The sequence below is a fragment of the Myxocyprinus asiaticus genome, chromosome 23, assembly GCF_019703515.2.
Source record: "Myxocyprinus asiaticus isolate MX2 ecotype Aquarium Trade chromosome 23, UBuf_Myxa_2, whole genome shotgun sequence".
Taxonomy (NCBI): Eukaryota; Metazoa; Chordata; class Actinopteri; order Cypriniformes; family Catostomidae; genus Myxocyprinus; species Myxocyprinus asiaticus.
In genome coordinates, this window is record NC_059366.1 from 43929003 (window position 1) to 44001091 (window position 72089).

At 37.1% G+C, this 72089-nt stretch overlaps 2 protein-coding genes across 2 annotated transcripts; one reads left to right on the top strand and one right to left on the bottom strand.

Annotated features, from left to right (window-relative positions):
- Positions 1-5003: 5003 nt before the first annotated feature.
- On the top strand, positions 5004-14734 carry LOC127414357 (DNA mismatch repair protein Msh6-like). The gene is made up of 10 exons (XM_051652330.1): positions 5004-5262; positions 7090-7292; positions 7422-7597; positions 8202-10779; positions 11076-11368; positions 12534-12651; positions 12735-12824; positions 13023-13177; positions 13987-14186; positions 14596-14734. Exons 1-10 carry the CDS (start codon positions 5021-5023, stop codon positions 14675-14677), a joined length of 4137 nt encoding a protein of 1378 aa, XP_051508290.1. The 5' UTR covers positions 5004-5020; the 3' UTR covers positions 14678-14734.
- A 32-nt stretch (positions 14735-14766) lies between these two features.
- Positions 14767-56372, bottom strand: LOC127414365 (F-box only protein 11-like). Its single transcript, XM_051652346.1, has 22 exons — positions 56082-56372; positions 40119-40246; positions 39776-39857; positions 39549-39693; positions 39179-39308; positions 38704-38787; positions 37668-37800; positions 35613-35719; positions 35345-35456; positions 34090-34196; positions 33861-33998; positions 31317-31534; positions 29343-29523; positions 26420-26542; positions 23784-23869; positions 23066-23142; positions 22794-22937; positions 22576-22686; positions 21577-21684; positions 18630-18738; positions 18428-18526; positions 14767-16184 (listed from the first exon to the last, which is right to left on the bottom strand). Exons 1-22 carry the CDS (start codon positions 56167-56169, stop codon positions 16055-16057), a joined length of 2640 nt encoding a protein of 879 aa, XP_051508306.1. The 5' UTR covers positions 56170-56372; the 3' UTR covers positions 14767-16054.
- Between the last annotated feature and the right edge of the window lie 15717 nt (positions 56373-72089).

Here is a 72089-nt window from a genome sequence, read left to right on the forward strand (position 1 = left end):
CGAAACTAGCGCTTACTTCCGCATTAGACATCCGGGAATTTGCACGTAATGAATTCGTACGAGTTTATGCGAACAACATCGTACTATGTTGTTCGCTATGTTGTTCGCACTATCACACGAAATAGCCACCTCGTAAATTATGTACGACTTTTCGTGAGATTGGTTTGGAAACTCTGAAAGTAGGGATGGGCGATACCACTTATTTTCTTTTCGATACGATACCAAGTAGTATCAAGGCCAATATGGTCGATACCAATGCCAATAGCTCTATTACGTGTTTTTTTTTTGTTTTTTTTTTTGCTAATTCCTGGGAAAATGGGTCATTTTAAGTATTATTTTACAAATCCATATTACATTTATAGGCCTGAAATGGAAATTAATTAGACTTCTGTTTTGTTTAACCTTACGAAAATGAACCATGGTTTTACTACAGTAACCTCTGATCTTTATACAGTATCTATATTATAGACCAGTGACAGTAATCATAGTTTAACCATGATATTTATAGTAACGACAAAATTAACCATGGTTAAAACAGTCATGGTTACTACAATATTACCATAGTAAAACCATAGTTAAATTTGTGTGAGGCTATCATTTATTAACAACAATTACAGAATATTATAAATGTTTTAACAAATTTAAATACTTTAAATGAACTTTAAATAAACTTACAAACAAATCCATTATAATAAATGTCACATTTAGATTTGTCCTTATTTAGTATGAATTAACTCCAGATGTAGTTTGTTCTTCTGTCATTACCTCAGCCAAGCATTGCTCCCTCTGTTGAGGAATATTCCGGGTTTAATACAAGTGAAGCTCAATCGACAGCATCTGTGGCATAATGTTGATTACCACAAAAATGAATTTCTACTCGTCCTTTCTTTTCTTAAAAAAAGAGAGCAAAATCTGTGTTACAGTGAGGCGCTTACGATGGAAGTCAATGGTACCAATCGGTAAACGTTAAAATACTCACCGTTTCAAAAGTATAGACACAAGACATAAACAATATGCGTGTTAACATTATTTAATTGTGATAAAATTGCTTGCTAACCTTTTCTGTGTATTCAATTTTACAATTTCGTTGCCATGATAACGTAACTCTGTGAACACTAAAACCCTAAAATGACCAACAAAAATGACTATTTTAACAACTTTACAGCTCAATTAATACATGCGTTTAACAGAAGAATTAATGTAAGTGTTTTTATAAAAATTATAAGCTTCACATTTGTGCTTTAAAAAACACACAAAAATCTGGCCCCATTCACTTCCATTGTAAGTGCCTCACTGTAACCTCGAAAAAAATTTTTTGTGGTAATCAACATTATGCCATATTTTTCATAAAAGCACTTATATTAATTATTCAGTTCAAACGTGTGTATTATTTGAGCTGTAAATGGTTTAAATTGTAATTTTTACTATCGTTTTAGTGTTCACAACATTACGTCATCATGGCAATGAAGTTGTAAATTTGGATACAGCTACACAGAAAATGTTAGTAAGTGATTTTATCACACTAAAATCATGTTAACATGCATATTGTTGATGTCTTGTGGCTATACTTTCAAAACAGTATTTTAACGTTTACGGACTGGCCCCATTCACTTCTATTGTAAGTGCCTCTTTTTAAATTATTTTTGTGGTATTCAACATTATCCTATGAATGCTGTTAATTGAGTTTAACTTGTATAAACCCTGAATATTCGTTTAAACGAGCGTGTTTTTCAGTAATTCTCCTTTAAGAGGAGCAGATGAACAAATAGTGCCTATCCTATGCAACCATTTTCTAATATGCTCGAACAAATCGAAAATGATCTTCACCTCCCCAGAAGCTCGAATTCTAGCCCACTTTCGCGTTATTTCGAAAATGCCGCACTGTCATGTTTAGTTACTACCAAAGTCTCTTCTAAAGCAAGTCAGTTCACTCGGCAGCCATCTTTGGGACGCTCCCGGGCAGTTATTTTCTATGTAAACAAGCGGCATTAAAGTACAGCTCCTATCTACTTGAATGTGGAAAGACCGAAATCTCCAAAACGGTTGGTCAAGATTACGACCAAAGAACATATTTCAGATAAGCAGTAAAGTCTTACAATAACAGTATCATAAAATGTGCTTCTTTAGCTCAGATCACCCTAAAAAAAACAATATTTTTCAGGCTGGTCCAGCTCATGCACATGCGCGTTCTTGAGTTGACTGACAAATGACATCTTTTACCTGTAAGGCGGGACTTTATATTCTACATTCGCCATACTGGGCATTCCAATTTCTCCCATTCATTTTATTAAGTGGTCCTTCTTGTGCTAAACAGTCTTTGGTTACAGCACAACCATGCGTCGATGTGCCATTTTCTTTTTTTTTTTTTTTTTTTTTTTAAATGATGAGTTGGATCAGATAGTAAAGAGTCAACAAAACTGTCAACTAGTGTCCAGCATACACTTTAAAGAGCACCTATTATGGTTTTTCAAATATGACCTTTCATGTAGTGTGTTATATAGCTGTTTGTGAATGTAAAAAAGTCTGCAAAGTTTCAAAAAATCAAAGTGCACGACAAATGGAGTTAATGACTCCCAAAAGAAAGAACCGATTCTGAACACCTGAAACGAGTCTTTAGTAATTCCAGACTTACTTCCTTGTACTAACCTACGTAATATGGTAACAAAAAACCCGCCTCTGGTCTTCATTGGCTGCTCGCGAACAGCTTTGACCCGCCCTCAAACACCACACTAAGCGGTAGACCAATCACAACAGACTGGGACATCTGACCAATCAGAGCAGAGTAGGCTCTCTGAAAGGAGGAGTTTAGAATGAATCCTTTAGAACCGATCATTGAACGAGTCGTTTTTGACACTGGGGAATAAAGGTAATGCTGCAATTTAAATTATGAGCAAATTAAAGTGTTTTTTGACCTCGGATGCATGTAAATCTATTGTATGAGACCTTTAAAACAAAATTAGGCACGTTTAAAAACCATAACAGGTGCTCTTTATAAGCATCCCAGTTAGTGTGTCATCCGTGAACGAATCAACGTTTTTGACATAAATCTTTTAAGTGAACAAATCATTCTCGATCACTTCCATTGTTTCGGTCGTGAACAACTCACTGTTTTTTTTTTATTTATTTTTCTTTTTTATCGTTGATAATTTCATGATTTCAAACTCTCTGATAACACATAAAAACAACGTCATTTGTTGCCACCTAGTAAAGATGTATTTTGCAGAAATGGTGACTGAATTAGGTGAACGAATTAAAAAGACTTGAGTAATCTGAATGAAAACCACTATATCACAGGGCCGCAGCTATAATCGGGACAAAGGATGGCTACTTTGAAGCTCAAATATAAGATAGATCTGATTTGCTTAACATAGTTTGATCACCACATAATTTCCATACTTCTTTTTGTGTTATGTCACAGTTTGGATTACTTTTATATTGTAAAATGCATAAAAAGTAGTAATAAAAGAATGAGCAGGTCTAATGCGTCTAAAGCCTACTATGATTTTGTAAATTTTTTTATTGGGCCAATACTGCTGGTGCAAAAGGAAACCCACATAACATAATAATTATCATTTTTTACCTCTTTCTGTGCCTGGCCCATCCCATAACTTTCATAAGAATATGCTGCATCGTGAAATTTACAAAACTATATAAATAAATACATAAATAAATAATAATAATAATAATAATAATATTAATACATGCTTACAGTCTCATATCCTAAAGTATGTTCATCTATATCAAAATTCAATCATTAAATGTGTATTTTCAGTTCAGTGTCAATGAAACGGTGCTGTCGTGTGGTACTAGTTGCATTTCTCCGCGCTGATCAGGATCTGCCAATCACAATCATTTACTGGATTAGGCTATTTTTGTTATCGTTTTATTAATTATTGAGCGTTTTGTGTATTTCAGGTAAGAATCATTGGAATAATTAGATCTAAAATATTATACATTCTAGTGTACGAATGTCTAAAATAAGAAAAAAGAAAACAAATGTGAAATATGAATGCGGCTTTCTTTATTTTACTTATTTTTTTTAGATTATGCATTACCAGTGTTGGGAAAGTTACTCTAAAAAAGTAATTAATTACTAACTACTAATTGCATCTTCTACAGTGTAATTAGATTACTGTACTAATTACTCTGTCTGAAAAGTAATTGCATTACTTGTTACATAATTACTTTCTAAAACTCTTATCAACCTCGACCAGATGGAAAATACAAGGATAGACATGAAACTGTTCCTTTAATTATTTCAAATAAATCATATAACATCAAATAAATTATTCATGAACTGGCCAAAGAATTTAAGGGGGCAGCGTTAAATTAAAAAAACGTACATTTTAACATTAGACATTAAATTTTGATTTTAAATTCAACTATTTTTATATAGAATTGTTATAGAGTCAATACCATATTTAACGCAATTACATCAGAAGTAACTGTAATTAAATTACTGAAAAATTAAGAGTAATCCCTTACTTTACTTTTTTTTTTCAATGAAAAAGTAATTTAATTACAGTAATGAATTACTTAGTAATGCGTTACACCCAACACTGAACATTATGAATATAAATGTTCAAAATCTGTAAACATAAAAGCAAGTTCATCGCCTAGCTCATCATCATGTCTATTTCTTAATTGCATTTGTGCTCATTTCTATTATGATTTGCTGAATATGAATTTTCGAACATTTATATTTGTGGTTATATTTGTTTGGTTGTATTTGTGATTGTGTTCACAATGAAGTTCATTGTAAACAAAACAAAACAAAAAAACACTGACATTTCAGCCACGTGGATAGTGTAAAAGGATACACAGAAAATCCTATTGGCCCATACACTCATGACGTCACACGGCCCGCCTCTTCCCGTTCCTTGCTGTGGCACTGGGAGCGTTTTCCCGTGAAACTGTCTGTTCCACAATAAACCAGTCAGGACTGTCATTGCTGGAATGGAATATATGAATTACCTTTTGGATTAATTAAACAGTATATTGCACAGCAGCCTTTGGAGACATGGCGAAGCAAAGCTCCCTCTTTAATTTCTTCACAAAGTCGCCTCCTCCTGCGGTTCAGGCCAAATCCAACCCATCCCCAGTTAACGCAGATCTGTCCTCAGCTGGGAGAAAGTCCAACACCTCACCTAAAGAAGAGGAGAAAGTCAACTGTAAGAAACCTCCATCAAAACCTGTTAAATCTCAGGCAAAAACTGGACATGCAAAACTGTTCGGGGGAAAAGCAGTCGCTGCAAAGGAGAGGTATAAATTAACCTGTATGATTTATATTTCATAAGCACGTTGCATGCTGTTTGACCAGACAGAAACTGGAAATTATGTTCATTACAAGTTCTGTCTCTCTCTCTCTCTCTCTCTCTCTCTCTCATTTTATTCCGGGAGATTGGATTATGTCATAAATAACCCTTACAAAAGAAGTACCATTGTGTTGGCATGTTTTATTTGGCATATTACCATAGTAATACCATGTTTTTTTTTTGTTGTTGTTTTTTTTTGGCATATTACCATAGTAATACCATGTTATATATATATATATATATATATATATATATATATATATATATATATATATATATATAAAAACATGGTATTACTATGGTTTTATATATATATATATATATATATATATATATATATATATATATATATATATATATAACATGGTATTACTATGGTTTTATATATATATATATATATATATATATATATATATATATATATATATATATATATATACCATAGTAATACCATGTTTTTTTTTTTTTTGCATATTACCAAAGTAATACCATGTTTTTTTTGTTTTTTTTGGCATATTACCATAGTAATACCACATTTTTGGGGGCATATTACCATAGTAATACCATGTTGTATAGATATATATATATATATATATATATATATATATATAACCATAGTAATACCATGTTTTTTTTGCATATTACCATAGTAATACCATGTTTTATATATGATATATATATATATATATATATATATATATATATATATATATATATATATATTACCATAGTAATACCATGTTTGTTTTTTTGGCATATTACCATAGTAATACCACATTTTTGGGGGCATATTACCATAGTAATACCATGTTTTTTTTGTTTTTTTTTGGAATATTACATTGGTAATACTATGGCTTTCAGATACAACCGTGAGGATAATTCTGGTATTATGTAAAATAGTATTATACATCAGAGAATACCATGGTATTGAAATATTACCAAGATACCTTGAAGTACCATGTAAATACCATGGTACATGAATATGGTAATCATTCAGTTAATATCTGAAATTAAAGGAATATTCCGGGTTCAATCCAAGTTAAACTCAATCGACAGCATTTGTGGCATAATGTTGATTACCACAAAAATGTATTGCGAGTCATCCCTCATTCTGCAAAAATCGAGGTTACAGTGATGCACTTACAATGGAAGTCAATGGGGCCAATCTGTAAACATTAAAATACTCACTAGTATTTCAAAAGTATAGCCACAAGACATAAATGATATGTGTAACCATAATTTTAGTGTCATATAATCACTTACTAACCTTTTCTGTGTGAAGTTATATTCAGTTTTGTAACTTTGTCGAGGATATAAACAACTTAACAGTTCAAATAATACACGAGTTTTAACAGAAGAATTAATGTAAGTTTTTCTATAAAATGATAATCTTCACATTTCTGCCTTTTAACCCTCCAAAAATTGGCCCCATTCACTTCCATTGTAAGTGCCTCACTGTATTCTTGAATTAGTTAGATTCATAAAATGTATAGTTACTTCTTACTGAACTATGAATCCTTACAGTGGCCCCAAGACATATTTGGACATTTATGCCACACTAAAAAATTTATGAATGTCAGTGCATTTCATAAAAATTATATTTGGACGAGTTAGTTAAAAGTGATTGGAAAAACAGTTAAGAAAGTTATTTCTGTGAAGTTGTAGCATCATTTGTTTGCAGATGACAGCTAATATAAATGTATTCAAAAAGCATATGAGGAGTATTACGCATATGTGTGTCTCACAAATAAAGTTCAATGTTTTTCCCCTTTAGTTCTTCCTCCATGTTTAGTGCTGGTACTTTGGTATGGGCCAAGATGGAAGGCTATCCCTGGTGGCCCTGTATGGTTGTTCCGCAACCTCTGACCGGACAGCAGATGAGGGGCCGCGACCAAGATCAGAGACTTCATGTTCACTTCTTTAATGAGCCACCAACACGAGGCTGGGTTAACACTAAGTACATAAGAGATTATCAAGGTGAATAACAGTTTATTTACAGGGGAATGTTATTTTTTCAGCTTCATTTTCTCATAAAAGTTGATGTATTGTGTATTGTGCAAATGTGATTCTTTCTGACATTTACATGTATTTTGCTGTCCTTTCAAGGCTCTGATAGCGCAGATGCCAAATCAGGTGGTGTGTTCTTCAGTGGAAAGCCTGTGATCCATAAGGCGATGGAGCTGGCAGATGTTGCGATGAAGGACAGTCCTGAGCAGAGACTGAAGATGCCAGTGTGCATGGATCTCTCGGATGAGGAAGAGGAGGATGAAGTGGATATGGAGGTAAGCCCAGTAGAACAAAAGATGATTAATAGTCACAAAAAGAAATATTTCATTTGATAAGCAATGGTACATTTTCAATTTCAATTCATAGTAAATGTACATTTCAAGTGTTAAAAGAATATTTCACCATTTACTTATCCGTGTGCTGTTCACACCTGCAATGTTTGCTTTCTTCTGTGAAAGTCAGAACGGTTTGCAATGACATGAGGGTGAGTAAAAGATGAAAGACATTTAGATATTTCGGTAAACTAGCACTTTAATAAAGAAATCAGATCTTAAAATTTATATCAACATCATTCTTAATTATTAATGTTAATCGTTATCTGTCAAATAATTTTGTTCCACATGAAGGCTTTTTCTACTGAGTAAAAAAACATCTTTCTTATGCACTTAGAAATTATTCGAGGAGTTGTAATTTGTATAAAACAACTATTAAACTTTTATTGTAGCCTTTTGATTGTTGTGTAATTGGTTGAAATGTCATTAGATGTAACATTTTGCCAGATAATTTATTTCTAATTAATTTATCTTCATCTTCACTTTAATAATATATTAACAAATGAATAATATTAATTGCAGCATGAAATGTAATATTTTGTTATAGGTTGAGAAATTAACCATATCGGATGAGGAAATGTCTGAGGAAGAGGTGGAGGAAAAGGTGAAGCCCAGCCGACGTACATCTCGTGCTGCAGCTGAAAAGGGTCACAAGTCCAAGCGCCGTCGCATTGTAGTGGCATCTGACAGCGATGATTCTGGTGAAGAGCTCAAACCTGATCAGGCAGGAGGTAGCAGCGAGGATGATGATGTTGATGAGGAGGATGGAGTGAGTAGTGGTACTGAGGAAAAAGAGAGCAAGCCAGATACAGAACCAGACAGTCCTGTAAAACCAGTGAAGCGTAAACACACTTCCAAGAAGCCTGCTAAATCAAAGAACAAGTCAACTTCCTCAGATACCCCTAAACGAGCACCTGCTGCACTTCCCTCTTTGGCATCTGATACCAAGTCACGATTATCTGCTTTCTCTGCCCCAGACAACTTTGACAGTCAAAATAGTAACAGTACGGGTGGAGCGGATGGAGGTTCCACCGTGTGGGACCATGAAAAACTCGAGTGGCTTCAGGACGGCCGGAGAAGGGATGCACAGCGCAAACGTCAGACTGACGAAAACTATGACCCCACAACTCTATACGTACCCGAAGACTTTCTTAACAGAGCAACACCGGGCATGCGCCGTTGGTGGCAACTTAAGTCAGAGATGTTTGATACCGTTCTGTTCTACAAAGTTGGTAAGTTCTATGAGCTCTACCACATGGATGCTGTGATTAGCGTCAACGAATTGGGTCTTACCTTCATGAAGGGTACATGGGCCCATTCTGGCTTCCCAGAGATTGGCTTTGGACGTTTCTCAGATGTACTTGTGCAAAAGGGCTATAAAGTGGCTCGCATCGAGCAAACCGAGACTCCCGAGATGATGGAGGCACGATGTAAAGCAATGGCACGTCCCACCAAGTTTGACCGCGTAGTCAAGCGAGAAGTTTGCAGAATCATCACGCGTGGCACTCAGACTTACAGTGTCCTTGATGGTGCTCCATCAGAAACTCAAAGCAAGTATCTGCTGAGTATTAAAGAGAAGAGTGAGGAAGAGAGCGCAGGTCATGGGCATATCTATGGGGTCTGCTTTATCGATACCTCTGTGGGACGCTTCCATGTCGGTCAGTTCCAGGATGACCGACACTGTTCCCGTATGCGTACATTGGTGGCACACTATTCCCCAGCCCAGGTTTTGTTTGAAAAGGGCAACCCATCTGCTGAGACACTCAAAATCTTTAAGGCCATCTTGTCGTCTGCTCTACAGGAAGGACTCAGTGTTGGTTCACAGTTTTGGGATGCCCAAAAGACCCTCAAGGTCCTTGCCGAGGAAGAATACTTCAAAGAAAGTCCAGGGATGGGCAACGATGAAGGTGGATCATTGCTCCCTTCAACTCTCAAAGCGATGACTTCCGAAAGTGACTCTCTATGTCTGACTCCAAAGAAGGGATATGAACTAGCCCTTTCAGCACTTGGGGGCTGTATGTTCTACCTCAAGAAGTGTCTTGTGGACCAGGAGCTTCTTTCCATGGGCAACTTTGAGGAGTATGTACCTGTGGATGTGGAGATGGAGCAGGCCGGAGGGGCGTCATGTTTTTTTGCCCAGACCCGTCAACGCATGGTTCTGGATGGGGTGACCCTTGCCAATCTTGAGATCTATCAGAATAGCTCTGGGGGTCAAGAGGGTACCCTACTTGATCAATTGGACATGTGTTGCACTCCTTTTGGCAAGAGACTGCTGAAGCAATGGCTCTGCGCCCCTCTTTGCAATCCATCTTCTATTGGGGATCGGTTAGATGCTCTTGAGGACCTGATGGGTGCACCATCCCAAGCTACCGAAGTTACAGACCTGCTGAAGAAGCTCCCAGATCTTGAAAGACTTCTGAGTAAAATCCACAGCATGGGTACCCCTTTGAAAGGTCAGGACCACCCGGACTCCCGTGCCGTTCTGTACGAGGAGGTTGTCTACAGCAAGCGAAAGATCACTGATTTTCTTGCGGCACTTGAGGGCTTCAAAGTCATGAAAGAAGTTGTGTTGATCATGGAGCCCATTGCGGAAGCCTTCCGATCGAAACTACTACGACAGGTAGTGCTTCTAAAAACTGAAAATGAAGATGGACTTTTCCCAGACCTTTCGCCAGAGCTCAAACATTGGGACACAGCTTTCGACCATCAGAAAGCTCGCACCACAGGCGTCATCACTCCAAAAGCTGGCTTCGACCCAGAGTATGACCTGGCCCTCAGCGGAATTAAAGACTCTGAGAGTGGCTTGCAGGAATACCTGGACCGACAGAAAAAGAGATTGGGTTGTAAGACTCTGGCTTATTGGGGGACGGGAAAGAACCGATACCAACTAGAAGTTCCCGACAGTGTTTCTGAAAGGAGCGTACCAGAGGAGTACGAGGTGAGATCCACCAAGAAAGGCTGGAAACGGTACTCGACCAAAGAGATCGAGCAGATGTTTTCAGAGCTACAGAGTTGGGAGGACAAACGAGATGCTGCACTGAAGGACTGCATGAGAAGACTCTTCTACAATTTTGACAAGAATTACAAAGACTGGCAAACTGCTGTGGAATGCATGGCTGTACTTGGTAAGAGAAAATTTTCTTCTGATTTTTTCTACTCATGTTTTGTTTAAAGTTACAGTGTTTAAGTCTTGTTTGAAATTATGTGTATTTTAATGTTTATGAACTGGCCCCATTCACTTCCCTTATAAGTGCCTTACTGTTACTGTAACTTGTGGTAATCAACATTATGCTACAAATTTTTTGATTGAGCTTAACTTGTATTGAACCCAGAATATTACTTGAGAGTTGTACATTTTAAACAGCTCAATAGCTATTGTGAGTTTGAAAGTGCATTATGATACTTCTGTTGTTCATTGCAGACGTGCTGTTGAGCATGTCCCGGTATAGTCAGAGCGGTGATGGACCCATGGCAAGACCAGAGATAGTGCTCCCAGGGGATGGGTCTCAGTCTTCCCCCTTCCTGGATCTGAGAGGGTCTCGTCACCCATGTGTCACCAAGACTTTCTTCGGTGATGACTTCATCCCAAATGACATTTTCATTGGTTGTCCTGGCAGTGAGGAAGTAGAGGTTCAAGATAACAATAAAGCACTTGCTCCGTGTGTACTAGTCACTGGGCCAAACATGGGAGGCAAGTCTACCCTAATGAGGCAGGTGAGTGTGGGTAATCATTTCCAATGCACTCTTAATACTATGATAGTTTTTCAAGATGATATCTATCTTATATATGGTACCAAAATATGGTATTGCTATGTTTTTAGAAATGGTACCATTGTAATACCATGCTATTCTTAGAAGAACATGGGAGTACCATGTAAATACTATGGAATTCTAATATGGTAATCATTCAACAAGGTACTACCAAAGTACTTTTGTTAGGGAGTTGACTTGAGAGAATCATTTAGGAAAACTCAACCCTATAATGAACAGTTGCTAAGGCAGGAAGAAGGATGTGGTTTGGACTTATCTTTATGTAATGCAGGTTTCTGTACGGTTTGCAACCAAATTAAAGTTGAAACTTTCTGTGAAGTGTAAAGACAATATAATGCAGGATCTTTTAGTTTAGTTAGACATTTGTTCTTAGTCTCTTTTTACAGCTTCCTAAAAAGTGTGCATGCGCATTCTCTTAATTAAATGCCACTTGGTTTGATATTTTATATGTGATGCAATTAGAGGTTGACCGATAGTGGGTTTTGCCGATACCGATAACTAAGATAGTGGAAAAGGCTGATAACCAATTAATCGGCCAATATTATTATTTTTTTTATCAATTTATAGAATGATAAAACATTTCTTAGTATTTCCTTGCTATTACGGGAACAGACATTGAGGCTACACAATTCTTAAATGAATAAATTCCCAAAAAGCAGTTTATTATGCAACCATAATCCCAATAACCAGAAAAATTAAGATTTGGTGCATAGTGCAGGACTTTTAACTATAAACAAGCCCCAAATACATGGGGACTCTTATTGTGAAATGACAGACACTGGGCACCGTTACAATGATCTACATGTAAGTATCTACCAAATTTTTAGACTTTTTATAGCCTAAATAATCACCAGAGGAAGAGTTTTTGTAGATATATTGCACCAGATGAGGTTTATTGATGAGGAATAAAAAAAATAAAAAAAAGATTTTTGCCGATAACCGATAGTTCCAAAAAGCGACTATTGGCACCAATTAATCGGTAAAACCGATATATCGGTCTACCTCTAGATGCAATGGCATTCAGATTTGTACAAGTGTGACTTAAGTGTCCAAATACTTTTTGGGGCCCACTCTAAAAATGTTGTGTATAACAATGTATCTTGTTAAGTGTGGTCTGGTGGTGATCTTGGCCCAGTTGGGCTGTTTTGTGCCAGCTGAGAGTTTACATCTTACCCCTGTGGACCGAGTCTTCACTCGCCTTGGTGCCTCTGATCGCATCATGAGTGGTAGGTTACCACTTGGTACTTTCTTCCTGTCACGACTTCATGAGTACACTTTACTCGGGATACTCACGTCCACTGTTTTCTAGGTGAGAGCACATTCTTTGTAGAGCTCAGCGAGACAGCGAGCATTCTGCTGCATGCCACCAAGCATTCCCTCGTACTTCTTGATGAACTGGGTAAATTTCGTAATGAATTCATTTACATGCTAAACTTTGATATTTAAAGGGATAGTTCACCCAAAAAAAGTCAATTCTGTCATAATTTATTCACCCTAATTTTGTTCCAAACCTGTATATATATATTTTTTTTCATGTGAATTATCCCTTTGTGCTAACACAAAATAAATTGGCCTAAACTGAAAACCTCAAATGCAGGCAGAGGTACGGCCACATATGACGGTACGGCCATTGCGAGTGCAGTTGTGAAAGAGTTGTCCGAGAAGATCTGTTGCCGCACCTTGTTCTCCACACATTACCATGCACTGGTGGAGGACCACGCCCAAGATCCTGCCGTGAGACTCGGACACATGGTCAGTTTTATCACTGTGATAATGTAATCTGAAACTGGCTAAAAAGTCGAGTCATCCCTCAGTTTCAAAAATCACGTTAACAGTAATGTACTTACAATGGAAGTCTGTTGTACCACCACAAGACTTAACATGAGACTAGTGTGATAAAATCTTATTACCTAGGTCTCTTGGCATACAGTATTCCAATCTTTTAGTTCCTGTCATGACCACGTAAAGGCCAATTACTTTGTATGATACAGACACACAACACACTCAAGGACACCAGAAAGGGACGTGATGGAGCTATCTGCAAATTACTGTTTACATTAAGCAAACTCCACCCATATGAACTATGTTGGTTCATTCACCTGGAAAAGCAGTCCCATTGATAAAAGGACAATTAATAGAACTTTACAGCTCAAGTAACAAAAACATTTTGTATGGAAGAACATGTTGATTCAACAAAAATACAAGCTGCACGTTTTAAAACTCTGGAATGTCTTGCCCATAGACTTCTATTGCAAGTCCATTACTGTAAATGTTTGCTTGTTTTAACAAACTGAGGGACGAGTCAAAATGATTATCTGTGGTCATTGGCAGCATTGTTATTCGAGGAGAATCACGTGTGTATATATACGGGTTTAATACAAGTTAAGCTCAGTCGACAGCATTTGTGGCATAATATTGATTACCACAAAATAATTTACAAGTCCCATCAATTTCCATAACAGTACTGTACGGTTTCCAATCTAAAGCAGACATGTAAATCTTTTTTGTACTGTTTGAATGTTTGTATTTGGTGAATTGATCTGCAATAGTGCTTCTTGCAGGCATGTATGGTGGAGAATGAATGCGAGGACCCAAGTCAGGAGACCATCACCTTCCTGTACAAGTTCATTGGTGGCGCGTGTCCCAAGAGTTACGGCTTCAATGCAGCACGACTGGCTAATATTCCAGAAGAGGTCGTCCAGTCTGGCCATAAGAAAGCCAAAGAGTTTGAAAGAAGCACTGTGTCTCTCAGAACATTCAAGTAAGTGACTAAAGATGCAGTGAATCTCACAAAAAATGTCCAGGTCATATTTTTCCCCAAAACCAAAAGTTAAAAACAATGCATTAAAAATGGACCATTAGGGTTTGTTTGTTTTTTTAAACATTTTTCATGGCAAATAAAAAAATTTTTTTAACTCCCATTATTCTCAGCGGTGTTTTGCATTACAGTAATTGAAAGAAGCACAAATTAAAGGCAGTACAAAAAGTTTTTTTTTTTTAAGCAAAATATGTGTTAAATTTTTGTGTCAAATGACTACATTTCAGTAGATTTTCTCGCCAGGCTTATTAGATTACCCAATAATTATAGACAAACTTTTCCATTTCCCATACTTTTATACAAAATTTGATATACCAATGTGCTTAATCTGCATCCAAATTTGTCTCAACAGGAAATTGTGCTCATTTGCCGAAGACCCCAGAGCTGATCGTGAACAGTTCGCCATATTGGTTCGAATGATCGGCAATCAGTAAATGGAAAACGTTTGATTGTTTTAGTACTTATCCATTTACAATTCCATGAGTTTTTCTGTTCACGTAGAAAACATTCCTCACTACTGAAATGATCTAATAAAGTTTATTTTTAAAAATGTAACACGTTCCTCTTCGACTAGGAAATTAAACCTTTTGATTAATTACTAACAGCTACATAATGGTTATTGAGTACTTCACAATATATTAAGTCTAGATGTCATGGAACATGCATACAATTCAGGCTGTATGAGAACCCACAGTCACCAAATACAGTTGGATGGGGGGGGAAGCACAAAAAAGCTGTACAGATAATCATCAGAGCTTCAAATGAGCAAGAAGCCTTTTTTAACATCTCCAGCAATGTTGTTTCCGCTTGCATGTCACCTCACTCGCGGCATTCTGAGTGAAATGACACGAGAACGCGATGCTTTCGCAAGTCATGCCGTCTTTTACGCAACGGCCACAAGCTCTAGGACAGTTTCGAACTGCTGTCGTCCAATCAGGATAAGCAGGCGGGAATTAAAAATTTTACATAATTTCTGAATGAATACGGATTGGCCAAATTGTTGTGCTACCAGCCACATGAAAACATTTTCTTTTTTTTTTTTAATAAACATCACGTTTGTCAAACTTAAAACATTGCTGGAGAATACTTAGTGTTTCTCAATCTTTTTTTCCTCAAATCTCTTTCACAGAAAGAACATACATCCTGCGACATGAGTACAATAACAGCAAGACTAAGGTAAAAACAACTCCAAAATTAATATACTTAATAAAATAAAGACATTCAAGTACATTTAAGATTTTTGCTTGAAAATACAAAACTACATGAGAAAGCATTAAAATCAAAACTCAATTACATCTCTTTAAAAAACAAAACAAACCAAAACTGAAGTGCTGGGTAATTTTTTTACCATACATATACACTAGCGCGTTGACGGTTGCATGGGAAGCACTGCAAGTCTATACGCTCTGGTTCTGGTTTTAAAGCAGCCGTATCTGTCGTATGGCTTAGACTTTCGGCTTGTGCGAGGTTCGTATAGAACTGCACTCTCGATCATCCACATTCGCCTTCCGTTACTCCAGAAATCCTGAGTCACCACCTTCCGGCACGCTGGTACACGATACAATTGCCCAAGAGTATCGCAACCATCCATTTCTCGAAATAATCGCTTGCAAAGAATGCTATGTTTGTGTTTTCATTTGTTTAAATAGAAATGTTTCCTCTCAACATGTGCAAGTGTACACAATAATGCATTAATTCCTTTTTCAAAGAGTTTTTTTTTTTTTTGTCTTATAAAATTGAATTATTTCTAGCGTGTAATCTCGTCTGCACTGGACTGAGCACATAGAGTCTCTTAGCTGATGCGCTCTGCTTCAGTTGTGTTGCAGGGTGTTGGACTCTATAGGAGGGGCCGAATCGTACAGTGTGTCTGTGTCGTGAGTTGGCTCTCCAGCTAGCGTGCAAGGGTTCGACAATGTCCCAGCGCCACAATCGCAGAAAAACCTGCAGGAAACCAGAGATTCAATTAGGGTCACAGGAGTTACAATTACGACAACAGCAAAAAAAGATGTCAGTTAGCAGAAGAACGGTAAGGGTGGATCATACTTGATGACAAAAAAAACTGTTGAAAATTTTTAGTTCTATAAAGAAATCAAAGACAATTTTTAGGACATTTTTCCCCCCAAATTCTCATTATTGTAATGCGAAAAATCTCATTTTACTATGATAAATGTAATTCTGTCTGGACACAATTTTTTTTAATGATTAAAATCAGCATAACAAATACAATGTTACTCAAAAGTAATTCACTACAAATTACTACTCTAATTACTATAACATTTAAACAGATTACCAATTTCAATGAAGTAATCACATTACTAATTATTTTTAAGTTCATTTCTAAAAACTTTTTCACAAATTCAAAATGTCTACATTTGCTCCTTGTTCATTGACTCATTAGGGGCGCATGCCTTTCAGTTTAAACAAAATGCAAACAGATGTGCATATGAAATGAATTAGATTACTATAATAACTCTGTTATTAGATTACACCCAACACTGAACAAAAACTACCATGATATATACACCGATCAGCCACACCATTAAAACCACCTGCCTAATATTGTGTAGATCCCACTCGTGCCACCAGACAGCTCTGACCCGTCGAGGCATGGACTCCACAAGACCTCTGAAGGTGTCCTGTGGTATCTGGCACCAAGACGTTAGCAGCAAATCCTTTAAGTCCTGTAAATTGTTAGGTAGGGCCTCCATGGATCAGACTTCTTGGTCCATCACATCCCATAGATGCTCAATCAGATTAAGATCTGGGGAATTTGAAGGCCAAGTCAACACCTTGAACTCTTCATCATGTTCCTCAAACCATTCCTGAGCAATTTCTGCAGTGTGGCAGGACACATTATCATGCTGAAAGAGGCCACTACCATCAGGGAATACCATTGCCATGAAGAGGAGTATGTGGTCTGCAACAATCTTTGACATGTACCACCTACCTAAAGTAACATCCACATGAATGCCAGAATCCAAGGATTCCCAGCAGAACATTACCCAGAGCATCACACTGCCTCCGCCGGCCTACCTTCTTCCTATGGTGCATCCTGCTGTCATCTCTCAGGTAAACGATGCACATGCACCTGGCGGTCCACATGATCTAAAAGAAAAACATGATTCATCAGACCAGGCCATCTTCTTCCATTGCTCCATGGTCCAATTCTGACACTCACGTGCCCACTGTAGGCGCTTTCGGCGGTGGACAGGGGTCAGCATGGGCACTCTGACCGATCTTTGGCTATGCAGCCCCATACACAGCAAGCTCCAATGCACTGTGTGTTCTGACACACCTTTCTATCATGGCCAGCATAAGGTTTTTCAGCAATTTGTGCTACAGTAGCTGTTCTGTGGGATCGGACAGACAGGCTAGCCTTCGCTCCCCATGCGAATCAGTGAGCCTTGGGTGCCCATGACCCTGTTGCCGGATCACCTGTTGTCCTTCCTTGGACCACTTTTGGTAGGTACTAACCACTGCATACCGGGAACACCCCACAAGACCTGCCGATTTGGAGATGCTCTGACCCAGTCATCTAGCCATCACAATTTGGCCCTTGTCAAAGTTGTTCAGATCCTTACGCTTGCCCATTTTTCCTGCTTCCAACACATGAAATTCAACAACTGACTGTTCACTTGCTGCCTAATATATCCCACCCCTTGACAGGTGCCATTGTAATGAGATAGTAAGTGTTATTCACTTCACCTGTCAGTGATTTTAATGTTGTGGCTGATCAGTGTATATAAACTTGAACTTTACAATTGCATTTGGGGTTACCACACCTTTTGATTAATACATTTCCATGATTTTTACTGTCGTTCAGATTACTGAATAAGGATTATTTTACCGTGACTTTTCCAGGCCTGGAAACCACAATTTTAAATTGTATTGATATTTATAGATCTTATAGAACTTATCTTAAATATATCTTATTTCAAGACAAAAAAAAAAAATGCATCAATGAGAATTTGGGTAGAAATGTTCTTATGCCAAAAAACAAAAATAAACGAAATAAAGAGGCTAAACTTATGCTTAATTTTCTTTACGCAAAAATATAATTTATTTTGATGTTGCCATGAAATATGACCAGTATGTGTTTTCACAAGATTCCCCTGTAAACAAATCTTGTTTAGTAATAAACACAACGCAAACTCATTGTAAAATTTACAGAATGTGAGACTGACCTATCATGTCTAATAAATTCTACATCATGTCCTTGATGGCATTTCTTGATACAATTCACACAGATGGCATTACGGTCTGTCGTGTTACAGGTGTGACACCTGTATGGAAAAATTACATGAATCATGAAACAGGAGCTGGAATAATTACATGAAAAATGCCACAAACATAAATATTTCTATGGGTGTATAGAAGAGACGTTACCTGTAAAAATCATGCATAGGATAGCTGGTGTAACTGGAAATCTTGTACAGGCACTGACCTCTGCTCACAGCTTTTTCAATCGCATCTTGATTGTTCATGATTTTGTTATCTACAAAAAGGACAGAAATTACTGTTAGTAATTAATCTCTTAAACACGGAGAGGCCCAGTACCAGGCCGAGAGTGGGCACTAATAACGAAAAAACTAAAATATGGTATTATTAAACAACCACTTGCTTGATCTGCACAAAAAGGTGTTGTTATCTTCACAATGAATATAGCAGACCTGACCAATTCTAAAATACTGCTGATAATGTAGAACTGTTCTATTTTCATAATTTGCAATCACAACAATCATATTTAAAAGAAGCAAAAAGATCAGCCATGTGTTATACTGTTGAAGTCAGAAGTTTACATACACTTAGGTTGAAGTCATTAAAACAAATTTTTTAACCACTCCACAGATTTCATATTAGCAAACTATAGTTTTGGCAAGTCATTTAGGAAATCTACTTTGTGCATGACACGAGTAATTTTTCCAACAATTGTTTACAGACAGATTGTTTCACATTTAATTGACTATATCACAATTCCAGTGGGTTAGAAGTTTACATACACTAAGTTAACTGTGCCTTTAAGCAGCTTGGAAAATTCCAGAAAATGATACCTTCAAACTCAGTGGCTCTTTGCTTGACATCATGGGGAAATCAAAAGAAATCAGCCAAGACCTCAGAAAAAAAATTGTGGATGTCCACAAGTCTGGTTCATCCTTGGGAGCAATTTCCAAATGCCTGAAGGTACCACGTTCATCTGTACAAACAATAGTACGCAAGTATAAACCCCATGGGACCACGCAGCCATCATACCGCTCAGGAAGGAGACGCATTCTGTCTCCTAAAGATGAACGTAGTTTGGTGCAAAAAGTGCAAATCAATCCCAGAACAACAGCAAAGGACCTTGTGAAGATGCTGGAGGAAACAGGTAGATAAGTATCTATATCCACAGTAAAACGAGTCCTATATCGACATAACCTGAAAGGCTGCTCAGAAAGGAAGAAGCCACTGCTCCAAAACCACCATAAAAAAGCCAGAATACAGTTTGCAAGTTCACATGGGGACAAAGATCTTACTTTTTGGAGAAATGTCCTCTGGTCTGATGAAACAAAAATTTTACTCTTTGGCCATAATGACCATAATTATATTTGGAGGAAAAAGGGTGAGGCTTGCAAGCTGAAGAACACCATTCCAACCGTGAAGCATGGGGGTGGCAGCATCATGTTGTGGGGGTGTTTTGCTGCAGGAGGGACTGGTGCACTTCACAAAATAGATGGCATCATGAGGAAGGAAAATATATAGATATATTGAAGCAACATCTCAAGACATCAGCCAGGAAGTTAAAGCTCGGTTTCAAATGGGTCTTCCAAGTGGACAATGACCCCAAGCATACCTCCAAAGTTGTGGCAAAATGGCTTTAGGACAAGTCAAGCTATTGGAGTGGCCATCACAAAGCCCTGACCTCAATCCGATGGAAAATTTGGGCAGAACTGAAAAAGCGTGTGCGAACAAGGAGGCCTACAAACCTGACTCAGTTACACCAGTTCTGTCTGGAGGAATGGGCCAAAATTCAAGCAACTTATTGTGAGAAGCTTGTGGAAGGCTACCGAAAACATTTGACCCAAGTTAAACAATTTAAAGGCAATGCTACCAAATACTAACAAAGTGTATGTAAACTTCTGACCCACTGTGAATTTGATGAAAGAAATAAAAGCTGAAATAACTAAGTAAGTTTCTCATTCTTAAAATAAAGTAGTGATCCTAAATGACCTAAGACAGGGAATGTTTTCTACGATTAAATGTCAGGAATTGTGAAAAACTGAGTTTAAGTGTATTTGGCTAAGGTGCATGTAAACTGACTTCAACTACATATCTTTGGAAAGGTCTTGATTAGTAGAATACGAGCAAAGTTGCTTCACTCAGAGATCAAACTACAGTGAGTATTATCGTGTTTAATATGAAATGTTTATTAAACAGTTAAACTGAATTTATCACATTTTAGTTTATTACTTCATGAAAAATAAACATGACATAGAAAATGGCATATCACAGCTTACAGCAGATGATTCTGAATCAAACAAGTCCGCACTCAACGTAATATGCTATGGAGATGATAAAATATTGTCATGACAGCTATGGTGGCTAATCGCTGATGGCGTCTCTATGGTGATGGTTTCTCTGGGATTGATTCACTGAAACACGATCCTTCGCATCATAGATGTGTTACATCGTCGTCATTGGATGTGCAGAGAGTATTATAATCCATATTTAGACACAGGCATGTGTCCCACGTGATCTGAGCAGAGTCAGAGCGCGCATACACAGACTGTGCACAACTCATGTTTTTTGGAGTGATGGAATTAGAGGCTCACGTGAGTTGATCTTTATTATTAGGCAATTTAGATGTTTGCATTCATAGTTTTCAGTTATTCCGTTTTAATGTTCAATACAACACCTGAATACTTGTTCGGAGAGGTATTAAGGACACTTAGTGTAAAGAAAGGCCACTAGCATTCCAAATGCTGTGACTTTTGATTCCTGTGAACTTGAAATGTTGGGGAACAACAAGTTTTTTTCTGACTTCTCTTATTTGCATTCTAGGATATATTATGTAAAAAATGGAAAAACAACAAAAACAATTCTACTTTGGCCAACTACTATTTGGTGAGTTTTCTCAGCAGTGTCTAAACGTGAAAATCTCAGAATTGTTCCTAATCTTATATCAAAGGATTTTCTATCAAATGAATCCATGCAATTAACCCAACTTTTTTCTTAAAGTTATGAGCATTTATTTTCTGTTCGCCCTTTAGAAGGCAAATCTTTCAAAAATGTCTTCAGGGTGTAAGATATTAAGTTCATCTTTAAATGAATTTGTTTTGCAATGTATCCATTTTACCTTTCATTGTGACATTGACACCAGATGCAAGGAACAGCCCGCCAAAACGGTTGTTGAAAATCTGATTGCCTTCTAAAGTTGCAGTTGCATGATTTGTAATCTCAATACCTGTATAACGAAGAGATGTTAACAATTAGTCATAAAAACTAATATTATTTAACATCAGCCTGTCGTTTTTGCAAAATAAACCCTGACAGGGTGATCAGCATCTTGTATCAATCCGTTTATTCTGTGATAATGGCAGGCTGAACACACATCATCTCGCTTCTTACATGGCTATTTGTATATAAGTGAACATGCAATTTTGATTTTGGAGTTGAAATTATTTTATCATGTTAGAAGATGAACTGTAGATAGAGCACAGCCAGGAAACCGCTTGCAAGCAACAACGGTCAATTATACAGTTAGCGCTCATTATTCCAAAATATCTGACTGCAGAATACTGCCATTGACCAGCCAGAATCAAGTATACCAGAGCAGGGGTTTTCAAACTTAGGTCCGGGGTCCACACAAATTTCAAGGAAAAATTGTGAAACATCTTCATATTAATTGACATTATTACCGTTTCATTCTAAAATGATGAGATTATTCAGAATTAGTTTATCTATTAACAGCCATAGTTCTATTGACAGGTAATCATAAGAAATAAATGTGCATTTAATGGGTTGTGTTTCACTATTTTCTGTATAGCTGCTTTAGGACAATATTGTGAAAAGCGCTGTACAAATAAATGTAAAATGAACTGTCAAAATGTTTCTCTTTGAGTTTATACATCTAACTGTACTTAATAAAACGTTAATATTTTCCAGATAATTTTCAAATTATTTATTTTGGCTTAAGTACAATGACAATATAAAAGGTACTTATTTACTTTTAAACTTTGAAAACCCCTTTACTGGAGAGCCGTTTGATCAGACAATTAAATTGGCTCTTTAATGAGTAAACATTCCTAGTAAAGTATAAGTAGCTTAACAGAATCAACTTTTTGTAAAACCATACCAGCAGCAAAACCGTCAAATATTCTGTTCTTGCGAAGCACAGGGTGACTGTTGGTACTTATGAGAACTCCTGCCTGAGCGTTCCTGAAGATATCATTCTCTTCCAACAAACCTGCAACAGCACATTGTTAAAGTTTCAGAACTTACTGAGAAGGTAGGGAATATACTAACGAGGTAATTTCGAATAACAAACAATTCTGGGATTTTCGGAAATTTCACCTCGTCCTCCGTTAAATATACAGATTCCTCCATCCCTCCCATCGTGGATCTTGTTTCTGCGGAGTGTTGGGTTGCTGTCTGTCTTGATCCAAACTCCAGCCATGGCATTATCAAAGATCTCATTGTCTTCTATAAAGCCTAAACCTGAGCACACATTTACAGCACAGGGATTTCAGATAGAGCCACATATAAATGGTAACACAAACAGAAGGGATATTTTGAGAAGTCATGTGAATAAACAGACGATGACAGAGTGTGAGAGGACCTTTCACCTGAATTGTAAACAAGGATTCCTCCATTCTGTCCCCCCCAGATCTTATTCCTCCTTATTTTGGGATTGCTTCCGGTTCTACAAGAAGAATGCGAAAGAATATCAATTCTGTGTAACTCTTTTTTCAAAACAAGTCTGCTGAGGAAATGTTACAGCCATTTTCCAGGTTAAATACACAATAATATCATAGGTTAAATTGTTCATTTTAAAACATAATTTCTGTAGTAATTAACAGCACATATCTGCTGAAGCATTTAACCCCAATTCCCCAATGCACTCTAGGTCTTTGTGGTGGCGTAGTGACTCGCCTCAATATGGGTGGCGGAGGACGAATCTCAGTTGCCTCCGCGTCTGAAACCGTCAATCCACGCATCTTATCTCGTGGCTTGTTGAGCGCATTACCGCGGAGACGTAGCGCATAGGCATCCACGCACAACTCACCACGTGCCCCACAGAGAGCAAGAACCACATTATAGCGACCACAAGGAGGTTACCCCATGTGACTCTACCCTCCCTAACAACCAGGCCAATTTGGTTGCTTAGGAGACCTGGCTGGAGTCACTCAGCACGCCCTGGATTCAAACTCGTGACTCCAGGGGTGGTAGTCAGCGTCTTTACTTGCTGAGCAACCCAGGTCTTTAAGCTATTCTTGCTCTGTGAAGTGTTTGCAGACAATTTGACTCCTAAACGTAGTTACATGATGCAAAAATGCCACTGACCTGATCTGAACTCCAGAGTACATGTGGTTGTAGATGTCATTGTCTTCTAACACACCATGACCGTTATCATAGAAATAAACGCCCACCTAAAGACAAACAGACAGACATAATGCATCAGTGCAACACCAAAGAATTTCCATCACTTTCTCAGTTTTTAAATAGTTTTAAAAAGATTGGATATTTTAGAGCTAAGCATTAGAAAAAGTTCACTTCAACCATCCTATTGTCTTAGGGTGCTTTCAGACTTGGTTCAATTGCTTGAACCGAACCATAGTTTGTTTCCTCCCCCCGTTGGTCTCTGTTCACATCATATTATTTGGATCCGAACCGTGGTCTGACTGCGTCATCAATGTGAGTACAAGCGGCAGCAGTTTACCACTGTAATTACGTAACAACTCAAGAAGACATCTGTCACTTTGTTATTGAAGTATTACTTACTCTGGAATTACCACCAAAACTTTACATGCACACACGTATATGCCACAGATGCATTGAATGTATAATGATGTGAAGAATGTTAGCGCTTGTCTGCCGTGATCCCGTAGATGCGTTGCAAGAGATGTGAACAATGTGGCTGCTCTCTGAGGGCGATTTATTTGGAGACAAGCAGGTATGAGAAATGCATTAAACCATAATAATTGTGAAGACGCGAATTATACATCATTACAAGCGGTTCACTTCTATCATATCTCAACTATGGGGCCGTTTACACGGCAACGTTTTCAACGGAAAACTTTTTACGCGTTTTGGCTTTTCGTTTACACGACAATGGCATTTTGAAACGGGTTTCAAAGTGCAAGTTATCGTCTCCGTGTAAACATACAAAAACATAAAAAAAAAGAATTTGTGAAAACGATGACGTCATGCGCACGCGTATTACGTGTTATATAAAGAATGATGGATTGATGGGCATCAATTTGAGATGTATAATTATCAATATGAATACTGGTATCTGTGCAAATAACAATAATAAACAATTTATTCATTTGGAGGGTGAACATTGTACAGTAGGCAGAACCTGCAATTTGAAAATCTTGAAATTAATGTATGGATTCAGATGGGAAAATGTATTTGTATTTTAAATGTTATTTATTTATTTAATTTTATTTGATGTACCTTTACCCTGTAATTCATTCACCCACCACTTATGTAAATAGCCTATAGACAGAGATGTGATGCCATGTACAGTATTCAATGGTATGTTTAGAATATGAAAACATGAGGCAGTGAAAATGCATGTTAGATCCAGCGTACACAAGACCTCTCTCTCCGTCAGAAGATATCCATATATCAGAGTTCTGTCTGATATCCAAAACCAGTCAACATCAACAGCTTATGTTAACTTACTCTCCTACCAGCCCAAGAGTCAGCAGGGGGAATACAGAAGGCAGGAGATGAAGTGATGGTAAAAATGAGCGGAGTTTATTGAATAATCTTGAGAGTTCAGTCTATAGGCATGCGCATGAGTACTTCAAAACAACGCGCGAGACATTGAAAACTACAATGGCGGACTGTTTGTGCTGCTCAAGATTTAGTTTATTGACGCTTCTCCAGCAAAGTGTAGATTTACTGCATCACTACTACGACCAGCGATCGTCATCTTCATTGTTTGTATTCACCGCTCTGTGGAAGAATGCTTATGTGCGCAGGCGCGTAGTGTTTCTTTACAAAGTGACATAGCCAACTACTGGCCTGGCATGCATAATACAGCCTTTTTAGTCGTTTTCGTGGATCCGTGTGAACGGGGATCGTTTTGACAATGTTGTCGTCTGTACGCGAAACTTTTCAAAAACGCAAAGGAAAAAAGTTTCCGTTTTTAGTGCATCATTGTCGTGTAAACGTACCCTATATTACAACAATTTCTGATGTATTCTGCTACATTTTAGAGTAACAATTTTAGTACATTCCAATTTCACAAATGAATCTCTGCCTTTTCCAGCAGTCAAAATGGGCCCACTTTGTTCATCCATTGCAACAAATCCATTCCTTCCCAGTAATGTCAAACAATTTGTTGCGGTGTTACAGGGGTTTAGAAAGGTGCCATAATAGTTCTTTCTGCCATCTAAAGATTTAGGAGAAAATAACATGTAATAGGTCTTTGACCATTGGGGGGGCCTTTAGCCCCATTGTACCCTATTATTAAAAATCATGTTAGTAAACTTATTTACCTGTTACATTACCTGTTCAAAACTGTAAAACAAATACTCTTTCTGTTTGTGTTTGTTTGTGGACATGTGCATGTAGGCCATTTTTGTGGGAAAGGTGCATTACCCAGTGGAGCAGGTAGGGAAGCTAGAAAACAGTTTGGGGCTAGGTGCTAAATTTGAGAAAATTTGAAATAATTTTAGGTACAATTTCATTCATAGATGTACAAAAAACTATTTAAAGCTGTATTACATCCAGAAAGTTTGAAGATGAAAGGTCACAACTGGTTGTTCCCATACAGGTCAAAATTGTCCAAAAAATGATCCAAAGACAATAAGAAGGATTTCTGATAGTGGGAACCTTGTCAAAAAGCTCTAAAAATAAGGTCTAGATCCAAACCAAGATTACATGATAAACCTGATTTGATTTGACAGGATCATCATCATGGATTGAATTTTGTGTTTTAGCATGAACTGAACACAGATACGTACCTGTTTACCGCTATGTATTCTGTTTCTGCGGAGTACAGGTGTGCTGCCCGTGGTCACCCAAACACCAGCCAGTGTGTTACTGTACACCTCATTCTCCTCGATCACTCCCTGACCCTTCTCATGCTGTTACAAAGAAAGAAAAATAAGAAAATCAGGGAGTCCATGAGGTCTTGCCACAACCTTCATCAATGGTTTGTTTTGAATAATAAGACCAGGCCCAGGTGGAATCTATAGACTTCAGGGCTGGGCGATATGTAAAAAATATTTTATATAGCGATAATCACCTTAAAAAATATTGCGATGTACGATTATACCATCAACCCCCTCTGCCGAGGGTCAGTGAATTTTTTTGCTTTATCGATTTTGCCTTAAAAATGTAATTCATTTATTGAAACACGAAAAACAAACAAAAGACATTTCTAAATAGGGCTGCAACAAATCTAACGATTATTCGAACGATTATTCGACTATTCGGGCGATTATTGCAAGGAATAATCATTGGCTATTAATCGACTATTCAGCTTGTGCCTTGACTTAAAAGGTTGTATTAAACGTGCTTACTAACAATAAAGAATATTTTAAAAATACCTATAAATGACATTCACTGAATTAAAGAAATTAAGTTTAATTCAGTACAAAAATTCACTACAAACTATTATTAAGTGTTTTGTCTTGTTTTCCATTTAAAAATATCTAAAAATCCTTAAAACGAGATACATTTACTTGAGAAGCAATATGTAAGGTATTAAGAATTTCTTCTGCAGTATAGCTCCTAAAGTAAATGTACTGTTGTTTTAAAGGTGTTTTAGATATTTGTATTGGAAAACAAGCCAAATCAAAAACGTATTTTGTTTCGGTGTATAATGGGGTGAAGACTACCCTCTCTCACCTTTCTGTTCACTTCATTCCATCTTTAACTCACAAAAAAACAAACACTCTCTTAATAATAAAGCTGCGTATTGACAATTTTCTTTACGATAAAATACACACCGTGACACATATATTATGATTCAATATGTCACAAGCCATCACGTTTTCATCTAGCTGCAAAAAAGGGACAAACGACCCCGCGTCAAAGTGTGCATCAGCCGGGTGCAGTTTCAATCTCTCCCCCTTAGATCGGGTGACTTCATGCGACTCATAGAAGCGGCGCTGACAGCACAAAGAAATGGCAGTTTTGGAGTTTGTACTTATTTACATGATCTGCTTCCTTATTATTGAACTTTAATAAAGGGTGCATTAAAGATATAACGGTGAGGTTGGTGCTCCTCTCATGCACCCTCATTAGAGTTTAATGTGATCTCATGTTAAATCAAACGAAAATGTTTGTAGACATTTTTTCTAAATTCAAATTGAACTTTAAACTAAATGAAAAAGTAATAAAATAACAAAGTGATCAAAAAATACAACGGCTCCATTTGCCATCACGCAAGCATCTGTTGACGACAACAGGTGAAAAATTACCAATAGCCTATAGATTAAGAACTAAAGACATTTATATATGTAAAGATAATAATAATAAAAATAAATAAGCCTAATAAATTCCCTTGTGTTCCCAAAATAATGCTGCCAAATGTGTGTTCTTATCGAATTTGTGTTTGTATTGCATTTTGATACTGTTAATGCTGCCTAAAGAAAAGAAAATAAAACTCAATTTTAGGTTGAAGGTGAATGTGTCTTGTATTACATTATGATTTCATCACTTTCGTCTTTGTTTCTTTAATACAAAGATATATATTACTGAACCTGCAGAGTTGCGTTCACAATGCATTCTAACCGCGTGGAAATAAAGCGAACTAAACTCACAACACCTCCCGAGATGATCACAGATAATTTGCAGAATTCTCATAGACGACATTATTCTTGCAAACATTTTTCAGACGAATGAAACGGTGAAAAAAAGAGTGAAAACTCTTAACATGCACTTGTTCCATGAGACAGGCTTGCGCTGCACCCCTCTGAACAAACAGCGAATCAGACACAAGCACTGTGCATGTCTTTGAGACTAACAGCATTTCTTGTCATGTGTCACTCCGAGACGTCTTACAGGTCGCCCGCGTGTTGTAGGTAGATGAGCAAAATTACCCGTGCATGAAATACATTTGGACGAGGAGCTTGCGGACTGGAATCGGCCTCGTCGCGTTTTGCGGTTGGCGGGTGCTAGTTTCACACCCTGGCCGCTGTTTAATATATTTGGCAACTTCCCAGAGCCATTTCCCGATATTGTCGATCATAGTCTTTTTTTGAGTGTCGCAATCGGCATCGGGATCTTTGTAAGACATCGTCGATATCCGATAACATCATCTTATTGCCCAGCCCTAGTAGACTTTCATTTATTCATTATTTTTTTTTTTATTTGCATTGTCAAAGTTGATTTAAAGGGAAATTCAGGAACCCATTGAAATGGATTTAAACATGGTTAAATCCATTTTAAAATTCAATTCATCAATCTGTCTGAGATAGATTTATTATAAGGGCTTTTTTAAGGTTGCGTCAATGTACACATGTGTCAGACGGATGCATTTGGAGCATCTAACTTTGGTTGAGTTGCGTCATGATCACAGCGATTTTAAGTCGCTGTGTCAACTTAAATTTAGTTTAAAACTAAGAAAAACATGTAGAGATTCCTGCATTCGGAATTGTGTTCTGTCCATCTATGTTTGAACGCAAGAACCCAAGCCTGAGTGTGGTTTGTTCTCTGTAAAGATGCGTGTTGCCTATACAGCTGGAGTTTTGTTTACTGCCCTCTGCTGAAAACATGTGGTACTTCAAACTTTGAATTGTTCCAATGGTAGGAATATTCCTTATTTTGTTAAGAGGACATGATTAAATTGCGTTAATCTTTTAATGCGTTATTTTTAATATAATTAATCGCACTAAATTAACGACTTAAATCGACAGCCCTAGTTTTCGCTTAACTCACCACATAAATTCCTCCGTGCTGTCCATCATGGATCTTGTTGTGCCGGACGATCGGGCAGCTGTTGGTCCGGATCTGAATCCCAGCTAAAGCGTTGCCATAGATATCATTCCCTTCAATGAGACCTCTGCCATCGCCAAAAATGTAAACACCACCCTGGTTGCCATTGAATATGGTGTTACCCCTGTGTTGGAACAAAAAATGGGGGTATTATTATATAATGATCAGAGATACAAGTTTACAAGTACTAAAGCGAGCATTTTAGCATTCATCTGCAAAGCATCAGTCTTTTAGGTAAATGTCACTACAAACAAATTAACAATGCTTTGAAAAAGTTTTCAATTTCCTTCCAAAAAAAAAAAACAGTACATTTATCACGCGAGTTGTCTCACAATAGAATGTAAAAATTATATATATACAGTGCTGTGAAAAAGTTTTTGCCCCCATCCTGACTTCCTCTGTTTTTGTGTATATCTCATACTAAATTGTTTCAAAAATTCAAACAAAATCTATCATAAAAGAAAGGTAATCTGAGTAAACACAAAATACAGTTTTTAAATGGTAATGTTATTTATTGAAGCAAAATACCAACTGGGCCTGTGTGAAAAAGTATTTGCCCAATTTACTAAATCCCCAAAGCTATGAAACTGCACTCATTATGGGGTTTAGCTGGACTAGACACACTCAGGCCTGATTACTGCCAGCCCAGTTCAATCAAATCAACATCTAAACAGAAATTTTTCAGCAGAATGAAGTTGGCTAAAAGGTCTCTCCCAGTAGCACACTATGCCAAGGTCGAAAGAAATTCCAGGAATAATGAGGAAAAAGGCGATTGAAATACATCAGTCTGGGAAGGGTTACAAATCTATGTCAAAGGCTTTGGGACTCCAAAGAACCACACTGAGAGCCATTATCTCCAAATGGAGAAAACTTGGCACAGTAGTGAACCTTCCCAGAAGTGGCCAACCTTCCAAAATTCCTCCAAAAGCACAGCGACAACTCATCCGGGAAGTCACAAAAAGCACAACATCCAAGGAACTGCAGGCCTCTCTCGCATCAATAAAGGTCACGGTTCATGACTCCACTATCAGAAAGACACTGGCCAAAAATGACATCTATGGAAGAGTGGCGAGGTGAAAACCACTAAAGAAGAACATTAAGGCTCGTCTGAATTTTGCCAAAACACACCTTGATGATTTTCAATCCTTTTGGGAGAATGTTCTGTGGACTGATGAGTCGAAAGTGGAACTGTTTGGAAGACAGGAGTCCCGTTACATCTGGCGTAAATCAAACACAGAATTCCACAAAAAGATCAGCATACCTACGGTCAAGCATGGTGTGGGGATGCTTTGCTGCTTCAGGGCCAGGGTGACTTGCAATAATTGAGGGAAACATGAATTCTGCTCTCTATCAGAAAATCCTAAAGGAGAGCGTCCGGTCATCAGTCCGTGAGTTGAAGCTCAAGCACAACTGGATTATGCAGTAAAACAATGATCCAAAGCGTAGGAGTAAGTCCACCTCTGAATGGCTCAAAAGAAGCTAAATTAAAGTTTTGGAGTGGCCTAGTCAAAGTCCTTACTTGAACCCAATTCGGATGCTGTGGCAGGACCTTTAACGGGCAGTTCATGCTAAGAAGAGTGCACCAAAATTCCACCACAGCGTTGTGAAAGACTGATCACCAGTTATCGGGTGCAGTCATTGCTGCTAAAGGTGGCACAACCAGCTATTAAGTTTAAGGGGGCAGTTCGTTTTTCACAAGGGTGATATAGGTGTTGGATAATGTTTTTGCTTCAATAAAAATTTATATATTGGAAAGCTGTATTTTGTGTTTACTCAGGTTGCCTTTGTTTTATGTTATATCTCGTCTGAAGATCTAAAACAACCAAGTATGAAAAATACACAAAAATAGAAGAAATCAGAAAGAGGGTAAATACTTTTTCACAGCATTGTATATAAAACTTATGGATGATCTCCCACCTGATTGTGGGGTCGCTGTTGGAAGTAATCCAAACGCCCGCAAAATTGTTTGCATAGATCTTGTTTTCGATGAACTGTCCTCGACCCTTCTCGTGTACGTAGATGCCTCCCGTCTGACCGTGATGGATTTCACAGCGCACTACTGTGGGGTTAGCATATGCCTTCACCTCGAAACCCGCTATCCGGTTCCTGTGAATGTTGCAGCTTTCAAAGTAGCCCTGCAGAGGGAGCCAGAGAGTCAAAAATACAGGCCTCAACCGTGCTGCAAATTCAGATGAGCAGAATGGCTTATTATCAGAAAATTATTTACTTAGAAAGTAGACAGTACATGTCTACTGGAAAGTAGACAGTACACACACACATACATTATATATATATATATATATATATATATATATATATATATATATTTTTTTTTTTTTTTAACCCAAAAATTGGGTTAAAAAAATTCTAAATTGCAATAATTCTGAAGATTTTTGTTGCATAATAGTTTAAAATGTTATGGTTGCATACTGTCTCACATACAACAAAAAAACTTGTATGCAGTGTATTATACTATAGTATAAACATTAAAGCAAGCAGTACAGTGATACAGTATGTTAGTACTTCATTGCAAATATACTCTATACCCATGTTTAGAATCGCACACTATTCTATTTCTGGTGTGGTGGTGGCGTAGTGGGCTAAAGCACATAACTGGTAATCGGAAGGTTGCTAGTTCGATCCCCACAGCCACCACCATTGTGTCCTTGAGCAAGACACTTAACTCCACTGTGATAAGTGCACTGTAAGTCGCTTTGGATAAAAGCATCTGCCAAATGCATAAATGTAAATGTATTTCTGCAGTATACTGTGCAAAGTATGCCAATTTTCTGTATGCACAGAAGTACTCTAATTGTACCAAAACGTGCAGTCTACAACAGAGCACATTGTGCAAAATGCTGTGTTCGACCATGATGACTGTTTTACAAGAGCTTTATTGAATCTGTTTTATCCTTTTGTATTAATGCATGGTACAGAACCCTCACTTTGTCAAACAAAAATAGACTGAATAGCCTTGTAAAAGTGTTAGGCAAACTTACTGGGGTGAATCAAGCGCAAGCTCGCTGACATTTTATAGAAACAAGTACTGAGGGAAATTCCATCCTCGAAACACCCAGCCATCCATTACAAACGGAGTTTGAGTTATTGCCATCAGGTCCTTGTTTTAGAGTGCCAGTAAGCAGGACCAAGAGAATTAAGGCCTCTTTTGTACCGGTGGCGATTGGGCTAAGTCCGGTTGATTAATTTCTTTATGCTGACATTGCACTTTATGGACTGGTGTCTCTTTTATGAGATCTTGTATGTGTTATGTGCTTACTGTATTGTCTTTGGTGTTGATTTTAGGAAACTCTGTAGTCTGTGTTGACACCTTTGCTGCTAAACTAATTTACCCTCGAGGGACAATAATAGGGTTCCCACTCTTTTGAAGGCAACATTTTCCAGGACATTTAATGTGCCCAACAAGTGAAATATTTAAGCAAAAACACATGCGTCCATTTAATATGAGCTTTTGGTGTTTTTGTGTTTGACGGTAGTTTCTCACCTGCATATAAATTGTTTGCTACATGGCCCAGTGTGATTATTAATCCCTGTAAAGCTGTTTTAATTCAATAAATGAACTAAGTAATATCTGCAAAATTCAACTTCTCCATCTAGACTCATTATTTGATCAGAAAGTCAAAAAGTCAGACACTTTAACACCAAATTTGATTAAGAAAAATGCAAAACAAACATAGCATACTACTGCTTAAAATGGTTATTAGTGCATAATGCGTTCTGTTTAATGTGCTATTTAAAAATAAAATATAAAATAGTAGGCACTGGCAGTATACAGTAAGCTAGTACTCAATTCTGAACATAGCCATTTATACTGTATATACATTGCATACAGTTTTACATCCGAATCACAAAATAGTATGCAATATACTGTATGTATGTTGCAGTAGGTTGTATATTGCATTCCGAATCCAACCCATGTCTCTTGTATTCATGTTGGAAGGAAGACAAAGTCGGTTATAAAGACTAGAGGTCGACCGATATTGGATTTTGCCAAAACCGATTACTAAGGTGGTGGGAAAGGCCGATAACCGATGAATCGGCCGATAGTTTTTAAAATCGATTTTTAAAATTTCCACAAAAAAAAAAAAGTATTCTTTTCTTACTATGACAGGCAAAGACAGAGCATCCTAAATTAATAAAATCTCAGATGCAGTTTATTGTTCAACCAAAATCCCCAAAATAACCTAAAAATATAAAGATTTGGTGCATAACGAGGGACTTTTAAGTATAAACAAGCCAGAAATACACCGGAGACTCTTATTTTGAAATTAAGAAATTATTAAAAAATTATCTGCACAGATTACACAAAACCGATATATCGGCCTACCTCTAATAAAGATGCAACCACCAATACTCTTAACATGCAGACACCAAAACAAAAATAAGATGTCTGAAAATGGCTGTCACTGTGGGCCTGTGTATACAGACTGAGAAGTTTCTTACCATGCCATGGTCAAATGTGAACACCCCAACATCTCTCCCGTGATGGATGTGGTTCCGTCTGATGATGGGATTGCCGTGGTTTTTCACCCAGATTCCTGCTAGAGCATTGTTGGATATCTCGTTGTCTTCGTAAATGCCCTGCAGAAGAAACCCAGAGAGACAGAATGAGTCATCTGCTCCAGAACGCAGGAAAGGAGGAACGCGATAGTCTACGTGAGTTGCGTATTACCTGTGCATGGTCTGTGATGTAGAGTCCCACATTCTCACAGTCACTGATGTTACAGTGTTTGATAGTGGGTGATGCACCCTGACCGCTCACACACACCGCTGAGCCCACTGCAGGAACACAAGACACGGCTGTTGGCATCAGATAAAACTAGACCAGACTTTGTGTTCCCTTCAGTTCCATTCATACGCATGCATTTGTGGGAGAGAGGGAACACAGGCATATGCAAAGATGTTTGCTGAACTCTAACCTGTGAGTTTGACCAACAGAGGATCTGAACATCACAAAATAAATATTACATTTTGGCACTTTTTATTTTTATACAGGTTTCATGGGCTGTTGCGCATAAATAGAACAGATTGATCCATCGACGCATTGAAATTGTTAGAATACACGACACCTCGTTTACTCTCAGGTGCTTATCTTTATGCAGCTGGATGGTAAATAGACTAATAGCCATTTTATTGTTATTTATTTATTTTTGAACATTACAATTATATAGCGCTTTTCTGACACTACACTCAAAGTGCTTTACACAGTGAACAGGTGAATCTCCACAACCACCACCAGTGTGCAGCATCCACCTGGATGATGCGACGGCAGCTACAGTGCGCCAGTACACCACACACCAGCTATTGGTGGAGAGGAGAGAGTAGCGTTATAGAGCCAGTTAATGGATGGGGAATATTAGGAGGCCATGATTGATATGGTCCAATGGGGGGAATTTGGCCAGGACACTGAGGTTACACCTCTACTCTTTTACGAGAAGTGTCCTGTGATTTTTAATGACCACAGAGAGTCAGGACCTTGGTTTACCGTCTCATCTGAAGGACGGTGCCTTTTTTTCAGTATTGTGTTCCCATCACTATACTGGGGCATTAGAACCTACACAGACTGGAAGGTGAGCACCCCCTGCTGACCTCCCTAATACCTCTTCTAGCAGTAACCTTAGTTTTCCCCAGGAGGTCTCCCATCCAGGTACTGATCAGGCTCAACCCTGCTTAGCTGCAACCGGTCTTGAGCTACAAGGTGATATGGCTGCTGACTTTATATTTTTTATAATGTGCATCAGCTTGCTAGCGGCCCACCGGGAAAAGTCCAGACTCTCCCGATGGCCAATCTGACCCTGTTGTAGACAATGAATACACTTCCGGAACCCAGGCCGCTGAAAGAGTGGGCAACGCTGTTGTTGAGCTTTTAACTCAACATGCAATAAAAAGAAAAAAGTTCACTATGTAGCAAGCAGGTCTCTGGTCACCTGTGCAGGTGCTGCGGATGATGCAGTGGTCAATGATGGGGCTGCAGTTGACTGTGATTTCCAAACAGTGATGAGCGTTGTGATGTTGAGCTGATTTATCATCAGGATTAAACTGCAACAGAGAACCATCACAAAAAGTGAGGTAATGCACTATATCACCTATCTTACTAAACATATTTTATACAGTATTGCTATATTCTTTAATTTCCTATTAACAACGTTTTACTGAAGATCCCAAATAAAAAAAAAAAAAAAAAAAAAAACTCACCTTTATTGTCATGTAGCCTACATATGCATCCTCTGACCCCTCCATAAACACAAACGTTGAATCTCTAGTGTTCTCAATGATGACTTTATCTGCTACTTTTCCCGGAGCTGTAAAACCACATGCGCGATTAATATATATACCGCAAGGAAATCTGTCCTGATCTGGTACAAAAGTCAACATGAAATCAAATTTGACCACATTTACTTCCTTAATATGCATTCTGATTATGCACGATTCAACAGTGCACATTATTCTACGGCTGGGTATTGCTTAGGTTTGAACGATTTGGTCAAAAAATCTAACTGCAATTAAAAAAAATTTTTTTTTTACGACATGATTAACGTAAAAAAAAAAAAAAAATTTGATTTCTTTTAGCCTAAATTAAGTCATGGGAAAACATGCACTACGGCCAATAGAAATACTGTTCAAGAAATGGAGTTCACAACTAAATAAATAAAAAATACAGTGAAACAGAGGTGGAAAAAAGTTTCAAGTTGCATTCACATTGTATCTGTTCACTGTATACCTGCTTTTGTTGACTTTGCAATAGGGTCTCAGCCCACTTTCATCATTTTTCTTTTTGGAACCTAATATTAAGTTATTATTAAGTTAATAAATTATCAAAGAAATATATTTTTGTATAATAATAACAATGATAATAATAATACTGTAATAATCATTATTAAATACTGTAATAAACATATCATGTTATTATACAATAGCATCATATTTCCTTAATAATTTCTTAACTTGTATGCGGCATTGCTATGCAGTCTGGTTAAATCGTCAAGCCTTTATTTTGGCAGAAAACTAAAGGAAGTCCTTTTGTAGTTGAGTTGACAATGGCCTTTTAATGCAGTGAAACTTTTAGCAGCCAAGCATATTTTGAATTACGCATATGTGCAATTAATAAATCTAGAGCGCTGTAATTATAACATGCTCAACGCTCTTTAGCACACTGAACCGACCTCGAGCACGACGGTTAACTCAGAGCATAAGAGGTACTTTGTGTGTATGAAGTACAGAACTGCTCTGAAAACACTGTATCATGCGTCCTATTTATTTATTTATTAAATAAAATCACAGCCCTTGCGGTTTGATAATCGCAGCAGGTCATACCGTGATTTCGATTAATCATTCAGCCCTAGTACTGATATAGATTTCCCGACTGGATTCATGAGATTTGATTCTGATTAATTTGGGTATGTGTCGGTTATAATGTCCATTTTGATTATACTATATATGAAAGAAATTCTCCTTGAGCTGATGCTGTTAATTATATAAGGGACCTTCTAACTTTGGTACATTATGAAAATGTTGATATTGCAAATTTTATCATTAGTCTTTCATCATTTAGCTTTTAAAAAAATGTACAAATACATGTATTCCATCAATGTCTTGAAATTGCACATATTACATTGCATTTTTTTGTTATGTTTGTATTTTTTTAAAGTATTTACATTGATATGTAGAACAAGTGAAAAAACGGTACTGTCCCTTTAAGAATATCGGTTCAGTGAGCGTCTGTTTTTTGGTTGAGGCACTATGCGTGATAAGAATTAAATGTTTATATTTTGTTGTTTTTGATCAACAACTGGCTAAAGAACAGAAAGGATATAAAAAGTGATTATTTAGTGAAATAGAATCACAGATTTTTTTTTAGTTGCATAGCACAAAATTTGAGAGTGATTTACTCGCACTGATTTTGGAATGGATATTGTTTAAATGGAGATCGTGATACATCGAAAACTCAATATTTTTATCAACCCCACATTTTTCTGAAAGAAAAAAACAATTTATTTGCAATTTTTCATTAAAATGTAATAACTTGCTCCACCTCTGAAATGACTTTCTTTTTAGACTGACATCAACAAGCCCTCCAGGTATGTAATGCTCACTTTTTAACAAGCCAAACTTTTTTTTATTGTGGTTTGAATGATCTTTTCACCCATGTTGTTTCACTTGGAAATAGGTCACATTATGACAGAAAAAATGGCTTGTGAATGCAGTTTCATGTTGACTTTATATCTTTCACATGGCACAGTGTGCTCATACCAGCGCCTATCATTGTGATCGGTGACTCGATGTAGATCCATTCATCTGTGTAGATCCCAGAGTGAACGAATATCAAACCGTCAAAATGGGCTTCCTGAACTCCTCCCAGTGCATCCTCGATGGTGTCGTAATACTGAGGAAAGAATTAAAAGATAGGTTATAAAACAGATATTTACGACTCTAAAATCTGATTGAATGAGCCATTCATTCACCTGATCGCACATCAACTGAATTCTATAATATCATGCCAAGATGCTTGGCAAACGTACACATCCTACACTTAGGCTAATGAACTATAATCTTGGGAGAATTGTTTATTATGATCATTATTATACATAAATGTAATCATTTATTAAATGCAAGCATGTTTAATCATAATACTGTTGCCATCCTTTTATAAATGCAACAAACCACTCAAGGATTTGTGTTAGTGATTTTACCACATTTAATGGGTTAATTCACCTAAAAATGAAACTTCTCTCATCGTTTACATCGTTCTACTCACCCTCATGCCATCCCAGATGTGTATGACTTTCTTTCATCTGCTGAACTCAAATGAAGATTTGTAGAACATCTTTGCTCTGTAGGTCCATACAATGCAAGTGAATGGTGACCAAAAGTTTTTAAGTAAAAAAAGTATTAAATATTGATCTATATCTTACACACACCTAGTGTTTCACTTCAGAAGACATTAATTAATCCACTGAAGTCGTATGGATTACTTTTATGATGGCTACATGTGCTTTTTGGAGCTTCAAAAATCTGGCACCCATTCACTTGCATTTTATAGACCTACAGCTGAAATATTCATCCAAAAATCTTTGTTTGTGTTCTGCAGAAGAAAGAAAGCCATACACATCTGGGATGGCATGAGGACGAGTAAATAATGAGAGAATTTTCATTTTTGGGTGAACTATCCCAAGAGTCACAATGTCTAAAACCACCCATAATCTATTAATGAACCATATAATCCATCCAGATCATGAATACAAAGCATTTAGAATATAAAAACATATTCAAGAGTCCCAGAACTCACCAGCATGTTTTCTCGTCCCTTATATCTGGCTGGGTTACTGTAGAAATGTTCTGCAAAGCCTGGTTTCACATGAGCACCTTTATACTGCAACCACAAAGGTCACAAATCAGTCAGTATTTTGCTCTCATAAACCTCACTCATGAAACTTAATGATACATCGATAACAACATCGACACCGCCCTAATTTTCACATTACAGCACCATCTGTTCATTTATGGGTTTGATTTGGGGGGGAGGGGGAACAACTAAATCACAGATTCTCAGATTTGCTTTGTGTCAACACAATCATTTATCAATATATTATGATTATTTTTCAATAATATCTTCATCAATAATGATATTGTGATACATTGCAATGTACTGAATTGAGAGACAGCTGCCGATTACCAGCATCTTAAACAACTTTGGTTTTGCTTGCAGTCAAATGATGATTTTAAAACATCACAAAGAATATAAAGGTGGTGAAAAACATTACCAGTTGCTGAAAGCTCTCTTTCCAGGGGTTGGGCTGCTCGTACTCTTCTGGGTTAATCTGAAAGAACTTTCCAGACTCGGGATGCATCATAGGACGTGTGTACTCAAAAACCTCCATATAAAGTCTCTTCCTGCAGAGCAGACAAGAAGAATCGAGATCATTGACACTTAAAGTACAGTGGCGGTACCACAGTGCAGCTATGGTATCAGATGGTAATACCAAAGTACTGAATGATTAGCATATTCAAATACCATGGTAATCCAAGATACTATTTATGTACACATTAGTAGTATCATCAAATGATTGTTTTTTACTTGTCCTTTCCTTTATTCAACTGATATCACCATTTCCAATGTAATGAGGAACTCACCAGAGGATGGGGTCATTGGCAAGTTCACTAAAGCGTTTGCACACACATGCAGCTCGACAAAGGTCCTGTTCCAACAGGTACGAGAAGATCTTTAAAACCACCTCATCAGGAAGCTTCACCTGCAAGTACTGCTCTGCTGGAGTGACTGGAACAGAACAGAACTAGTGTTAATCAAAATATACAAACTGAAACGAGTCTTTATATTTCATAAGACAGCTTTCCATTACCAGGCAGATCTTGTGATTTTCCAGACACTCTGGCACGTTTCGCCCGATGCCCAAAGTTTTCTGTTGTTGATGTGGAAGCACCCTTTAAAACAAAAACAAATCTCCTCTCTCAGTTTCTTGTAACACCACATGAAATACATTCACGCTAAATCTGATTTATTTCAAGTGTGAAAACTGCTGTAGTTTTTCCAAATGGCCCAAATTAATATTTCAGACGAAGCATTAAATTACAAAGAATGGCTCATAAATGAGCTAAAGGTCTATTATGAGTTTAATAAGGTGACTGAAATCTTTTAATCATACTGGACATCTAAAGCTAAAATTAAAGTTTGATGCTGCGTACCTCCATGTTGGTCTTTGTTGGACACGTTGTTCTCTTCGGTAACAGAGATTTTCTTCGAAGTTGGTACGGACTATTCTGAGCTCCTTGACCAGATTCTTCTGCGACCATCTCGGCAGGAACTTCCTCATCTGTGTGAGAATCAAGACACATTACACGTCACTGCAATAGTCCAATACTAGTAGGGCCGGGTACTGATACAGATTTCCAGATTTGATTCCGATTCACAAACTCTTGATTAGATTAGATTTTGATTCACTATAGATTCATTTGGGTATATTTCCATTTGTTATGTCTCTTTTGCTTGCATATGAAAGACATTCTCTTGCAACTATTGCTGTTAATTACACAGGGGACCTTCTAACTAGGTACATTACGAAAATATTAATTTGATTATATTTTCATTGTTTTGAACTTTTTAAATATGAACTAATCCATTTATTCAATCAATAAATACGATATTATATTGCATACATTGCTGTGGAAAAGTATTTGCCCCCATCCTGAATTCTTCTGTTTTTGAGTATCTCTCATACTAAATTGTTTTAAACATTCAAACCAAATCTAACATAAAACAAAGGCAATCTGAGTAACCACAAAATACAGTTTTTAAATGATAATGATATTTATTGAGGCAAAACAGTTATCCAATACTAACTGGGCCTGTGTGAGAAAGTATTTGCCCCCTTAGTTACTAAATCCCCAAATCTATGAAACTGCATTCATAATGGGGTTCAGCTGGACTAGACACACCCAGACCGGATTACTGCCAGCCCTGTTCAATCAAATCAACATTTAAATCGAACTTTTTCAGCAGCATGAAGTTGGCTAAAAGTTTTCACCCAGTAGCACACTATGCCAAAGTCGAAAGAAATTCCAGGAATGATGAGGAAAAAGGCGATTGAAATACATCAGTCTGGGAAGGGTTACAAAGCTATGTCAAAGGTTCTGGGACTCCTAAGAACCACACTGAGAGCCATTATCTCCAAATGGAGAAAACTTGGTACAGTGGTGAACCTTCCCAGAAGTGGCAGACCTTCCAAAATTCCTCCAAGATCACAGTGACAGCTCATCCAGGAAATCACAAAAACGCCAAGGACAACATCCAAGGAACTGCAGGCCTCTCTCGCATCAATAAAAGTCACTGTTCATGACTCCACTATCAGAAAGACACTGGCCAAAAATGCCGTCTATGGAAGAGTGGCGAGGCGAAAACCACTGCTAACCCAGAAGAACATTAAGGCTCGTCTGAATTTTGCCAAAACACACCTTGATGACCCTCAAACCTTTTGGGAGAATGTTCTGTGGACTGATGAGTCAAAAGTGGAACTGTTTGGAAGACAGGGTCCCGTTACATCTGGCGTAAATCAAACAGAATTCCACAAAAAGAACATCAAACCAACGGTCAAGCATGGTGGTGGTAGTGTGATGGTGTGGGGATGCTTTGCTGCTTCAGGGCGACTTGCAATAATTGAGGCAAACATGAATTCTGCTCTCTACCAGAAAATCCTAAAGGAGAGCGTCCGGTCATCAGTCCGTGAGTTGAAGCTCAAGCGCAACTGGATTATGCAGCAAGACAATGATCCAAAGCATAGGAGTAAGTCCACCTCTGAATGGCTCAAAAGAAGCTAAATTTAAGTTTGGAGTGGCTTAGTCAAAGTCCTGACTTGAACCTAATTGAGATGCTGTGGCAGGACCTTAATCAGGCAGTTCATGCTTGAAAACCCTCCAGTGTGGCTGAACTAAAGCAGCCAGCTATTAGGTTTAAGGGGGCAATTCGTTTTTCACATGGGTGATATAGGTGTTGGATAATTTTTTGCTTCAATAAAAATGTTTATATATATATATATATATATATATATATATATATATATAAGGTTGCCTTTGTTTTATGTTATATCTTGTTTAAAGATCTTAAACAATTTAGTATGAAAAATATACAAAAACAGAAGAAATTAGGATGGGGGCAAATACTTTTCCACAGCACTGTACATTATTTTTTGTTACATGTTTATTGACTAATTGCATAATTTGTACTATTTACAGGTATTTACATGTGTAGAAAACCGGTACTGTCTCTTTAAAAAAAAAAAAAAAAAAAAACAGTATTTCTGTAAAGAGCGACTGTAAATGAGCGCATATTAATGATAGCGGATCTCATCTGTGCTGTGTGTGATCAGAATTTAAGGTTTCTTTTCTGTTGTTTTTGATCAACAACTGACTGTAAAGAACAGAAAGGGTATTAAAAGAGACATTATTCAATGACAAATGGATTGTGTGGATCTCGTCTTTGGACACATTACACAGAATGACTCAAACCTTTACTCTCAAAATGCAGTGAAAGGACCTCGCTGCTGAATAGTTCACCACTATACTACACAATCACTGTGTGAGTGAAATCTAAACATTTACCAGCCAGTTGCCCAATATATACATTTTAGCCACACAGCATGAAATTTGGTTGCAAATGCGAGCGATTTCCTCTTATTGTTGTAGAGGGTTGTGCATAGAGTAAAAGATCGATCTTGGGATTTAAGAAGTGATATAGAGATTAAAATAAATATAATTAGCATACTAAACTATATATAGTATACTATACTAATGCCAGTGCTAGTGTACATGCTTACTTCATACCCAAAAGTACATGCTTTGCCATTGCAGCACTTTTTATAGTAGTGTGTGAATTGAGATACAATCCAATGGCTAGAATAACGCGTATATACGACCAGTAGAAATTGGAATAAACTGACAAAATCCCAGAGGCTCTTCCAACAAGGAGAACAGCCTCAACCAGTTGTGTTTCAACACCAGTATAAAGATTGTGTAATTAGAAATAATGAAAAACAGCTTGTAACCTACTAAACCTATTCCCTTGCCTCAACCTCCCAATATGTATTCAAACACATGGAAGTCACCATATGTTGGTGATATAATCAATATTTGCATAATAGTCTCAGCTCTCATGTTTTTCCATTTGCCTGCTCAGATGAAAATCCCTCGAGTCTGTTGTCAGAGACCAATAATCTCAGTGAAAGTGGCGATAGGTGCTCAAATGAGAGCCACTTCAATAATTCAAACCTAATGCAAGCTCTGGAACACAGCAGTCCTTGTGTTCACGTACTTCCCTGAGATAAACGCTCAGAACGACAGCGGCTTGTAAAGGAATAGTTCACTCAAAGATGAAAACGGTGTCATTTACTCACCTTCATGTCGTTCCAAACCTGAATGATTTCCTTTTTTTTAAGGAACACAAAAGATGTTAGGCAGAATGTCCAGGGTGCTCGAAAACAGTATGGAGAACGAAAGAATATATTGAGGGCAAAATCTGTTGACGCCAGATTCTACATCTATTTGGGTGTTCGGGCGCTTTCAGCACTTTGAATTATACTAAAGCTAAAACATTTGATTTTGTCTAATAACAACGTCCAATAAGAGTGTATGCACATGCATCACAGGAACTTTGTCATTTTTGACATTTTCTTCTGGAAGTCATGAAAATATCCACCACAGTGTCATCTTTATCTTGCTAATTTCATAGCTAACATTTTAGTGTCCTAATTTTCACACTTTTCGCTTAACTTGGCAAAATTTAAGCTTGATTAAAAAATGACGGCCAATAAACATATTCTGCTCACAAGTGAAATATTCCTTGAATTTCTTTGTTTTCTTCAAACATCTCATATTTTACCTCAAGCATGCTCTTCGCTTACACTTTTTTCCACTTGTTTAACAAGTACACTAACTTTTGAAAACACTTGGTCGAAATTGTTTGGTGTGCTGAAAATGAAGCCACAACTGTGGGACAGTCGTTATGCTGAAATGGTTGGTTTATTTCACTCTGTGTTTAGATGATCATAGTTTTAAACATGTAATACTTTGTATTTTTAAAAAGGAATTTTCATAGTTTAATATTGAAAGTCTGGGGTCAAGGCTAAAACAGTAAAATCTATACATACAAGGCATTTGAAAAGTACCAAAAATAAACAATGAAGGTCTGGTAAAAAACTGTCAATTTTAATAACAATAAGAAAAAAGCTGAAATCTGTTTGTTTGAATCAAAATCAACCCCAGGGACATGAAAGGGCCCAAAGTTGAAGAAGCAGTATTTTTTCGTTCCGGTTCCGGCATTTAATATGACACTACTTTACGCTAAAGGTGGATGATGTAACAGTTGCAGTGTTTTCAGATCTCACAAGAGAAACAAGGCACCTGTTTTGGTAAAACAAGCTCAAAATTAGGCACTTACCTCAAAACAAAAGCAAAAACAAGCGATTAAATTATTTCCCATGTGGGGGAATTTTCAGGACAGAAATCAAAACAAGCATACTATAAAGTAGCCTATTCTTTATATTAAACATCCCCAAACTTTTTTTTTATTTTTCAAATATTGATTTGGCTCCCTAAATTTAATATATAGCCTAAATCTCTCTCTCCCGCATGCACGCACACACTGCGTTGGCGTGTTTGGACTAAACTAGGGATGTAGACGGTTAATTGGTTGGCGTTAACAATTTGCTCGACTAATAATATCGGTTCAAATCTGACCGAGAGGTTTACTGACTCATGTCTGTTTGGCCACTTGTTTGATTCATGGCTTATCGGTTAACCAATTAATAACCGGTTAAAAGAATTTGCCAAAATTTGCGTCTCTAGACTAAACTTCTAACTAAACTTTTGCAGGTCAAAAGATTTGTATTTATTTTTTACATTTTAAACTGGCGGTGTCCTTCAGAATCAAAGTGCATGCTTATTTTTTTAAGGCAACAGGAAGTGTAATTCCAGAAATGTACTGCGATAAACCCTTTGGTCTTTGGGGTCATGAAAAAAATTATCAAAACCAAATTTACCAGTTATTAACCGGTTACCAGCATTTAAAAACAATGTTTACACTCCGGAACAATTGAAAGGGATTTGTTCCCTTTTCAGTTTTCTTCTGCAAAAAAAAAAAAACATTTTTAGTCCCTGCTTTTAGGGTGCTTTTTGTCCAGTTTGGAGCTAGACAGCCCCTGGTTACTGCATGCTTTCATTCTATGAAAAGTATGCATCTGCAACATTCTCCAAAACATCTCCTTGTGTGTCCCACTGAGGAAAAGAAAATCATATGGTTTGAAGCAACATAAAGGTGAGTTTGGCTGAACTCTCCCATTAATAACATATTGAAATCTCATCAAGGCACTATACGACACACGCTGCTGAAACAGTTGTTAAGCACAGGAGGGGCTGTAACCTCCTCTAACAAACACAACCCTGATCTCCTCAGCAGCTGTGATGAACGGAGCAGGTGACACCACAAGCGGGGTTGACGGTAACCGAGGTCAGAGGCAGAGGTTGAACTGGGCTGCCATGACACCCCTCCGGGGTGAATTAGCCGTGTGGCATCCCTTTGATGGCAGCCCTGAAACCCGAGACAGTGCCGACCTGCTGCTGCAGCCCAAACACATACCAGATGTCCACATCAGACTCTTGTAGGTCGACCTCGACCTCATCGAATAGAAACATTAGATTAATTTCATACTGCTGAAACACAATGCTGACACACAAAAATACATTTAAAAAAAGATTCATTCAGAGATAGTTAACAATAGACATCGCACATCGGTATAAACCAGAGTGATGTTTTGTCTGAATGACTCAAAGAAAGTGTTCATCATCTAATCCAATCCACTAGGGGAGTAAATTGCATGTTTCATCGCGATATGATTTTTTTATCGATTCTCTTAGCCAGTGATTCGATGTTTGCCGATACCTCAAAGTCTGCTGCGATGCGATTTCGATTCAATTCAGGGGCCTGCGATGGATATTACGATATTATGTGTCTATTTTACACAATCAATTACGCTTATTATCTCATAAAAATACAACCAAAATATTATTTTAATAGCTCTCTGAAAAGTGCAAATCCAGTATCCACACTGGGACAACAACAACAAAATAAGGTACTTTCAGTTGTTGAAAAAAAAAACTGATACAGATAAATAATATAAAAAAAATTAAGTTAAACACACACACAAGTGATCATCAATTGTTTGTTCAGCTCATTGCCTAGTGGAATGAGAGAAACACTACCTTAACTATTTTTCATCTCTATAACAGTCAAGCAAGTCTTTCAATGCAAAATACTCACATACCCACGACTTGTTTCTGACAGGAGAGTATGTGCTATCCGTGTTTTTTCTTGGCTAAAACTTCCACAGTTATATTGTAAAATTCACAGTTACAGTTTACTGTGATAAATGTTAGTAAGGGTGTTGATGTTTAAATGTGAAAAGTCTTGTAATTGATGCTGTTGCAGGGCAGGGGTTTTCTCTTTCCCTCGTCAGTGCTGTTCAAAATGTCGGGGCTGTCTAGCCGTTTGATATGGTTGAATTGCTCCACAGTGATTTAAAATAGAAAATTCTCAAGTAGAATTAAAATGCGTCGCATGCACCACGTTATCGTGGGAAGCACAATTTGATCGCACATGAGCCACTAGAGCAGAGAGTAACTTCAGGCTTCAATCACCCCTAAGCACATCCGTGTCCCACACGAGAAGAATATTTAGCGCTTATGAAGCAAGATGAATATCATAAGGTTGCTGCATCGACTGACCGAAAGGAGTACGGATGTGGCTGGCATGAGGGGGCCAAAATAAAGGTACATCATTAAGAATAAACTTTGATGTTTACGCATTGCATTGATGACACTGTATCGTTGGTTATTTGATCGATGCATTGATCCAGATCAGTGGAGCGATACACCCCTATAATTCACACATGATGCTATAGGTCTTGACTATATGTTTACACTTTAACTGTGTCTTGCTGGATAATATGGGAAGTGTCATGAGAGTTGCACTTTCAAGTAGCCTACTATGTCAACCTAACAAATAAAGAAAAAGTAACTTAATTTAATTAAAATGAATTGACTTCATTAAAAGTAAATGATTATTTTATTAATCATCATTTAATTTAATCATTTAATTAAAAGTAAATGATTCCTTTCTGTGCCTCTAGCTGCACAAACATGTACAAGTTAAAATGATTCATCTAACCTATATATTTCTTTTTATTTAATTGTGTAAATGAACTTACAAAAGTACAAAGGCTGTCAAATTAAAATTAGAATATTCATTGATAAAAATGCACATTCAAATGCTAAAACTGTGCATTCAGCCACACTTCCTGCTGCCATGTGGTGGCGATATGACCATGACCCAAAATAGTCACATCAATGTGATTAGCCCCCAAGACCAAACATACATCTCAATTTTGATCTAAATCACACATTGCACACAGAAAATATTAGACACTTCCTGTTTTCCATTTTTCGCCATTAATTTAATGCCTCGCCATGGCAACACCGATACAATGATATATAAAAAATCTGTTCACAATTTAGCATCTTCAATGTCTTGGCATAATGTTGTCTAAATGTGGTGACAGTCTCATAAATCCCATAGGAGGAGTATTTAAAAGTACAGACATTGCAATATTCAAAAATTCAAAATGGCCGACTTCCTGTTGGGTGGAGCTAATAACTATAATTATGAAAGTTGTCCAGCTTGGTTACAACTATATATGCTAAATATACCAAATATGCATAACTAAAAATATATAACTATATTATTAAAACATATAAAAACATTATTAAAACATAAATATACAGCTAACTATACATCCAAATGCATTACTTAGGTAGGAGGTATGGTAAGATAAAAAAAAATAATAATAATCAGTTTGCCACAACCAGACATATGAATGGTCCTGTGCAGCCACCTGCTGGTTATATATTGTAATTTCACTTAATTTTACTTATTTTTCTTTCTTACCACGAGATGGCAGCAATCTGCCCCTAACACATGGGCATAATCTCCATTTATAAAACTGAGTAATATAGATGTTCACTGAAGTGAATTTAACATAATTTTAACATAAATTTCTAATTCTGTATGCAAATTAATTGTATAGTTTAGTAATTTGAAGGTAAATCAGGCAAAAAAAAAAAAAAAACCTTTTTTTTTTTTTTTTTTTTTGAGTTTTAAATAGCCACATCCATGCTTTCAGCCCCCAAGACCATTTGATATATAAAAAATCCGTTCGCATGATGTCACCCACATTTGGTACCTGTAACATGAATCCACTAGGAGTATTTCAAATTCCAGAGCAGGCATTTTTCAAGCAATCCAAAATGTCCGACTTCCTGTTGGGCAGAGCTTATGACTGTCAGTGCGTAAATTGTCCAGCTTGATGAGATCTATATATGTACAAAGTTTGGTGACTGTAGCTCAAAAGGGCTACAGAGCCCTCCGAACATGCCCATCTTCTAGGTGGCACTACAGAGCCCCCTCTACACGTCCATGTATGAACATTTACCAAGCCCTAATGGCCAAAGACTCTGACACATGTGCAAAAGTGCCCCAAAAGCCCCCGAAACCTTGGAAATTATAAAAATAATAAACCACAAATACGTACTAAACATAGCCTAAATATATTAAAATACACTTAACTAATAATATTTTACGAGGAAAATGCCAATACTTGCATTTCTTAAGTGTATTAATTTTAATTACATTTAAACATTATGTTACATGCACATATTATTGTCCACAAATATATATATTTTTTCTTCCCTTTTTCACCCAATTTGGAATGCCCGATTCCCAGTGCGCTTTTAAGTCCTCGTGGTCGCGTAGCGATTTGCCTCAATCCGGGTGGCGGAGGATGAATCCCAGATGCCTCCGCATCTGAGACCACCAACCCGCGCATCTTATCACGTGGCTTGTTGAGCGCATTGCCACGGAGACATAGCGCATGTGGAGGCTTCACGCCATCCACCACGGCATCCGCGCTCAACTCACCACGCGCCCCACCGAGAACGAACCACATTATAGCGACCACGAGGAGGTTACCCCGTGTGACTCTACCCTCCCTAGCAACCGGGCCAATTTGGTTGCTTAGGAGACCTGGCTGGAGTCACTCAGCATGCCCTGGGATTCGAACTAGCGAACTCCAAGGGTGGTAGCCAGCGTCTTTTACCACTGAGCTACCCAGGCTTGACTCTGCATCTAAAAAAAATTGCGCTCCCGCACAAAATAGCGCTGCATAAACTACGAAACGTGACGAAACAGTCAAAGACATACATCTATGTCTACATAGAAAAAGAATTGGAAAACTGTGTGGATGGATGCAAAAGCATTTGGTGTGAACAGCCCCTTAATTGGATGTCTTTGGCCTTTGTGTCTTGCTCTCTTATCAGCCAATGGCGTTTGTTACAAATACCCAAGTGCTTTATCGGCTGTCTGTGCGTGTCTACCGACAACAACTGATTCGACTTGATGCTGAATCCACACCATATCAGTATAGATTTTGATTCATTGATTTCATTAAGTGTTGCATATTGGACATTGCAGTGGACAAATAAGTGGATGTAACGGTTCACATCCAGACTACCAAAACAGCTTGTTCCTGTGTTCTTTTGGCCCAGCTTCACATTTCATTCACATCCTGACATGATCACAAAATGTGTTTTCTGGTAACTGAAAGTGAAACTACCTACTGTTGTGAAGAAAGTGAAAAGCAAAACACATCTGAGACAGAAATCAAAAGGAATCACATTAAAGGAAAAGTTCACCCAAAAATGAATATTCTGTCATTTCAAACCTGCATGACTGTCTTTCTACTGTGGAACACAAAAGGAGATTTTAGGCTCAGTCACCATTCACTTTCAATGTCTGGACAAAAGATGCAAAGAAAGTCAATGGTGACTGAGGCTAACATTCTGCTTAACACCAGCTTAAAGAAAAAAAACAAAGGTCATAAAGGTTTGGAACATCATGAGGATGATGAGGATTACAGAATTTCCATTTTTTTTGGTAAACTATCCCTTTAAACACACATCATCACAATCTCAAGCAAGCAGCAAATGCATCAATTCATCTCAAATCATCTCCTCTTAGATGACGATGGATGATGATACCAATGTAAAAAAGAGCTTCCTCAAATTATTAAGAAAACACACAGCTCTCTAAGAAAGAAAGTGAAAGCGTAAGTGATGACTAACAAGTTAATACCATACAGTATACATTTCAATATGTATTCATAAAGAAAAAGAATAACCCCAAAAGCCTCAAAAACAAAAATCCAGACAATACTTTTGCATAAAGGCTATAGCAGGAAAGGACATTTGGAGAATACATTTGATGTTTTGGATTGCAAAGTTCAAGTTTCAGCTAAATGTGCATTTACAAGTTAAATGTAATGTTAAACTACCGGCTTTCCAATTCGAAATGGCCTGTTACGAATCTAACAGAGACTCATATTTGTAACACAATACATGAAGATGAGCGTCACGGACAAGGTCGGGATGGCTGGGAGAAATTAAGTGATTTGATAAAAAAAAAGAAGAAAAAAAAAAGAGAGCACCATTCCTTTTGCAATTCTTAAAAGACAACCTGGAATTACACATTTCTAGGTTATATACATGCCATTTGTTTAAGTAACAAACATGAGCTTATTAGAGTGTGCACAGTACGACACAAAACAAGCCAAACATCCTCTAAAAAAAACATAAAAGAGCAAAATGCATCCAAAATCTAGGTAGAGGTAGGGCATGGGTAAATCATTTAGGTCTCTTATGTCCACCTGGTACAAATATTCACCACTAACAGCTTGAACAACACCAGCTTTGAATATGGTGTGATTAAAGGTACCTCTGAGGTATAAAAAGCAGCAAATGTTGAAAGTCATAGTCAAATCACTCATGACCCACCAAACACCATTTCAAGTAAACATCCAGTCATTTTTATTTGTACAGCGCCTTTTCACAATCCACATCGTTTCAAAGCAGCTTTACAGAAAATCATGCTGTAATGTTTTAACTTACACGTACACAAATACATCAACTTAAGAGCTAGACTGCCTTAATCTCCAAACATACTGTAATTCAGCTCGGTTGTAGCAGGACCCGCTCTTTATAGCTCTAAGCTCATCGTGGGTGGATGTTATTAATAAGCTTTATAATCTGTAGCGACTCCAGTTTACCTTCAGGTGAGTAGGAGGCCATTCTGCACAGAGGATGTTCAGCGAATAAGACACAAACGCTGCGCTGTTGCTCTGGTAGCATCATGGGCTCTCCAGGGCTACTAGTCCAGTAACCACTACAAACACTGTGTCCCACCAACTGGTGCAACACAACAGCATGCTGACTTCAAACACAGATCCACACTCAGGAGATCTAGACATAACCAGACAACTTACAACTGTTTGCCTTCTGTGATGAATTAATATCATAAATGAAAAAATTGTGGAAAAGCTTCAAGCTTCCAGTGTCAAGCTATATTTAGGGGACAATCAAGCAGTTTTCAAGTCATGTCAGTAGGGCTGGTTATGGATACAGATGTCCCGATTTGATTCGATTCTGATCCACAAGCTCTCGATTCAATTCGATTCCAATTTGAATGTGATTTAGTTCGAGTGTGATTCATTTGGGTATATTTCAGTTACAATATCCATTTTACTTACATATGAAAGAAATTCGCTCTCCGCTAATGCTGAAAATTGAACAGGGAACCTTTTAACTTGGTACATTATGAAAATATTAATAAAAAATAACAAATTAACAACAGAACCCAAACTATGCAGTTCAATTACCATTTATAGTAATCATAACAATCAAAACTGAAGAGAAATCAAAATAATTTGAATTTTTAGTAAGTGTAATCGATCGTGATCGCCAAGGAGACTGCTGTCAAGATTTATAGTTAAAAAAGGAGTTACATTTTGGTCTGTTCTCACCCAAAACCAATTGGGTCGCTTCAGAAGATATTGATTTATCCACTGGAGTCGTATGGATTACTTTTATGCTGCCTTTGTGTGCTTTTTGGACCTTCAAATTTCTGGTCACCATTCACTTGTATTGTATGGACCTACAGAGCTGAAATATTCTTCTAAAAATCTTCATTTGTGTTCTGCAGAAGAAAGAAAGTCATACACCAGGGCCTGAAATTCATTTCTGAAAATTAGGGTGAATTACCCCCCTACACGGCTCATATGGTGGGGGGGATTTACACACATAGAGAATAAAACTTGTTTGAAATTTTACAACAAACTGACCTAAATCTTTTCTCAATTACTCAATTAGGTCAGATGGAACCAGGGTCAATATTTGATTTCCAGGGGCATTTTTTTTTACCTTTTCAAGGGCAAACTTTTATTCTATTCTAACCTTTTAAAATGACCCTGTCATCCTTTTATGTTATAATTTAAACAATGAACTCAATTTGAAAAATGGCATGTTTCAATAATCACAACATTGCATGATCTGTACATTGCATAATGTCCATTGTTACTGAAACAAAACTTTTTTCTCATGCAAATATTTCCAAATATTTTGGCTATTGAACTACAAATGACAGCATTTCTCCAGATCTGAAATGAGGAAAAAACTAGCAACTCCTTCATGCCAATTGAATAAAACAATGCAAAAATAAGCATTTCACAATGAACATTAGTCAGAGATATGATTCATACACAAAGTGGTTAATGTAAAATTATTATCATATCATTAATAATGTTTTATTTCACATCGAGGCTATTTATCCAGATATTATTTTTGTTAATATTATTGACTACATTGTAGCATTTGGTTACATTATATTTTGTGTTCTCTCAGACCTGATTAACTTAATAAATAAAAAACATCCATTCCTCCCGCACTTTTGGCTTCTAGCTGTTGAGGAGGCTTTTCAAACATAGAGATGAATAAGTGAGATGAACCGATGGGCAGGTAAGTACGCTATAGCACAGTGAGTGACAGTGTTACTTATTTTGAACAAAAGTATATATTTTGAACAAAAGGACTGAACAGTCACGTAATAGAGCGCGAGAGCACGACACCGAACTGCTGCGTGTGAGAAGCGAGTGCGCGTTTATGACGCGAGCACCCGCCATTGACTCTGACTGCAACATCTGCACATCGGACAACACGAAACAAATTATGTTCAGCAAAAATTCTTTCTTGTCAAATGTGCTGCACTATGAATAATGGAGTGTCAAGATATGAAATGCGGCAAAACTACAGATTGCTCCAACGTCATGCTTGCAATGTTAACAGCTATGCTAATTATTAACAGGAGCGATAGTTTTATCGCGTCGCTAACGTAGACGCAGTATAACGCCATTTGCATGTCTAATTAACAGGTTTAGAAAAGTGTATACATATTGAACATCTTAAGGTCACTAACTCTGTATCTGCTCCAGATATCCTTTTTTTTTTTTTAAATAAATAATATTTGTATTATTAATTCTATTTAAAATATGTAACATTAATATGACAGTAATTTAAGCGCAGCCTCTGTAAAAATATAAAGCCAAATGTAAATGTGTAAAAATTATGATCAGTTTAATGGGGGGGAAATATTAACCGACTAGTAATTCCAGTGTCGACTAGCAGCATCAGAACCGTTTATTTGACTAGTCGACTAGTCTCGCACATCCCTAATTTCTAGAGCTTCAGTCCCCGTTTACTGTTGTTATATGGAAGGAGCTGTTTGGACATACTGCTAAACATCTCCTTTTCTCCGTACACAGAAGAAAGTAAGTCCTACAGGTTTGGAACATCATGGGGGTAAGTAGCCTAAATCGTGACAGCATTTTCATGTCTGGGTGCAAAACAAGCTGTCACTAAACACCATGTACCTTCACAGTTACAGTCGATTCTTAATCCAATTCTGGACCATCCTGTTTTAAAGCTTTGCAGTTTTGACCCAGTTTCCGTTTGGAAGATACATTTCAACTTATTTTAAAACATTCCCTTGCAGTGCCTCCATTGAGCCTTCCAAATACAAAATATGTGCCAGACTCACCTAACGTGCCTTGCAAGACTTACTGTAGCATCATTCCCATTATTCACAAACCCCAAATAAGGATCTGGGGTGAACTGCAGCAATAAATGCAATAAACTTATTTTACAAAAACATCTCCATATAAAGGTAATACTAAAAGACACCAAAAGGAATCTTCCACACTTTCTGTAGCTGCCCTATTAATCACCTGAATGTTTTGGAAGTATATCAGTAAGATATGGTTGTTACTTTGGATAAAAGTATCTCTTAAATGGAAAATGAATAATAAATATAATGGCACGGCTCTCTGGAATACTCTGATTGGCCAATGGCGCCATCTAGCGGTCTGACATTTCTCAGTAACAACTGCACATCCACGTATCAGACTGCTCATCCCGCTATTGCGAGCCATCTTTCCTGCTTCTCGAATCACGGTGCAATCTCTACACGTTAACAAATAAAATAATTTCAATTCAATGTTTCATTTGCATATAAATTGATCTATTTGTCAAGTAGTCTTGTAATAAGATGCTAAATGAGCTGGCAGACGTTCATTAATCGCACAATAAACTCTGACATGGTGATCAGGACCCCGATGCGATATATCGCAGAGGCCAATATTTCAGATATATCACTTCTGAATATTTTCCTGTGTGACCGAATAGTTCCGCAGGCATTGGCGGTGTACAGAATCACTTCCATGCATATAAATACAAAATGACATTTGCATTGCAACTAAACAATACAGCTAGCTATATGCATTTTATAACATTTTCGTAAGGTGACAGCAGCCATTCGGTTAAATTGAAGGGCTGTCCTTCAATTTTAGTTTACGTTCCAATTACACAGTCAAGATGTGGTTCATACAACTAGCTCTTAAGTTTGATTACCTGCAACCCAAACAAGTTGTCCCGCTGTTAGATTTGCATGCCAAATTAGCAAACTGTTATGGCTTATGGTTGTCCGACCAAAAGGTCAAGAGGTGAGAAAGAATTTGGACAACATTTGTAAACACCCGTGCACCGGATGCCAACCAATTGGATGGTTAACCAATACGACAATGCAGTAGCCCACTCAATTTGTCATAGTCATACAAGCCAACACTGACTATGTTAAACGTAAAGCAAGCATACATAGAACATACAGCCTGACCTCATAAGTGTGAATTATTGTGTATGACTACTAACTGTAAATCAGAGGGGTTCATAACCCAACAAACAAGTCATTACAAATAATTAATCCCTAATTAATTACCCATCTAAAGCAAACAACTGAAACTATGCACTGAGGGTGTCAAGTTTACAATCACTGACACACCTGACATATTAAACCATATAGAAAATATCAAGCCCTTGAAGTACTGTGGTGGTACCAAGGTACCGTATCAGATGGTAATTCCATACCATGGTATTTACAAGGCCCTCCAAATTACCTCAAAGAACACTAAGGTACTACCAAGACATGTCCACATAGTACCATATCCTAAAAACAAGGCATGATGATTACTACATTAATATACCATGGCATTTACATGGTACGCCAAGGCTCTTGGTACACCAAAATACCATAGTACATATCAAAAACATGCAAGTATTATGGTACTGAACGATTATCATGGTATTTACATGGTAAACCAATGTGTTTCACAGAATCCCATTGTACTACCATAATACAGGTTCACAAAAACATGGTATTACCGTGGTACATTTTAGTACTGCTTTGCGAAGTATATAAAATACCAGATTCCATAAAATGGTCTGATTAAGTAGTTTAATCTCTATTTTAATGTCCAATAGCTCTGACAGTGACATTCATGTGGATTTATGTGACATGTATGCTATTTTGTTGGGCTAGCTGCTGTGCTGCTAACATAACAAATATGAAACCACAGATATTTAATCTTCAACATTACTGAAAGTGAAATAACACGATAAACAAGGTTTACAGCAGACAAGAGGGTAGTTCCAGCCCAGCTGAACAAAGCGCGGCCTACGGGGAGATCAGAAGCCTCGGGGTTTCCTGACGCATGAGAATTAACATAAATAACCCCAAAAGGCACAAATCACAGCGTGAAAACGCCAGGAATCGTCATATTTACTCTTAACGCGAATCGATTTAAGTTTAGTGTGTGTTCGAGAAATACTCACCTCTTTCTGCGTTGTTTCTGTCCGGCGGCACCGGGCGCGGCCTCGACACTCGCCGGGGTCTGCGGTTGGTCGCTCTGACGGAGTTCATTTGACGGGTTTCTGGTTAAAACACACACCGATGCAGCCCGTTCCTTTTGGATCTTTACACGGTTGTGGGTTCAGAAAATGTAAATAAACGCCTAACGTGCATTGCACTGAGAATCGGCTCGGTCTTGGCTCCGAGGAAGCGGTTTTTACAGTGCAAACGCTCCGGTCTGATAGCTCCGATTACGATTTTCAGTTGCAGGAGGAGCCATTTACACACACATACACACATACAGTTCCATTACTCACCACATGGTGCCGCCATACACCAATAGCACCATTACACATACACACATACAGTTCCATTACTCACCACATGGTGCCGCCATATATCAATTGCACCAGATTGTCTCCTTTCACTAACAAAACAGTACCATGGTATTTTGGAAAAGGTACCATAATAATTCCATGTTTTGGACATGGTAGTGCCATGTTATTTCTCGGAGTACCATGTAAATACCACGATATGTGAAAATGAAAAACGAAATGCATAAAAGTGTCCTCACAAGTACCAGAAATATCATGATCCTACCCAGTGTTGGGTGTAATGCATTACTAAGTAAATAATTACTGTAATTAAATTACTTTTTCATTGGGGAAAAAGTAAAGTAAGGGATTACTCTTAAATTTAGTAATCAGTAATTTAATTACAGTTACTTCTGGTGTAATTGTGTTAAATACTATATAGACTATAGAACAATTCTATATAAAACAATAGTTGAATTCAAAATCGAAATTTAACGTCTAATGTTAAAATGTATGTTTTCTAATTTAACGCTGCCCCCTTAAATTCTTTGGACAGTTCATGAATAATTTATTTGATTTGATATGATTTATTTATTTTTATTTTTTTTCCTTTTTCTCCCAATTTGGAATGCCCAATTCCCAATGCGCTCTAAGTCCTCGTGGTTGCGTAGTGATTTGCCTGAGTTTGGGTGGCGGAGGATGAATCCCAGTTGCCTCTGTGTCTGAGACTGTCAACCTGCGCATCTTATCACGTGGCTTGTTGAGTGCGTTGCCACGGAGACATAGCGCGTGTGGAGGCTTCACACCATCCACCGTGGCAACCGTGCTCAATTCACCATGCGCCCCACCAAGAACAAACCACATTATAGTGACCACAAGGAGGTTACCCCATGTGACTCTACCCTCCCTAGCAACCGGGCCAATTTGGTTGCTTAGGAGACCTGGCTGGAGTCACTCAGCACGCCCTGGGATTCGAACTAGTGAACACCAGGTGTGGTAGCCAGAGTATTTTACCACTGAGCTACCCAGGCCCCCTTATATGATTTATTTGATAGAATTAAAGGAACAGTTTCATGTCTATCCTTGTATTTTTCATCTGGTCGAGGTTGATAAAGTTTTAGAAAGTAATTAGTAATAAGTAATGCAAATACTTTTCAGACAGAGTAATTAGTACAGTAATCGTATTAAACTGTAGAAGATGTAATTAGTAGTTAGTAATTAATTACTTTTTTATAGTAACTTACCCAACACTGATCCTACCATGGTATTTTTGTTATTTTAAGTGGAGCTAAATGTTTTTTAAGGGCTTCAGTACCGTGGTATAGGCCAAAATCTCAGTTCCATGACACTAATATATTTACCATGGCATATGCTTTTTTTTTTTTTTCATAAAGCATGGTAACACCATGGTACGTTTAGGTAATTATTAGTCAGTGGCGCATTCATTCAGAATTGTGAGCAGGCTGCATCGTGCTTCATAACCCACACAGAAAGGTCTGTTTGAAGATCTGCTGAATGACATCATGCACTGTCACTATCATGACATGAGAGTTGAATGGAAGGGCAGTCTGGTTAAATCTGTCACTGACCCCTAGTTACTAGTGGAACAACAGAGTCACCTGTATTCACAGGCAGGTTGAATTTTACTCCTTTGATAGTTCAATGAAACTGACCTTAACTACATGCCATTTCTAAAAAAATAAATAAATAAAAATTAAAAATTATAACAATAATAAAAATAATATTCAAATAAAATAAACATTTTGTGAAAGTATGTGATTTACTCTTGGTCACATTTGTAACTGATGGGGTAACTACAGAGTCAAGTACTGTGGCACAGTTGTTCAGTAAGACCCAACAGGAAATAAAGCAACATTTATTTAATTTTTAACATAATTTAATATTTTCATTTAATGTATGTATATATATATGTGTGTGTGTGTGTGTGTTTTTACTAACATGCAATTCTGGATAAAAAGGAAAATATAATGCAAGAATAATGTATATTTCTTTTTAATTGTACTTTGTTTAATTAATTGTAACAATATTTCTAAATCTGCAATTTTATAATTTTTTATTTCAGTGTTTTCCCACTGGTCACAATTGTTACCGCTACCATGTTACTTGTCCTGTGAGCGTGATTTACTGTACATGAGCCAGAACAAATCTTAAAAAATATATCAATAATAAACCCTTTCAGCATTATTCTCTATGTACATTATTTGAACCAAATATGGTAGTTGTGTGTGTGTGTTATTTTATGGGGCTTTGACACAGACATTATATTTCAGAGGGACACAGTGGAATTGAATGGCTCTGGTCATGTGACAATTTGCACCACTCATTTAAAAATGTTCAGATGAAATCAAGACAGTCTGCACTTAATTTAGAGTTGACAATTCTGTGTTAAATATATCAACAACTCTTTTTGGACCCTTCACATTTCAAACTAAATTTCGGTCACAAATGCAACCCATGGGATTAAATGGGTTTATACTTGTCGTGTTTATTAGTTACATTTACCATACATTTATGCAGTTGGCAGACTCTTTGGTCCAAATCAACTTATAGTGCATTCAAGCTATAAGTTTATTTTTTTATTTTATTTTTTTTATTTAGCAGGTTACATGATCCCTGGGAATCAGACCCATGACCCTGGCATTGCTAGCGCAATATACATTTTTTGATGAAATTTTGTTATGAAATTGAAATGAGTAAATCCTAAAAATAGGCTAAAATGATTGTTTTAGTGTATATACTGTAGTCTATTAGAAATCACCTTTATATAATAAGCATCAGCTCTACAGAGCTGTCACTCAAATCAGTCATTAGATTGACCATTGTGACCATTTGCTCTTGTAAATAACAGCTGTAAGATGCACATCAAGACAAATAAAAACAGACGTTGTGAATGTTTATCTGGCCTGATTCTTAGTTATTCACAAAGAATGCTGATCGAATTCTTTTATCTGAAGACTTTCTCCAAACGACCATAACAGTATCATGGTACCACATCTAAGGGCATTTTCACACTTTGTCGTTTCAGGGGTCTGAGCGCAGTTCGCAAGATTTTTGGCCCATATGTGAACAATCCAAACGATCTCAGACCCCTTTAAAGTGAACCAAACCGAGACCATCTCGGGAGGTGTTCTGAATACAGTTCGCTTGCAGCCTGCGGTTTGGTTTTCTAATAATGTGCATTGTGAACATTATTAAGTTTTGCCTCTAAATACAGTATAATTGATATAAAAATACAATGCATTCCATTTAATGCATTGCTTTTCCCTCTTAATTTATAAAAAATCAAGATGTTATATATTTACACTATGTAATACAGTTCTTCTTTGATGCAGAAGATCAATAAAATATGTTTTATTGAACAAAGACACCTGTACTAATGCTAATTATTCATTTTAAGGGTATTAAACATGTTTAATAATCTCAAAAGTTAATATGTAGAGCTAATGGTACTTTTAACATTTAATATAGCAATAATAATTATTATTATCAATTTTGTCTTTTAAAAAGTGGTCTGGGTTCCACAAAAACAACACAGAGTGAATGCAAAATGGACTGAGACCTCATAACAGGTCAAGTGGACCAAAAAGAGAAGAGAAAGGTGTCTTAAACATTAATTAAGACACCTTTCATCCGGTTTATTGGTTTCATTCGTTTCTTGAAAGATGTATAACAGTTCATTTGTAACAGCTGTGTCTGTGATTTGTATCATACTTGTTGCTATAAATTATAAACCCTCTGATTTTGCTGTGTCTGAATGCATGTGTTAAATGTTTTTGTGACTTTACTGCTGTGGGAAAGAAAAAGGCAGATTGCTAATGGTAATTTCATTATTCATAAATTATTAAATATTAAAGTGCATCCCCGAACCAGCCATTTGTGGCCTAATTTGCACAGCAGGTGAAAAATGAAACACAAAATGAAAGCGCAAATGTTTTGAGAGATGATGAATAATACACGCATGTTCATATTTACACTATGTTTGTTGATGTTTAAAGCCTGAGCATAAAAAAACAAATCAATGTCACCATACTAGACTCTTTCACAAACATTTTAATAATTTCTGTCTTTTTTAATTATTATTTTTTTTTCTTTGTTTTTCTTTTTGTTTGATTCCCTTGTATTTTTCTTTTTGTTGCATCTTGCTTGTTGTTTGTTTGTTTGTCTTAACTAAAAGCTTAACCAGGGACAGGTGCTGCAAATGAGCTATTAGCTAAGAGCCTGTGTATAGAGCATCTGCTTCTTAAACTTATGTAGCAATGTTATTCTGTATCGTCCCTGTATTGTCAAATAAACCAATAAATACATAAATCACAGATACAGTAGCCTATATTGTGCAATGTGACTGCACAGAACTAAATAGCCTGTGTTTGCCTTAATTCAGAATGCAAGGCATTCAAACTTTTGCACCAACACAAGCAAACAAACAAACCTTGATTAAAGATCATATACAGTATTATATTCAATGTGACAGTGGGTCAAACTGAAAGAGGCTCAGGAACTGTAATATAAAGCCTCATCCACTAGATGTCGCTATATGCCGCTTCATTAAAGGAACATTCAATATAAGTTAAGTTCAATCGACAGCATTTATGGCATAATATTGAGTACCACAAAAATTCATTTCGACTCGTCCATGAGTTCCAGTGAGACACTTACAATGAAACTGAATGGGGACAATTTTTTTGAACGTTAAAATACTCACTGTTTCAAAAGTATAGCCACAAGATGTAAACAATACACACGTTGACATGATTGTAATGTGATAAAATCACTTACTAACCTTTTCTGTTTAAAGTTATATCCAGTTTTATTACTTTGTTGACATGATGGCAAAGTCCTACAAAAACTAACAACTACTAAAAAGTAGCGTGGAACTACCTACTTTTTTAAATGTACTTTTTGATATTACTAAAGCTACTAAACTTACAAAAAAGTACCCTCACAGTACAAAAAAATAAATAAATATATGGTAGTACCATGTTTGTTTTCACATGTATCACGCACCATGCTTTTCTGGATATGTATCATGGTAATAACATGGTATTTTTGGGAACAGTGAAGGTACTTTTTGTAAGTTCACTTTTGTGGACATTTATCATGGCAGTACATGATGTTCTTTGAAGTGCTTTGTAAACTCCAAGGTACATGATATGAATATGTATGGTACCATGGATTATACAGTACATATTATAGGACCATGATACCACAGTAATTGTTTTTTGTTTTTTCAGGGTACTGATCACTTTAAAATATAATCCAGAGTTAAGAGTTGTATAGAATTATGATTAAATAAATGGGTATTTACAAATAAAAGTCATACTGAATATTTACTATGTTGAAATATTACAGTTATTGTAAACATTTTATGCCACAATCTTACTGAACTTACATTATTGTATATATTACACTGTATTGTACATTATATTTAATTGTACGCGGCACTGTATATTTCATAGTAGCTAATATTTTTGCACTGACTATATATTATTGCATATTGCATATGTTTTATATTCTACTGGCTACGAATCGAATTCCCCTGCTACAGCCCATCATTTCTATGTGTTTTGTGTATTGTTGTTAGTTGTGATTTGAGTCAGCGATTAAATCATAATCATCTAACATTAATTTTGAAATAACGACACATGAAATGTGTGAGGGTGTGGCATACACAAAGCGACTATCAGTGAACACCAGCTGGTGCTGCCAGTGACAGGAAACTGCTTGTGTGTGTGTGTGTGTGTGTGAAGCAGGATGTGGTATGTAGCTCAGTTGAACTGTTGATCAAATGCATGGTTCTTTATGGTTGGCATTAAAGGAACTGAAACTAATTGTTTTTAAGGTCAGAATTCAAACTGCTCATTTTGCAAGACTGTATGATCTACTGAGATTTAATTCAGTGAGGTTGGCACTCAGTTCAATTTAAAATTACTTTATTGGCATGAATGTATAAAATACAATATTGCCAAAGCTAAGAATCCATATAAACATGAATAAACATAGGCCACGTATAATCCGCATATGTGGGTAAAAAACTACCCAGTGTCTAGTTTTTTATAGACATTATTTTCAGATGAAGTGGTTGTTTCATCTGACACTTCGGGTATTCCTCAGTTAAGGTGTCTTTGAACATGTGAAATTACTTTTTGAACATGTAGTTGAACATTTTTTAAATTATAAGAGAGTTTGCACTACTACCCCTAGAATGCATATGAGGGTGGTCATTGACCCATATGTGTTTACTATGGTATTCAGTGTAAAAAACACCAACATTTGATCCTAGTCAATTGCACTAGGATACAATACAGTAGGGTAGAGTTGTTGAGACATTTCATATTTTACCTCCAAACATGGAAAATGCCCATTTTAACGTTAAACTGCCTTTTTTTATACTGTCAACCAAAACTCCTATTGCATTTTCAATGTGTCTGAAACTGTTCAGAATTGAATTAAAGCTATATCAATCATTAATTTGTTTTTACTTACTTGTTTTTACTTGTCATAAAGAATAAAGATCTATTGTAGATTTCACTTGGGTCTTTTTTGACCCACATATGCATTTTAGGGGGATGAAGTTGTTGAATGTTGTTGCATTGTAAGGTTAAAAACTAAATATTTAGTTTCCTAACGTCATCGTTTTCCAAAGTATGCAGTAATGAGAGCGTTGCATTTTCAGATGAGGAAAACGCGTTCTAGTGTGCAAGGGCGTAGCAGCCGCGGGGAACGTGGGGAACACGTCCCCTGCACTTTTTAAAAAGGAGATTTTTTTTGTCCCCCGCACTTTTCCAAGCTAAACCCATACCAAGTCCAAATGGTGGATTTGTATACAGTATTCTTTGCGTTTTGTTACTTTGGGTTGATTGAGCGAGTATCCAGCCAATCACAGGTGAGTTTCATGAGCCTAAACAACCCTTACGTAATAGGCCGTTAATCAGACAGTCTAATCAACGCAGCTCTGTTCATTTCTACAAAGTTGCTTTCAACAATGCTCATTTTTTATGTGCATTGATGTTGACCTAAATGAATAATCTAGAGATGAGGAACACACAAATGAGAGTTATTTATCAGCATATCGTGCATGATTGGCAGCATTATGTGAAATGCACTGCAGAAAAACAAAACAAAGGACAATCCCTCTTTTAAGCACACATTGTAAGTGGAGTTTATATCAGCGCATGAGTCTTGATTAAGTTATGCTTTTTACATTATGTTTGTAAGGTAATAGTTTGATGGGTTGCCAATTTAAGCAGATTACTAGATTGGTGTTAAATATGTAAAGCTATTTTTAATATCAGCTCCTGTTTTTTTACCTCTATGTTGGTGTGCACTTTACAAACTGTAGGAAAAATGATAGATCTGCTGTGTACTTAGAAATTTTTTTACTACATACTGAAGTGAATAGATATAGACACGCCTTTTTATACATGAAAACATACAGACGTTATTGAAACTCATTATAATTATTATAAAACTATTATTGTTGTCTTTTGATAAAAGTCATGCTCAGTAGCTCACAAACTGTAGAGAAATTACAGATTTGCTAATGCTTAAAACCTCTACTAAAATCTCTTTGTAGGTCTGTAGACATACATATATTAAAGGATTAAAATGTTCTTTTGATCGTTGATTCAGTGACTAATTTCACACAAGACACTCATTTGTCATCACCTTCTGGCATCACCAGAAATGGTCACTGAATCATTAAATAGATCTGAACGAATTTTGGTGAACGTAGTCAAAACACTTGAGCCACTTGGATACATTTAAATCCCACAATGCACAGAGTAAAAAATAAAATGATGCACATGCACAGTTGTCATTATTGTAATTGATTAAATAATTTATTCAGGACTAGCTTGTGCTCAGTATTTTATTGTCATGTGTGAAACAGAAGCAAGATGCCCTTTATTTTTGCAGCTAATTTAGATAAATTTTGCAATTATTTTACAATACTTGAATCTTTAAAATACTACAAACATGAAAAGTAAATAATATGTATATATTAATATAATACTTATATCATACTTATATATATATATTAATATATACTGTAATATATTAATACTGCACTGTAAGTGTTGGGTCTGTGCGAGCCACCTACTGACAGCTGTGTCACCCCCACTTTTAATATGCCTGCTACGCCCCTGCTAGTGTGGTTGATAGACATAAATGTAGCGAAATCAATGCAGTTTCAAACAAAAACGTATTGTTGTGGGCATCGCCATAGACCACTTTATCAAAGTGTATAACTTAATTTTTTACATGCAAACATTTAGAATAAATTTGCCTTTTATCCAAAGCGTTTTACAGAGCAAGGTCCATTTTATCAGGAACTGTTCCCTGGGAATCGAACCCATGACCTTTAGCGTTGCCAGCGCCACACAGTACCAGTTGAGTTTCAGGAAAATTACAATTGTTCTTGAAGACCCTATTTGAGCTCATTTAAATCATCATTGTTTTTAAATAAATGACTTTGGCCACAGTTTTGCTGTCTGAGGCAGATTCTGAGAACATAAAAAAATTGTATTATTTATTTTGTCATAAATCACTTGTCTTTGGTAGTGTAACACATTCACCGATGGTGATTATTTGCCTTTGTGATGGGGTTTCCAACTGTCATGTTCCCAAAACATCCTGTATTTTGCCCAGTATTTTCAAATGATGACGTCCAGTATGGGACACCTATTGGCCAGACTTCAGTGGCAAAACGCTCAAAGCGGACCTCGAAGCGGGGAAAACATTGCACAGATTTACTTTGAAGAAGGGACACGAGCTATACTGAGAGGCCAGAATATCATAGAGACATGAGGATGGACTCTTTTGAGTTGGGACAGTAAGCAACTACCTTGCAACAACACAGAATACCCTAACGACCACTTAGCAACACAAACAACAACTCAGAACACCTTAGCAACCACAAAGCAATGCCATGGCAACCACCCACAACCCTTTATCATTGTGGCTGTGAGTTTTGCACAGGCAAGCGTCATTCACATATTACATTTCAGAAAATGTAAAAATCAGGTTTTATTTGAAAGTGTCCAGACTGAGTTCAGGTCAGATTGATGTATATTTATATGCTGTCAGTGGTCGTAAGTTTCTGCTCACACATTTTTCTCCCCCTCAGAGGGCTTTAATCACGTTTTCCTCTTCCTCCCCATATCTTACTGTCTTGGTGTGATCTAGGTCGCTGCCATGACAACCGTATCATATTAAAATCACATGCCCTTGTGATGCTATTTGTCTGGCCATTGCTCACAAACCAGTACTGACACATACATTATGACTGTCCACTCTGCTTTAATCTAATGTTTTTACCCAAAACCTGACTTTATATTTACCTTAAACAGCTCATCTATGTCCTTGCAAAAATTCTATCTTGCATTCCTTTTTTTGTGGACATCTGTGGCTTGATTTTTAACTTATATATGATGACAAATGTCAAATATGGCAAATATGTCATTACCCTCTTTAAAAAGAACAGATATACAGTGGCCTTAAAAGTAACTGGACACACTTAAAAATGTCTGAATGTCATTGCATTAAATGACAAAAAAATCAAACGAAGTGCCATTTATTTTTTTTAATAAAAGATGGCACATGCATGTACAGCAACAGGGAAACCCCCTCCCTCAGTTTACTTTCACATCTACCCATCACATACTTATGTCATATATGTCACTCTGCAGTCCAGACAAACACTCCAACTGGGGTGCATGCTGATGTCCGATTCTGCAGTGTTTTTCTGTATTTGGGTCAAATAAGGATGTCAGAGGTGATGAAAAGGAAAAATCTAGTTTCAAATACGCTTGTGCTAATTTTTGTTAAAATTTATGTTTTGTGAAAAAACTTTGTCATTGTCAGCAAACTTTGATTTACTAACTGTAAATACTTCAAGTGGTGCAGCCATCAAGAAAAAAAAATCATAAAATATTTTCATGTAACTGTACGCATCTTAATCATTATTTTCATGTTTATGTGTATATATATATATATATATATATATATATATATATATATATATATATATATATATATAGTGTGTGTGTGTGTGTGTGTGTGTGTGTGTGTGTGTGTATTACATTTATATACATTGTGTATAATATAATATAAAATAAAAACAGTATATATAAATATAAAATATAAATATACTGTATATATATATATATATATATATATATATATATATATATATATTTTTTTTTTTTTTTTTTTTCTTGGTAAAAAAAAACTTTCCCATTACAAATATACAGTATATAAACTAAATACACTTTATTAAAATTAAAATATATAAATGTAATTTAATTTTAATAATAACAATATTAAAATATATGTTTATGTGACATAATAAATAATATTATATTACTTATTTTTCATATTTATATTATTATAATATTATATATAACTATTTAATATATATATATATATATATATATATATATATATATATATATATATATATATATATATATATATAATTGTATATATTATGTATAATAACTCAATCATTATAATTAATCTTATTATATATTTATATAATTACTATGTATAATATGTATAATTTTATAAATAAATTAAATTAGAAAAACTTAAGGCCTTCCTTTTTTTCAACAATTTCTACATTTTGAACACTGTAAGCATTAAACACCTCCTAATTTGATTTGAAAATGGTAATGTACATTTTTTAAAGTGAATGCAAATCTTTCTACTTATTCTCAACTCTAAAATATTTAATCTGCAAGAAATTGCTCTTTGTGAGTACGCAATCTCTTTAAAAAGAGTTTTAAAAATCCTCATCCAGCATACACAAACAACTGGAAAAGTCATGAAAATGTCACAGTAATTCATTAGTCAAAATATATGGAAACCCTTACGAAAGAAGTGCATTCAAGTCATTGTATAGGAAATGCATTATTTTTTTTTTTTTAATTAAATTAATAGGTCCAGACACAAAAAAATGAGCTTGACAAAATGGACCCATTTACCTACATTTCCAAGTCATTAATAAGAGACAGATATTACCAACACACCAATGTCCCACCAGCCCTGATCTGTCCCACCAGAGATACCTCCCCCTCAAGCAAGCGTCGGAGAAGGGCAGATGGCTCATTAACATAAATAGGACAGTGAAAGCGAATGAGACCCCACCATAAGGACACTGCACCCCCCCTAAAAAAGCACAAGTTAGAAGACAGGGTTGCTAGGAGAATGGGAAAACAGTTTCAGACGCCCCCTTCATTCCTTGTATTAATGTTAGCAGCCCTTCTCTGCTGTTCTTGGGGCCATGCTGGCTCTGTTGCTCGGGGACAGATGGCCAATGGGCCCCACCGGCCCCACAGCTGGGTATGGTTTGATCCAACGCGGTGGGATGCTGGCACCAGGTTCTCACACCTTCTCCTGCACAGCCCGAGAGGAAAGCAGGCCAGCACCCAGGCGTTAGCCGGACACTAAGAATAGAACATCATTTGATGACTTTAATCGCACTTTAAACGTAATCATGATGCAAGAGGCTAATAGATGGGCACTAGCAAGGGTTTTGGTTTCATAATAAGGGCATCTTTTAGAATTTGTTTCAGTGTCAAAAAGTGTCAAATTTCTATTGTGAAACAGATAGTTTCAGCTTGTGCAGGACAACATTGTGCATAAGTTGTGCCTAACGACAACTTTAAAAGGGGAAAATAATAATGTAAAAAATATGCAGTGTAAGTGAATGGTGACTGAGGCTAAAATTCTGCCTAACATCTCCCTTTGTGTTCCATGGAAGAAAGTGAACAGGTTTGGAACAACATGAGGGTGAGTAAATGATGACAGGTTCTTAATTTTTGGGTGAACTATCCCTTTAACAGAAGCAATGGAAGTGTGTGTGTTGTCATGGAAAGCGAGAGAGGAGATGCTGCAGCCATAGCCCCATTTTGCTGTCTCCCCATAGCTTCTGGTTGCGTAGGAACACAAGGCCAAGCCTGCCTGTGGACACTCTCCTTTGCTTCATTAAACACTACTCAGCGAGGAGTGAGAACGAGGCAGCACGCATTCTTCACACAAACACACACACTCCACACTCTCGCAGACCGGTTTTCATCACACACCCAGAACCCACCGAGCCTGCAGGCGAGAGGTCACACCTACACCCAAGAGGAAAACACACACATCAACACATCTGTGGCCTCATTCAGTGTTTGTATTTGCTCTACTGTACATCTTCATGCTTACATTTGCACGTCACTAATTAAAATATGCAAACAAACTCCCACACTCTTTATTGATGCTAAGCTACAAGTTACTCATAAACTAAAGTGAAGCTACTCTTTTAAATGGATAGTTCACCCAAAAATTAATATTCTCTCATCATTTACTCACCCTCATGACATCCCAGATCTGTATGACTTTCTTCTGCAGAACACAAACAAAGATTTGTAGAAGAATATCTCTGCTTTTTAGGTCCTCACAATGCAAGTGCATGGTGATCAGACATTTGTAGCTACAAATATCACATAAAGGAAACATAGATGTAATCCATATGTCTTCAGAGTTTAAATCCATATCTTCAGAAGCAATATGATAGGTGTGGGTGAGAAACAGATCAATATTTAAGTCCTTTTTTTGCTCTAAATCTCCACTTAAACTTTCACTTTTACATCTGAAAGTCACATGTGGTGCCTGTTTAGTTTCACTTTCACATCTGAAAGTGAAAGTGTAGATTTACAGTAAAAAAGGACTTAAATAATGTTCTGTTTCTCACCCACACATGTTATATTGCTTCTGAAGATATGGATTTAAACTCTGAAGTCATATGGATTACTTTTATGTTTCCTTTATGTGATTTTTGGAGCTACAAAGGTCTGATCACCATTTAATTGCATTGTACAGAGCTACAGAGCTGAGCAGTGGACCTTTTTAATCTTCGCTTGTGTTCTAATGAAGAAAGACAGTCATACACATCTGGAATGGCATGAGGGTGAGTAAATGATGAGAGAATTTTCATTTTTGGGTGAACTATCCCTACAAGAATGTAATCAGCCACACTACAAGCTACAAGCAACTACACAAAAACTACCTAACTACACTGAAGCTATTCAAAGAAAATATTTTTAGATATATAAAAATCTGATTATATAATGTAATTCTGCAATCAAAAGTCTGCTAACATCATGGCTGCAAGTTTAGCTTGTGAAAATCTAGCTCTGTTCTCTCACTGTATGTCAATTGTCTCATTTGTCTCTATTTAAATTTGTCCTAAGGCAAATCTGAGGCAAAGTTGATGCTTAAGAAAACAAATGCAACAGTCCTCATTTACTGGACAAGTTACTCCACCTTTCCCATACTGAAGATACAAATATGCATGCAAACATGATATTTGCACTCATCAGTCATGCATGCTGTTGTTTGTGGTGTGAACTTCTCCATTAGAACAATGATCGCTGTTTTAGCATGTGCTGCTGCCCACACCGGGGCCAATGATGGTGCCAGTGACAGCGGCAGACAGCATCGCAGTTGTCTCATAAGACAAAAGTGTGCTTGTGCCTGAGGCTGTGGGTGTGTGGTGAGGGGCTTGGCAATGAAAAGAGGGTCTCTTGTGCACTGTTACTTTAGCTCAGGGGCAGACTGGGAAGAGAAATCAGCCCGGGATTTTACATAGAAACTGGCCCAAAAGTTATTGGCAGGGGTGGGGGGGTGTCGCTGTCCTTTTCTGCATATTGCTGCCCCCTTCGGCATATCGCGGCGCCATTTTATGGCCTTTTCTGCATAACGCGGCGGCCCATTTCAGCTTATCACGGCGCATTCGGCCCCGTTTCACAGCCGGCCCTTCAGGAAAAGTCCCGGTTCTCCAGATGGCCAGTCCGCCCCTGCTTTAGCTAAACACTACGTTTCATATGGACATATATAAACAACCAATCAAATCATGTAAACAAATCATAAACACCAGATTTGTACATTTTTGGAAGAAAATGTGTGTGCTTGTCCAAGTGGTGCTTGTCTGTGCAAACTTGCAGCCACAACACTATATAGTGTTCTAGATGGTTGCTAAGGGCATTGCTAGGGTATTGCTAAGCTTTTGCTCAAGTTGTTTTTGTCAAGTTGTTTTTTGCCATGTTGCTATGCAGATGCATGGCCTTTTGAGTGGTGGCTTGGACATTGCTTGGCTGTTGCTTAGGTGTTCTGATGGCATGTTGCTGTGTAGTCGTTAGGGTGTTCTATCGTTTCTATGGGGTTACTAAAGTCTTTTCTGAATGTTGTGCCTTTTGAGTGGTTGCAATGGCATCACCAGACTGTTTTGACTGTTAAAGTGCGTTGTTAAGTTGTTGCTTGGACCTTTTGAGTGGTTACCAGGGCATCGCTAACCTGTTGCCAGGGTATTCTGATTTTTGTTTTTTTGCCTTGTTGCTATGCTTTGTTAGTCCCTTTTAAGATGTGCTAGGGCATTTTCACACTCTTCATAACATGTTTTGTCTGGTTTTTAGTGCCTTGCTATGTCGCTGCTTGGGCCTTTTGAGTGGTTGCTATGGCATACAAACAACCAATGACTACTGTAAACAAATCATAAACATCAGAAAATGTGATTGCTTGTCCAAGTGGTGCTTGTCCATGCAAACTTGCAGCTAAAATGCTAGTGTTCTAGATGGTTGCTAAGGGCATTGCTAGGTGGTTCCTTAAGTGTTCTGGTTGGATTTTAGTGTGTTTTTCTATGCGATTGCCAGGGTATTGCTAAGCTTTTGCTAAGGTTGTTTTTGTAAAAAAAAAAAAAGGGTCTTTTGAGTGGTTGCTAGGACATTGCTAGGCTGTTGCTAGGATGTTTTGGGTGGCAAGGGTGTTGCTATGTGGTGACTAAGGTATTTTGATTAGTATTTAGCACGTTGCTATGCGGTTTTAAGCTCTTTTGAGTGGTTGCTAGGGCATTGCTAACCTGTTGCTAAGGTGTTCTGATTGGTTTTTAGTGTGTTGCTATGCAGTTGCAAAGGTCTTTGGAGTGGGGGCTAGGACATTGCTTGGCTGTTGCTAAGGCGTTCCGATTTTGTTTTTTGTCTTGTTGCTATGCGGTTGTTTGACCTTTTGAGTAGTGCTAGGGCATTTTCACGCTACTGATAACGTGTTTCCTTTTGTCTGGTTTTTAATGCATTGCTATGTGGTTGCTAGGGACTTTTAAGTGGTTGCTAGGGCATTACTATCCTGTTGCTCAGGTCTTCTGAAAGGTATTTAGTGCGCTGCTGTGCAGTTGCAAGTGTCTTTTGAGTGGTTGCTATATTGCTAGGCTGTTGCTAAGGTGTTCTGATTATTTTTGCTGTTTTGCATATTGCTGTGCAATTGGTGGTTGCAAGGGTGTTGCTATGTGTTGACTAAGGTATATTGATTGGTTTTTAGCTTGTTGCTATTCCGTTTCTAGGGTCTTTTGAGTGGTTGCTGGGGTGTTGCTAGGCTGTTGCTTAGGTGTTCTGATGGCATGTTACTAGGAAGTTTTTAGGATGTTCTGGGGTGCGTTTCCCATACAACGACTTAACTCACAGCGTAACCACCATAGTGCCATGTATCATTGTAGAAATTAACTAACTAGTCACGACCATTTCTCGAAACTGTAGTAACTATTTTGCACATCCATTGTTTAAACCACATTGGTTGAGCTGTCTTTAATGACATTACTCAGGGGGTGGAGTAATAACTTCTGAA

Excerpts from the sequence above, each read along its gene's own strand:
- LOC127414357 (XM_051652330.1), top strand. The coding sequence starts at position 5,021 with ATGGCGAAGCAAAGCTCCCTCTTTAATTTCTTCACAAAGTCGCCTCCT. Across the intron at positions 5,263-7,089 it reads GCAGTCGCTGCAAAGGAGAG|TTCTTCCTCCATGTTTAGTG; the intron begins GTATAAATTAAC and ends TTTCCCCTTTAG. Across the intron at positions 11,369-12,533 it reads AGTCTACCCTAATGAGGCAG|TGTGGTCTGGTGGTGATCTT; the intron begins GTGAGTGTGGGT and ends TATCTTGTTAAG.
- LOC127414365 (XM_051652346.1), bottom strand. The coding sequence starts at position 56,169 with ATGAACTCCGTCAGAGCGACCAACCGCAGACCCCGGCGAGTGTCGAGG. Across the intron at positions 37,801-38,703 it reads AGGGACGAGAAAACATGCTG|TATTACGACACCATCGAGGA; the intron begins GTGAGTTCTGGG and ends TTCTTTCCTCAG. Across the intron at positions 26,543-29,342 it reads AGCACGGAGGAATTTATGTG|CATGAGAAGGGTCAGGGAGT; the intron begins GTGAGTTAAGCG and ends TCTTTGTAACAG.